This window comes from Barbus barbus, assembly GCF_936440315.1.
Source record: "Barbus barbus genome assembly, chromosome: 39".
Taxonomy (NCBI): Eukaryota; Metazoa; Chordata; class Actinopteri; order Cypriniformes; family Cyprinidae; genus Barbus; species Barbus barbus.
Genome location: NC_136717.1, coordinates 729,036 through 801,124, shown reverse-complemented (window position 1 = coordinate 801,124; position 72,089 = coordinate 729,036). Strand labels below are relative to the sequence as shown.

At 38.8% G+C, this 72,089-nt stretch overlaps 2 protein-coding genes and 1 long non-coding RNA gene across 3 annotated transcripts; all 3 read right to left on the bottom strand.

The window, feature by feature from the left end:
* Nucleotides 1–17,762: 17,762 nt before the first annotated feature.
* Nucleotides 17,763–19,857, bottom strand: LOC306858500 (macrophage mannose receptor 1-like; the record flags this gene model as incomplete). The annotated part of the gene is made up of 5 exons (XM_079399066.1): nucleotides 19,720–19,857; nucleotides 19,470–19,508; nucleotides 19,030–19,377; nucleotides 18,281–18,628; nucleotides 17,763–18,124 (listed from the first exon to the last, which is right to left on the bottom strand). Exons 2-5 carry the CDS (start codon nucleotides 19,504–19,506, stop codon nucleotides 17,763–17,765), a joined length of 1,095 nt encoding a protein of 364 aa, XP_079255192.1. The 5' UTR covers nucleotides 19,507–19,508; nucleotides 19,720–19,857.
* Nucleotides 19,858–20,706: 849 nt separating this feature from the next.
* Nucleotides 20,707–30,656, bottom strand: LOC306858607. Its single transcript, XR_013783216.1, has 3 exons — nucleotides 30,610–30,656; nucleotides 25,044–25,165; nucleotides 20,707–22,523 (listed from the first exon to the last, which is right to left on the bottom strand). It is a non-coding gene; the product is annotated as an uncharacterized lncRNA (long non-coding RNA).
* An 8,706-nt stretch (nucleotides 30,657–39,362) lies between these two features.
* LOC306858580 (uncharacterized protein) lies at nucleotides 39,363–56,698 on the bottom strand. Its single transcript, XM_079399169.1, has 3 exons — nucleotides 56,658–56,698; nucleotides 56,273–56,376; nucleotides 39,363–47,025 (listed from the first exon to the last, which is right to left on the bottom strand). Exons 2-3 carry the CDS (start codon nucleotides 56,355–56,357, stop codon nucleotides 39,488–39,490), a joined length of 7,623 nt encoding a protein of 2,540 aa, XP_079255295.1. The 5' UTR covers nucleotides 56,358–56,376; nucleotides 56,658–56,698; the 3' UTR covers nucleotides 39,363–39,487.
* Between the last annotated feature and the right edge of the window lie 15,391 nt (nucleotides 56,699–72,089).

Here is a 72,089-nt window from a genome sequence, read left to right as displayed (position 1 = left end):
TGGGAAAGCTGTCCACATTCCACCAGATTAAATATCACAGTGTTTATGTTTGTGAAGCTGAAATTATAAAGTCAAGTCAAGAGATCCGGTGAGATCCAGATACAGAAGCCACTTGATGTTGACAAGTGTAGACATGTCATGTCCTGATTGGCTGATGATCGGATCACGGTTCAATGACTAAAAACATATTGCAGCATGTTACCTGGGGTGTATTCAGGAAGAGGTTTAACAAACTCTGAGTGAAAACTTGAACTCTGGGTTAACAAACCCCAAAATAGGAAACTCTGAGTTTTCATACAATAGTAAAAAAAAAAAAAACTTTTTTTGCATCAAATCAAAAATGTAATTTAAAAAAAAAAAAAACCTTGTTATTCAGGGGAGAAAAAAAAAACTGGTGTCAAAACTTTTTTTTCTTTTTAAACAGAATCTTTCATATTAGATGTGCAACACACTCTTACTTACTTTACTTTAGTCATTTAGCAGACGCTTTTGTCCAAAGCGACTTACAAAGAAGAAAAAGTCACTAAAACTAAAGGTTACAACTCTATAAATACTATATACCACATATTTAAGAAAATAAGGAAATTAAATAAAATTGACAAATGCATATAACAACATTTCAATAATAAACATATAAATGAAAAAACTAAAATAAAAAGCGATACTTCTATCTCTTGCCGGTGTCCCTGCCCGGTGGAGTCGATGGTCTTTACACTCTTTACTTTTAGTCATTTAGCAGACGCGCTTTCATTGGCAATTCTTTTCAGCACATAATTTAATAACAGATTATTAATTGTATTTCACCATTTTATTATTATTGCGTGTAATGTACACGTCTTTGATTTTAGCGCGTGAACAGGACTTTTATTTTGCTGTGGCGACGTATGACGTCATAAGGCTGCGCCGCGCTCTGAAGGCTGAAGAGGTTTGTGTTTTTAAGCCTTTAAAGTGTATAAATCGATTTTTTTTTGGATACATCCGATTTTTACAGTTTTAAAAAAGGGATGTAAATGAAATAATTATAATGGTGATATGTGGTAAATCAGCTGATCGTAAACACGGTTAGTAGTTTTGGAGAAAGCGAGCTTTTGAAAATCTGAATCAATAGACTCTATGCACGAACGCTGCTGACGTATTTCCGGTAGAATCTCAGTCAGCCTATTTACTTCCGCATAGCGCATTCTATAACGAAGGATACCGGCAAAACTATTTCATAACATTCATTTGACAGCGATTTATAATTTAACTATTAAATATAGTATTATATAGTTATATATTATAGTAATGGCTTGCAGAAAGTTTAAATATCAACGGCGGGAAGACAGTAGTTCGGCTGAACATTTGTGTCCCGTTATGTGAAGCCTCCTCAAAGTTCAACTCTGTACTGAGTTTCCACACTTTTCCCGTGGACGAAGAAACACGTAGAAAGTGGATTCACAACATTCGACGTGAGAGATTTAACATCACATCTCATACAAGGGTCTGCAGTCGCCACTTTATTAGTGATGATTTGATCGAGCCATTGACCCCTAAAGCGCGTCGCTTGCTGAGGAAAGGGGCAGTACCCACCTTATTCCAGTGGAACGGCTACTCCGTTGCTGAACCAAGGCGCACCGGGGTATGGCAAAAAAGGGAGGTTGACTCTCAAGTGGATGAGGATCCCGTGCCGATTGGTGCCCAGCATCTGGAACATGATTATTGTTCAGTTCCAGAACCCGCGGCAGTTGATAAGGCACTGGATCAGACTGAAGATCTCCGTAAGGAGGTGGAGCGACTAAGGAGACAGGTGGAGGAGTTGTCGGTCAGTCAAAGATTTTGTTTGGGACGATTTGCGGCTTCTGACGATGATATAAGGTTCTACACAAGGTACGATTTAAAACCCTTACGTACTGCACAATATAAGATACTGTGTGTGTGTGTGTGTGTGTGTATGCTTAACGAATTTATTATAGACCACTTGTCATAATGAAGAGTAAACACAAATATTTTAGGAATCTGTCAAAAACGTGTTTTAAACTAAAAATGTTATTGTCTATTTTCATTTATTAGGCAAACTGAAACAACTAGTCTTGATTCACACATAGTAGCCAAAAAAAAAAAAACATAGATTTTATTTTTATTTTGTATGGTCTCCTTTCTCCTCGATAGCAGCTTGCATTCTTGCTGGCATTGTTTTTGAGTACTGATAATATATATATATATATATATATATATATAACACACACACACATATACATATATATATATATATATATATATATATATATATATATATATATATTATTTGATTATATTTTTAAATTTAATATTTAGAATTGTTGTAGGTAATTCATTTCAGTTTGTAATTTATGTACATTTATAACATGTCCTACATCTACTTTAGGTTCGGAACTTACAGCCATTTAATGGCTTTCTGGAAACTCATTGAACCTGCATCCCACAACATGATTCGTGTGTCCAGAGTAAGAGCAACTACAATGAGGCGTGACGTTGGAACAACAAGCAGTGGATGGGTAAATAAAGAAATAGAAGAACAAAACTTAATTCTATATTTTCAGTGGAAGCCTAGCCCGCACATTATATGCACATAATTGGAAACCTTGTTGTTTTTACAGGGTCAGTCCCTGCAGCCCATTGATGAGTTCTTCCTCTTCATGGTCCACCTCTCAGTTGGCCTAACACAGAGGGATCTTGCCCACAGATTCAACATCCATCAGTCCACAGTTAGCCGAATTATTACAACCTGGGCCAATTTTTTGTACACTGTTCTTAGGTCTGTCCGCATCTGGATGTCTGAGGAGGCAATCAAGGCTCATCTACCCAATGAGTTCCAGGACTACCCAGACACACAAGTGGTGATTGACTGCACAGAATTGCGTTGCCAAACTCCATCCTCACTTCTGCTTCAAAGTGAAGTCTTTTCCACTTACAAGTCCCACTGCACCTTCAAGGGATTAATCGGCATGGCACCACATGGCGCAGTCACCTTTGTCTCATCCCTGTATGCAGGTTCTGTCAGTGATAAGGAACTTTTTAAGCAGTCTGGGATTGTGTCTCTGTTGAAACCTGGTATGGCAATAATGGTTGACAAAGGGTTTCTTGTTGATGACTGTGTGCCATGCAAAGTCTACAGACCTGCTTACCTGTCGAAGAGGGAACAGATGTCGGCTGATGAGGTGAGGGAGACACAGTCCATTGCTCGGCTGAGGGTCCACGTTGAGCGTCTCATCCGCAGGGTGAAGCAACACAAGCTGTTTGACACAGTCATCCCTCTTTCTATTACAGGGAGCATCAACCAGCTATACACTGTTGCTTGCCTCCTTGTAAATTACCAGAATGGCCCATTAGTGAAAGCTTGGGCAAAGGATTAAAGACAAGAAAACATTTGTTGGAGATTGATTTTAGATTTATTTTTGTAATAAATAATATAAACATGTATATAAATTATTTTATACAATGTTGGCTGCACTGCAGTACTGTAAACATGTAAATATATATAACTTTATACATTTGCACTGCAGTACTGTAAACGTGTAAATATATATAACTTTATACATTTGCACTGCAGTACTGTAAACGTGTAAATATATATAACTTTATACATTTGCACTGCAGTACTGTAAACGTGTAAATATATATAACTTTATACATTTGCACTGCAGTACTGTAAACGTGTAAATATATATAACTTTATACATTTGCACTGCAGTACTGTAAACGTGTAAATATATATAACTTTATACATTTGCACTGCAGTACTGTAAACGTGTAAATATATATAACTTTAAACATTTGCACTGCAGTACTGTAAACGTGTAAATATATATAACTTTATACATTTGCACTGCAGTACTGTAAACGTGTAAATATATATAACTTTATACATTTGCACTGCAGTAATGTAAACGTGTAAATATATATAACTTTAAACATTTGCACTGCAGTAATGTAAACGTGTAAATATATATAACTTTATACATTTGCACTGCAGTAATGTAAACGTGTAAATATATATAACTTTATACATTTGCACTGCAGTAATGTAAACGTGTAAATATATATAACTTTATACATTTGCACTGCAGTACTGTAAACGTGTAAATATATATAACTTTATACATTTGCACTGCAGTACTGTAAACGTGTAAATATATATAACTTTATACATTTGCACTGCAGTACTGTAAACGTGTAAATATATATAACTTTATACATTTGCACTGCAGTACTGTAAACGTGTAAATATATATAACTTTATACATTTGCACTGCAGTACTGTAAACGTGTAAATATATATAACTTTAAACATTTGCACTGCAGTAATGTAAACGTGTAAATATATATAACTTTATACATTTGCACTGCAGTACTGTAAACGTGTAAATATATATAACTTTATACATTTGCACTGCAGTACTGTAAACGTGTAAATATATATAACTTTATACATTTGCACTGCAGTACTGTAAACGTGTAAATATATATAACTTTAAACATTTGCACTGCAGTACTGTAAACGTGTAAATATATATAACTTTATACATTTGCACTGCAGTACTGTAAACGTGTAAATATATAAATAACTTTAAACATTTGCACTGCAGTACTGTAAACGTGTAAATATATATAACTTTATACATTTGCACTGCAGTACTGTAAACGTGTAAATATATATAACTTTAAACATTTGCACTGCAGTACTGTAAACGTGTAAATATATATAACTTTATACATTTGCACTGCAGTAATGTAAACGTGTAAATATATATAACTTTATACATTTGCACTGCAGTACTGTAAACGTGTAAATATATATAACTTTAAACATTTGCACTGCAGTAATGTAAACGTGTAAATATATATAACTTTATACATTTGCACTGCAGTACTGTAAACGTGTAAATATATATAACTTTATACATTTGCACTGCAGTAATGTAAACATGTAAATATAAATAACTTTGATACAGTGTTAAACATTTCCTGTACAGTGATGTTGTGTAAATACAATATTAAATGATTATTTGTCTTCTGTGTTTTTTTTGTTTGTTTGTTTGTGTGTTTTCTATACCTGTAGGCATCTTGGCAGGTAAAAGTAAAAAAAGAAATGGTCAGCTTTCTCTCGAATGGTCTGAAATACTTTGATGTCTTTGTAGATGCGCTGGACCATCATGTCATCCTGTGCATAAATGACAAAATCACACCAGTCCAATCCTGAGATCAGCATTTGTCCCTGAACCTGCCAATAGTAGGCATGCTGTTCTTTCAGTTCTGGTGTGCCATTGTGAAATTTAAGGGAAGGACAGTCTACGTAACTTTGTACATTTGGACATTTGATCTCCAAAAGGCCAAAAACATGATGCTCTTTAGGGTCAAAAATAATCCCGTCAGGAGAAGCCCCCAGCCAAGGTGCATCGGGATGAATCATAAATCCACAAGGATAATAGTTTACTTCTTGCAGGAGACAGTATTCCTCAACTGCAGCAGATTCCATTTGCAGTCCTCTTTTCATGTGTGCTGTCTGGCGAGTTCCTTTGTACACTCTTTCAGCCAGGTGTTCAGCTGAGCTCTGGCCACGCACATGACAAACCTCCCTAAAACGAGATGATGTTACCCTTGGTTTTCTGACAGAATGCCAATCAAGGGATGCACTTTGGTCTTTGGTGGCTGTCTCGATATTGTGAGCCATTTCCAAAGTCACCTCCAATGACCTCATGTGTAATTGTTCATGTTTGCTGTGGACAAACAAGCAGACAGATGTGTCAAGGCTGTAACCATGAAGTGGCAAAGGTGGTGGTGCTGGAGCATCAGGATGTGTACTAATGTTGCGAGTTGTTGCTGGTGGCTGTTGGTATGATAGCACGCTTCCAGCTTGAACTTTGCCAAAGGCAGAATCCACCAAAGAATCCTCACTGGAAATCCCAATTGTGGTGATCAAAGGGGCTGTAGCACTGGCGAAGTCCTTGTAAACCTCTGCCACTTGCAGGACTGACAGGTCAGGCAGCTCACTGGTGACACCCTTGTAAAGGGTACTCCTAAAATGGAATAAAAATGTTCATCAAAAGGTAAATTCCTTAGTTCATAATCTGTTGTCTAATCGTTCATATTTTTTATTTCATACATATTCATCTTTTTTTGTTGTTGTTGTATGAATTTGAAAAAACTACAATGAAGAATTTGTCACAGAATGGCCCGTCTTCACCTTCACTGATCACTTTCACCTGTTCCTCATTAATCATCATGCTCACCTGATCATCGTCACCGTCATCATCCTGCACTCATAAAAGCACTTCCCTCAGCTCACTTGATCGTCCGATCTTGAAGTAAAGTAACATGCTGTTGTAACTACAAGGAAAGAAAGCGCTTGGCTGAGTATTCTACCTGAAATTCCCTACCTGTCTTACTTACCTTCTGCCCTGTTCCTCTTCACCCTCTTCACCCTCAGGATCCAGCTCCTGGCGAAAGCCATCTTCCCCAAGCGCTCGGATACTCCTGTTTACTACGGACCTGCAAGGAAAGAAGGGACGGTTAGAATCCTTGACGAACGATCACAAAGCTCACGGAGAATCACTACTCACCCTTTTCCACGTCTTCCACCATTGCTGTGTGTTCACCAAACCTGTCAATAAACTTTGTCACTTGAACCACTTACCTTTGTGTCCGACAGTCCCATTACAGAAGATCGGACCTTTAACCGAAGATGAGGTTGGAGATTGCCTCCATAAACGTGCGGCCCAGGGAAGAGGATAACCTCACTGGAGGATGTATCATCTTCCTCTTCCAAAATGGCAGAAGTGTGGAGGAGTATACGGAGGAGTTCCTCGCCTCCAGTTACCGGGCCCTGTGCAGCGATGTCACTTTGATGGAGGGATTTAGAGTTGGACTGGAGGAGGAAATCCGGAGTCTTATGCCACACAGCGATCCCTACTGGTCTTTAGAGCAGTACGTAAACTTCGCTTTATGGATTGCGGGATCTTCTTATGATGTCGGCGAAATGGAGGATGTGCCACCTACTGATCCCAGTCCCGTGGCTGCCGCCTTTTCAAGTCCATCACCCGCAACGAGGCCCGTTTACCCACGAACCCGGAAGAGGGTTTCCAATAGTGCTGATCTGAGGGCGAGTGTATTGGATCCATCAGGAATATCTGTTAGGTCAGCGCTGAAGTCCTTTTCCCTTGTCACAGGCAAACGGCCTCCGGTTGCTATGTTTGCTCCTCCACCTCCCGAGTCAGCAAGGATGATTCAACAGCCCACTCACACTCAGGCTCCGCCAACACAGAACGAGGGGCTAATGGATGAGGCTCTTCCTCCGGAGTTCTCGGCTCCCGTTCTTTCTCCCATGTCTTCTCGCCAGTGCCTTCCATTGCCCACTCCTCGTCTGTGCCCACCTATTCCTACACCTCGCAAGAGCCCACCTGAAGCTCCGCTGGTCCCGCCCAGCTCGCCTTCGTCTCCGCTGGTCCCGTCCGGCCCACCTGAGTTCCCGCTGGTCCCGTCCGGCCCACCTGAGTTCCCGCTGGTCCCGTCCGGCCCACCTGAGTTCCCGCTGGTCCCGTCCGGCCCACCTGAGTTCCCGCTGGTCCCGCCCAGCTCGCCTTCGTCTCCGCTGGTTCCGTCCAGCTCCGCGCTGCAGGAGCGCCCTCTAGTGTCCGCGCTGCAAGCGCGCCCTCTAATGTCCGCGCTGCAGGAACGCCCTCTAATGTCCGCGCGGCAAGCGCGCCCTCTAGTGTCCGCACTGCAAGAGCGCCCTCCTGTGTCTCCGCTGGTCCCGTCCAGCTCTCCTTCGTCTCCGCTGGTTCTATCCAGCTTCGCGCCTCCCGTGCGCCCTCAAATGTCCGCGCTGCAAGAGCGCCCTCAAGTGTCTGCGCCGCAAGAGCTCTCTCACGAGTCTGCGCTGCAAGAGCGTCCTCCTGCATCTACGCTGGTCCCGTTCAGCTCTCCTTCGTCTCCGCTGGTCCCGTCCAGCTCCGCGCCTCCAGAGCGCCCCCAAGCGCCCGCTCCTCCAGAGCGCCCCCAAGCGCCCGCTCCTCCAGAGCGGCCCCAAGAACCCGCTCCTCCAATGTGGCCCCCAGAGGGGAACTTTCCCAAAGAAATTTTGGGGGGGGGCCATATAGCCGCAGTTTGTGTGGCCAAGCCAAAGGCCAAGGCCACAAAGGACCCCGACCCACCAGGGCCGCCCGAGGACCCCGACCCACCAGGGCCGCCCGAGGACCCCGACCCGCCATGGTCGCCCGAGGACCCCGATCCATCATGGCCTCCCGAGGACCCCGATCCACCATGGCCGTCCGAGGATCCCGATCCGCCAAGACCGCCCGAGGACCCAGATCCGCCATGGTCGCCCGAGGACCCTGATCCGCCATGGTCGTCCAAGGACCCAGATCCATCATGGCCTTCCAAGGCCCCAGATCCGCCATGGTCTCCCGAATCTCCAGTCCTGCCATGGCCTCCTAAGGCTCCGGATCCACCATGGATTCCCAAGTCTCCAGTTCCGCCATGGCCTCCCGAATTTCCAGTCCTGACATGGTCTCCCAAGGCTCCTGATCCGCCATGGCCTCCCAAGACTCCTGATCCGCCCTGGAGGCTTCCCTGTCCTGTCCAGGTTCTGCTCCAGCCTCCAGGACGCCCGCCCCCCCTCCCCGGTATTGTTGTTACGTCGCGGGACGCGCCGTCCGGGAGGGGGAGGTAATGTCACAGAATGGCCCGTCTTCACCTTCACTGATCACTTTCACCTGTTCCTCATTAATCATCATGCTCACCTGATCATCGTCACCGTCATCATCCTGCACTCATAAAAGCACTTCCCTCAGCTCACTTGATCGTCCGATCTTGAAGTAAAGTAACATGCTGTTGTGACTACAAGGAAAGACCTCGTACGAAGCGCTTGGCTGAGTATTCTACCTGAAATTCCCTACCTGTCTTACTTACCTTCTGCCCTGTTCCTCTTCACCCTCTTCACCCTCAGGATCCAGCTCCTGGCGAAAGCCATCTTCCCCAAGCGCTCGGATACTCCTGTTTACTACGGACCTGCAAGGAAAGAAGGGACGGTTAGAATCCTTGACGAACGATCACAAAGCTCACGGAGAATCACTACTCACCCTTTTCCACGTCTTCCACCATTGCTGTGTGTTCACCAAACCTGTCAATAAACTTTGTCACTTGAACCACTTACCTTTGTGTCCGACAGTCCCATTACAGAATTGAAGTGTCTCACCTTAATCCCTCAGCAAGTTTCCTTTCTTTGGGTCTTGCAGACAGAAGCACCATTTTATTGACAGGACCAGGCTTGATTCCCTAGGGATACACAAGAGACAAGTTAATAATAAAAATAATAATAATAATAATATGATTATTACAAAAAATATTTTACAATACTAATATTCTTATATTCTTACTATAGTAGGTCAATTCAGCAGTCAAATATTTCTGAATAATGGCCACTGTTCACAGAAATTACCAAGAAACTATCAAGAAAAATTATGTACCCTAAAGAGCAGTGTTTGTATTATCTTTTAATAATACTCTTTACAACTTAGTAAATACAATTTTAAATTCAAAACATGTTTATTGTATTTAATAATTAATTTACTGCATTATCCATAACTTACCTTTAAATATATCATTTTTATAAGCAATCGATTTAAACTCACCATTGTCCTTGGTTTGTGCCAGCTTTGCTCAGCTTCAGTGCAGCTGCGAACTGGAGGAACTGCACTAAGGCCAAGCTGTGAGTAGTGTGCTGCCTGGTAGAGTAGTGCAACAATGTGGTTGCACACTGCTGTGCCAGCAACACAGGAACAACTGCTTTGAGAGAGTATTACAGGACGAGAGTCCTTTAATACAATCTGTGAAGATAATTGAATTAAACAAGATGGCAAGAATTAGCAATTAATATTATTTATAAATAGACTTTAAATATAGCCATATACTGTAATTACTATCATCCATACATTCCATTACATTTTACCTATGCCTATCTTTTGACAGATGTAGAACCAACAATTATTATTATTATTATTATTTTAATTAGAGATGCACCGATTACAATTTTCTTCGGATTCTGTTTTTTTTTTCTGAAATTGAGCTATGGAGCTGTTACCATTCAAATGAAATCAGTATCAACAAACTCCATCTTTCCACTGCAGCTGCAAAGCTGCATCTTAAGTGGCATTAAATGTATTTGCTCAAACTGCTTGATGAAGCTGAGGTGGCATAAATTAATTTACACTGCAAAATTTAAAATGCATAAATAATGTTATAAGATACATTTTATTTTACAAATATTTTATAGATAAAATATTTTTAAACATACAAATAGGAAATATTGAAAAAAATGCAATGATAATTTTAAATGAAAATAAAATAAAGTGAAACCAAACCAGTAGGTGGCAGCAAATGGCTGTTTGAATAAGTGAGTTCAACAGATTTGTTCAAACAGCTGATTCATTCAGAAACGAGGCAAGCAACTGTGTTTATGAATGGATTACTGAATCATTGACTCACTTGATTTGTTAAAAATCGTGGATTCATTCAGTAACTAAAAAAACCCCTGTGTTGCTCGGAGACACAAAACAGTTCTGCTGTGGCAAGGCAGGCTGCACAAGCAATATCTGGCACAACACAGGTCGATCGGTGCATCTCTATTTAAAACGTTAACTTTGCTTAGCTAAAGTCTTGATCGTGTCCTCCTACTCTCAAACTATGCGGCTTCTCTGACTTCCTCATCGACCTGAAACATGTCGCCCTCACGCAGATCTCTCCTGTCACCTTATCCTTACTAGAAACTGAGATATTACTTACAGTTAGTAACGTTAATAAAGTAAAATCCAAAATGTATATTAATTAAAAAATATCACATAAGATGCAAACAATGTACATAAAATGTAACTAGATAGATATATAAACAAATAAACACAAATAATGCAAAGACATATATGAACTGTGAGAAACGGAGACAGCTAGAATCGATATTCGTATAACATTATAGCATGAGAATACTCACCCTCAAAATTGTCGATATAACTCGAAATATATAATTTGAAGCCCTTCTCTTTCTTACTGTTGGGTGTAACAGCTGATTGCCTCACAATACGATTAACATCATTAACCGTTATCCGGGGAAGCTCCTGTAAACAGCGAGTGTAGTGTGTCATCCTCTCCTGCGCCATCTTCACACAGTTATCGCCAATAGGGAAAACGGCTTCCGGTGCTGCACCGGATGTAACTGAGCGGACTGAGACCAAACGCGGAAGTGATCGTGCATAGAGTCAATTGAATCAAAATGATTCAGTGAATCGAATCTCTGAATCTCCGCTCGCTGACGAGAACGAGTTAGCGTCTGTCTGCAGAACCGGAGGCTGAGAGGACCATAGTGGAGCGGCTAAGTGATATAATCGTTCAGTTTATGATACAAGCGTGAAAATTGGCATGAGCAGTCTCCATGGGTCACTTGACAAGAAAATTGTCCGAGCCACTTGAAATTTCAAGATGGCGGCCATTTTTCAAGATGGCCGCCATCTTTTCTTTTGCCAGTGTTAGTCCTCTATGTTTTCGGTGTAGGCCTATGGCTCGGCTTCCCCTTGCCACATCGGCGCATCATGTGTATTTTGTCACCAGACTAATCACTGTGACATTTTCAGTTTAGTTCCTTAGTATTGAAGTGAAGTGAAGTGACATTCAGCCAAGTATAGTGACCCATACTCGGAATTCGTGCTCTGCATTTAACCCATCCAACGTGCACACACACACAGCAGTGAACACACACACACACACACACACAGCAGTGAACACACACACACCGTGAACACACACCCGGAGCAGTGGGCAGCATTTATGCTGCGGCGCCCGGGGAGCAGTTGGGGGTTTGGTGTCTTGCTCAAGGGCACCTCAGTCGTGGTATTGAGGGTGGAGAGAGCGCTGGACATTCACTCCCCCCACCTACAATCCCTGCCGGCCGGGGACTCGAACCCACAACCTTTGGATCACGAGTCCGACTCTCTAACCATTAGGCCAGCTAGAGACTGTCTTTATGAAATGGCCACTGAATCATTGACTCAAATGATTTGATCAAAAAGACAGATTCATTCAGTAACAAAATACGCAGTGCTGCTTGCTAAAATTGAAATATATATATATATACGATAAATATCGCACAGCCCTAGCTCGTTTACTTTTTCCATGCTAAGCTGTCCAGTGCACCGCAGTTTGGTTTAATACTGCACACGTTTACCACAGCCACGGGTTGTGACTAACATAACGTCACCGGTCTGCGTTGAGATCACAGAACCTTTCTTTCCATTTCTCCTCAAATAGCCTGTCTGCACTTCCAGGTTTAAAATCTTTAAAAGCATCAGTTACAATGCAGCTATCATCATATTATCTTCGTGCTTCGATTTAAAACATACGTGTGTCCCGACTCCCGAGGCGTAACATTCAACGCAAATAACGCAACTTGTTCCACTTTAACTTAAAAATGAAATATTGTTATGAATAAACTTTGTTTGATTTTCAAAATAATGTTTTATTTATTATTTAATATTATTGTTCAAATCATCCCGCAAGTATGTTTGACACCCCTGATTTAAATAATTGAATATATCTATATTTAAAACATCAAGCTCTTGTCATTATTAAGTTAAATGCATTCAGCCTCATTAAACAGTCTGTAAACAGGCCAGATGCCTCTTCAGTGTTCCTCTGTGTCTCTGGTGTGCAATGATACTGACTTCATTTGATTGCTAACCTTCTCCCTGATCGTATTTTATTATTCTAACTGGATTTATTATTGTTCAATTTTACATTTAGAAAAAGTCAAATATACATTTATGAACTTGGCATAAAATATGCCTTATAATAAAGTTTTAATAAAGGAAAAAAATGCCTTTACCAACAAAAATAAATCCCCTGCAATCACTTTAAATATTCAAACATTGCCTTGTAATGGTAAAGTTAATGATTTATTAATCACAAGATGCTCCTAAACTAGCACTACTAGTAAAACAACAACAACAGACACTTCATATTTAGTTATGATTCATATATTAGGCTGTATATTTTTGACTGTGCTCCTAAAAACAAATGCAAGCGTAGAGCCCTGTATATTTAATAATCACACTTCCATGAAAACATTTGCAACGACGACAGGAATCATAAGGAATTGAACAATCTGGTCCTGATTCTGATTCTATTAGCACTTTTAACTACAATAATATATTTGGAAACAAAAGTGCAATTTTTGCCAAATGCAGGAATCATTTTAATAATAAATGGAAGACCACTATAAAATTCCACTAAAACAATAATGCAAATATTAAACATTGTTGTTATGGACAGTATAACTACAGTGATTCGGATCTTACAAGACAAGTGGATCATAAAGTCCAAAGTTAATTAGTTCTCGATTCTCATACATGTTTGTTGTTCTCGTCGCATTTACTGTGTTTTGATCAGAAAGCGTCGCCAGCGAGAGATGATTCAAGTGAATCGTTTGGTGAATCGATTGATTCGGACTTTAAGCTCCGTTTCTCCACTGAACAGATGTGTTTATATGATAAACTGATTCTGGATATCAGAGAGAAATGACACGCATCTTTTCTGATGCGCTTTACTCACACTATATAACGATCATAAATGCTGCATAAAGTGTTATAATATTACACTCGAGAATATTTCATTTAATTTCATTCATCAAAACATGTCAGCTGTAGTGTGAGAAATAGATATTTAAATGCGTGTTGTCCAATGGTGTGCTGAAAGGAATTAATGAAAGAGTGTGTAGTAGTTTGTTTTTTTGAAAGATCTTTGATATGAAGAATTGATATTTTACTACGATACAATAAACTAGGTTTGTCAATAAAATGGAAACTTTATTAGAGTAAGGTGACCAGACCTGCTACTTCCCAGGGACATGTTACTACACAAGATTTCTAAATTGCCTAAATTAACCAGGGCTGTATCCCAAATCGCCCTCTATACCCTTGCATAGGGCACTATTTGAGGGGACAGCCATTTTTAGTGGTGTCCGAAACCTTAGTGGAGATTATCGAGTGCACTCATTCAATCCCACAATGCACCGCAATAACAAGTGTACAACCCATGTACACTCAACTATAGACAAAATAAATACTTAGACGCCTCATTGTCCGCTCGACCGCACAGCAACGTCGCCGCCATATTGATCCGGGTAACTTTCCACAACTCAAATATTGGGTTGTGGCTTGAAGGGATACAGCTAAAACCGGAAGCTAACAATAAATTAAATGTTCTACCTATTAGATTGCATTGTAACGTCTACACCTACCCCAACCCTAACCTGGCTCACAATGATGCAAAAACAGTCATTTTTGATGTACAGTGTGACAAATATTATGCTATATTGATGTGCGCATGCCCAGTTGTTTTAGCTGTATCCCTTCTTGGGACAGGAGAAAAGAGACCGACTCGTCTGCAGCTTGGGTATCTAGAGACTGTCCCACAATAACAAAAACAGATCTGAGAGTATTACCTTTCACAGGTGAGACTGACCAGTTGTTTCTGGTTGTTTTTGGTCATTTTTAACATTATGTTCGCAGCTTAATTAGCCACCAATGTCAGACGATTAATAACTAGCGACAGCTTAGCTGTGAAAGCTGAGACTTTATAAGAAATCAAAGTTTAAATGAATTCTTATTAAGTTATATTGTAGTTTATATCATAAAGTAAATTGTGCTATGAGCACAATATGTACAGTGAGCACTTTGACAAGATTTTCAGACTGTCAGGATTAGGATAGATTTTGACCTTTTATGGGTATAATTGACCTTTTATAAAGCCTTTTTGTTTTTTAAAAGTGTGCATCACCTTTTGAGTAATTTTATTTTACATTTAATCAGTCAATAAGACATTTGAGCTGTTACCAAGCAAATTAAGTCAGTATTGAGTAAATAACCTGCAGTTACAAATGCATAAATGTTTTGATATTTTAAACATTAAATGTTGACAACTGATGTTTGAAATGAATTCAAAAATTAAAAGATACTTTAAATGTGAATTTAAAACGGCCAGTAGGTGGCAGCAAGTCTCTGTTAATAAGTGAGTCATTGCGATTGAACCGAATCATTTAAACGGTTGATTCATTCAGGAACGAAACATCTTCATGTTGCTCAGAGACGCAAAACAGTGCTGTGGCTGTGTTTGGAATTAATTTTGTTGGTGAAATCGAGCAAAAACAGGCAATATGCTGTCTAAAATGTAAGTCTATTAACTTCTTGCTTATTGAACTGTTATAAAAATCATTTGTAATCATGCTGATGTTTGGAGAGAAAAAACAGCACTCTTCTGTGATATTATGTAAATATATACACTAACATATATATTAGGGGTGTAACAATACACTTATTTGTATTGAACCTTTCGCTTCGGTACGCATTACAAACCGAACGATTGGCTGGACTAATCCTATATTACAGGGTTTGATGAGCGCGTGCGCATGTAGAGTGCATTCTTTCACTGCATGATTCGGTCTATTACAACCTGAATTCCAGAAATGTTCTATACGCTGTATTATGTCTACACATGTAAAATATATAATCAATGATTATTTATTACAGTATTAAATTCATTTCTTCCAATGTTTAAGAAACAAAATAAAAGTCAATTCTTCCATATTGTTTATTTCTTTAACAATTTCTATCCATTCACCAAGTGAGGGCTTATACCACTGCCTGGTAATGCTCTTCAACACAATGTCTACAGAATTTCCAAGATACAATGTTGTGAAATCTCATGGTATTTCATATCCTAAAATCTTTTTAAAACTCCATCAAAACCATGTTCCAAAAAGGTAATATTTTTGCACAACTCCAGAATATATGAAGATGGTCAACATCGACCGGACCACACATCCTGCAGCATAGTTGTGTTGTGGATAATTGTTTACTTTTAATTTCAGGAGTAATGAAAATATGCACCAGATTTTTCCATGCAAACCCTTTCCACCGCCGTCAACAGGTATGTTGTGTCTTACAAGCAAAATACCATTTTTCATTTGGAATTCCTTCCCCTTATTCTCTTCCCCATTTCTGCTTCATATAGCTAGATGAATCTTTTCTGTTCTCCCTCAGGGCCGGTAGAGAGAAGAAATTATTTTAGGATTATTCTTTGTACAAGAATCGATTACCAATTTTACTAATTTATTTAATTCATTACTACCCATTCTTTTATATTATCTTTCAAAATAATCCAGTATTTTTAAATAACGATAAAAATCATTATCCAAATTGTAATTGTCTTTTAATTCTGAAAAACTTTTAAATTGTTCTTGTGCAACAAAGGTGTACAATGCAGTTAAACCTTTTGTCACGATTACTGAAAAAACTGAAGATCCAAGAGCCGCTTTACTGCAAGAAACAAAGATCCAAAACAGAGAAAACTAAGTAATCCACAAACACAGAGTAAAAGAAAACAAGGTAACAGAACGCAATACTGAAGCAACGATGAGTAAGTGAGCAGGGTATTTAACAGGGTGAGCTAAGAAATAAATGACAAGCAGCTGAAAGTAATAAAACAATCATGAGTGCAAAGGCTGATGGGAACTGAAGTTCAGAACAGACAAACAGTGATCCAGAAGAGTGCCCTCTGGTGGCTGTATCCCCTGAACGGATTCCAGATGCTCCACCAAGTGTCAAAAAATTCCAGGAGGGAGGTGGAACGGAGGCGGATCAAGGGGGAGGGATGGCGGGCCAGGCCTGTGTAGTGGAAGAGGGCCCGGAGACAGAGGCAGACCAGGGTGCCCATGGCGGAGCAGATGTAGCGTTTGGACAAATCAGACACACATTTAATCATTATATTTAATGAATAATCCAGCAAACCCACTCCCCAACACCAGACTCGGTGCCCGGATGTCTGAACGACCCCCAGGTCCCTGGTTACCGCGGCAACCAGGACACTTCAGCCAGACCAGATAAACTTTACGACGTAAAGGCATGTCGAGAGTTCTCCCTCTCACTACCTTTTACCCATAGGAAAGACTTAAAGTCCATAAAAGTGGACTCTTCTCTAAGTAATTCATAGAAAAACAAAAATTAAGAGACCATAGACACACAATTTGTGTATTTTTGGCTTCAGTCCTATAAAATGATGATAAATGTTACATTTGTTATCATTAAACGTAATGAGCAATAGGTAGATGTTTGTTTAATAACAAGTTCTGTGTAAAATCCTTTTTAGACCAATACCACTTTGTCTGTTACTGGGTTGAGAAAAAAAGCTCTAACGCTGAAAAAAATAAAATAAAAGCTCTTTAATGCCAGAGGTGGGAAAATATGTTTTTTTATATATATATATATATATTTGCCTAATGATGTGGGGTGTTTAGAAAATGAAACATATGTAGTTGAATAAATGTATATATTTCAAGTTCAAATGTTACCGAATCCCTGGCCCACATATAATTTACAGTTCAGTGTGATGTTGAGGGGAAATCAGGAAATAGGAGACAATACTGGCTGTAGATGAGTTTATTTGAGCTGATGTCCTGTTATCATGTGTTCGTGTTCAAAAGATATGATTAGTGCAAAACATAGTTATAACCACACCAGATATACAAAGAATTTCCTAAAAGACACATATTTCATAATGCAGAAATAAAACAGACTTCTGGCTACTTTCAAAACCCAATAAGTAGATTCACTCAGAACTTACTAAAGAACAAATCAAACACACAAGTAAATCAGAGAAATAATGAAGTAGCCCAAGGCAAGCATGAATGTAAGTAAACACATTAGCTCTTAATTTCTGCTGCAGATGAAGTTGAGTTTGTGAGATTGAGGAAGGCTGATCCAGCGCTGATCTCCTCCAGACTGAACTGCTCCGTTTCTCTTCTCGAGTTTGCAGTTTTCTGGTGTCGTTCCGTTCCCTGGAGCCCAGTTCTGATAGCACACCATCTCTCCACTCACCCAGAGCCACATGTTCATTCTGCAGTAGCTGTGTAAACCCAACCACACCGCCGCAGTAGACGCAAGTTTAACCACGTTCATCACACGACGCTGCATCTCTTCTGAATGAACCGAGACCAGATCCACATGATTCTGTCTGCAGTATTTCAGAGCTTCAGCCCACGTCAGATTCTCTCTGATCACAATCAGTTCATCTGGAAACCAAACAAACCACAAGCAGAAACTAGAGAGAGACTGATCAAAAACAACATTCAGAACAAACACTGGATGAATTTGTCATGTCAGACATGAACTGCAGGAGATCTGGAGGTGATGGATGGATTGTGTGTGTTTTGTGAAGATCTACTCACCTTCATGACACACAAAAGGATATTGAGTGGTGCAAGAGATGTCATTCCATCCTCCCTGAGTGTTCGGTTCAATCACTGCACAGTTTTCACCACCTCCATAATTATCAGGTTGACCAGTGATCCAGTATCTGAAAGAGGAGTTACTCTGATCTGACCACTGCCATGAGTCTCTGAACAGACCGATCCAGACATATGATCCAGATAACTGTCTATCACTGATGATCTTCTGAACCTGTCGATTCTCATTCTGGTTCCTCACACTGACCAGATCAATGTGATTCTGTCTGCAGTAACTCTGAGCGTCTCTCCAGTTCATCATCTGATTGACAAAGACGAGTCCTGTGTTCGCTTTAAGAAAAACAAATTTCATGGTTAATCTACTTATGAAAAATGAAGCCCTTGTAGGTCTGTGTTAAAATACTGAAGGCTGATCATATCAAGCTGAATCACATCTAGTCATTGCTGTATGTTTATAATTAATAATATAAGATCAGTTTAGATCTCAAAGATTTTTAGTCTTTTAAAAATCCATTGTGATAAATTATCATATAGAGCGACAACAAAAGATCAGAGTGTGTTCAGTGAATGAAGACTTTTCTTCTGGTAAATATTGCGTAGATACAGAAATTTTCTCAACACTGAAAGTGTGACAAATATCCACAGTCTCTTCTAAATTCACGATCAAATTAAACAGTCATACTGTTTAGAATTACAGAATTGGTATAAGGTGCATCTATAAATGAACTCACTGTTGTTGCAGATGAAATACCGGTTATAAGTACAGGTCAAATCATGCCATTTTCCATTTAACATCATACCACAGTAATCTACGCCTTGAGGTTGTCCAGAATCCCAGTTCAGATAGAGCACAGGTTCACCTGAAGACCAGTGCCATTCATGACGACTCGTCTTCTGCAGCCCAATCCAGACACGTCTATCATTCACACTCTTGTTCAGCTCGTTCGTGTCGTTCATGTTGTCAGCGGTGGCCAGATCTGTGTAATTCTCTCTGCAGTATCTCTGAGCTTCAGTCCAGGTCTTCATCTCATTTATAAAGTGATACTGACGCTGAACACATTCAGATACGGAGCAGAGAGCTGTGAAAGAGAGGGTCTGATTTAATGATTTTCAGAACAGCATCAAACCTAATGAAACTAGAAACCAGAAATAAAACCACAAACACACTCACCAATGAGAAGAAGAATGAAAAATAGAGTTTGGTCCATTTCTGAGGAAGGAAAATACAGATAAACTCAGATTTCAAATATTCACAGATTAATTTTGGTGTAAAACATGATTTTAGTGATAATTAAAAATCCATTTTCAGAAATCTTAAAAATCCAACAGGAACATAAAATGCAGCACACACAATAATTAAGACAATATTAGGATGTCAAAAGTCTTATTCTGGTTAAAGATTGAACATGAGTTGTTCTTACTTCAGAGGCCGTGTGTTTCTGTCCTGAGTCTGATGTTTCTGTCTGAAGCTTTAATGGGATTATTATATCTGCTCTCGTCCCTCATCCAGCATCACATCATCTAGTACTCTAAACAAAAGCCCTTTTCATATTTCTTCCTCATTCATGTTTTTATGATATTTTCCTCTGTGTTGGTCTCTGTTACTGTAATTCTCTGGAAGCGTGTTCATTTGAATGTGGTAGAGACGAAGGGTCCGTATGTTTCTGTATCTACACAATGTATTGACACAAGCAAATAAAAGACAAGCAACAACACACTCGACTCTGTGTTTATGGAAATCATAGGCACAGAGAACGTCCACATTATTTCACATTGTACACATTCAAATGAAAACACACACACATTTGTTTTTGTGAACTGTGAGGACTTTCCATAGACTTCTATTGTTTTTATATATTGTTGTGTTACAAAACATGCTTGTCCCTGTGATCAATAATCATGTTGTTTTCATTCACCCAAACTGATTTGGCGAAACTAAAACACAGACTATGAATGGAATTCCTGTTGCAGGGTGAACCCTTATGGCTGTGAAATATGGGATGAGTCCGTATTATACGGGACGGTTGGCAACCGTATTTGCAATAGTCAATTTACTGGTATTTGTGCCATAATTTAATGCCCCAAAAAGCATGTCTTATCTTATTTTGTGTTTGACAAGCAGCAATAGTTTCTGTAAGAGGAGGAATGCAGAGAGCAGAGAGACTATCCAAGCGATATTATTTGTAATTTGAGCTGTTCTTGGTAGATTGTGTGGGTTATTATGGAAATAAGCTGCTATGTTCTTTAATTTGAGCACTGTCAGTAGATCATGAGAACTTTTCACTCCCATCAGTGCTTTTGGAATTGTCTCAGTCTACTTTAAAGTGCCCTATTTATTCAATTTGGCCCTTCTCCTGTCAGAACTGAAATAACCCATACACTGCAGAGATCCACTTTAACACTCCAATGCTGTTTTCTCACCACTTTTATTTTGTTATTGCAAGGAAAAATCACCAGCACATATTTACATATTCCTCTACATGCCATCCGGGGTGTTTGCTGTATTTGCTGATCAAGTGTTTTAACAAACCACAAAAAAGAATATTGCTGAAAGTAGAGCAGGACTTGCGTAAACCTACGGAGTCTGGGAAGTCACCTGTGGGAGAAAAAAACAATCTGTGGCGACGGTTTTGCAATTTGTCCCCTCAGTTTATAAACCATACTCACACATTCTTCCACTGTTCCTTCAGTTTAACAAATCGTGCCCACAGATTAATAAACCGTACCCCAGAATTTCCAATCTGTGCCTTTGGTTTTTAATCCATACCCACAACTTCATAATCCGTGCGCATGCTTTCGCAATCCGTTCCCGCAGGTTTGTAAACTCTACTCACAGATTCATCAGATTGTCTTGAGTGATTCTCTATCACTTGTAGCAGGAATAGCCTACAATGATTTAATAAGCAAGATTTGCGTCAAAATCCTGTTTAACCTTAGCACTTAATTATTATTGTATAATAAACCTGGCATTGTGTTAAGACTGACTTTTGACTAAATTGCTTTTCTTTTGTAAGCGGCTTTGGATAAAAGCTTCTTCTAAATGCATATGTAACCGTTAGAGAGCAAAGGAATAACATTACCTATACATCATTTGTTTTGTATTGCTTTTTACCTTCTCTCCAAACTCAGTTTTTTAGAAAATTCTGGATATTTTCTATTGTTCTATTTTGTGAGTGTGGATCATGGTCTCAAGGGCTACTATGACAAATAAACCCAATACAATGTATCCCGCACCTAAACAGGTGGCCTGGTTGAATCTGCCGGTGGGGGCGGGGCCACAAATACTGAGTTTATGGATCCGTGGGCACGATTTGTTAAACCGAGGGAAACGTTGAAGAATTTGTGAGTACAGATTATAAACGGAGGGGACGGATTGCAAAACCCTCGTAACAAATAGTTTTTTTTTTTCTTCCCGGGCTCCGTATAAACCTCCAGGTTTGCTTTGGTTTCCACAGTGACGGCACATGTAAGGCTTCTCTCCAGTGGGAGTTATTACATGATTCCTCAGGTGTTTCCGGTCTCTGAAACCTCTTCCACACTGATAATAGAGAGCAGTTCTCTCATATCTGAATCTTCATGTGGTATTTAAGGGCCGCTTCGCTTCTGAAACTCATTCCTCAGTGACCGCATACAAATGTCTTCTCTCTACTGTGTGTTCTCACGTGTCTGTTAAGGCATCCTTTTTGGCGGAAACTATTTCCACACTGCTGGCAGGTAAAAGGCTTCTCTCCAGTGTGAATCCTTATGTGGTCTATAACGTGTCCCTTTTGAATGAAACCGTTTCCACACTGTGGGCATCTGTAGGGTTTCTCTCTAGTGTGATTTCTTATGTGGTATTCATATGTTCCTTTTTGGCTGAAACCCTTTCTACAGTGAGGGCATGTGTAGGGTTTCTCTACAGTGTGTACTCTTCTGATGTGGTGATCAAGGGTTCCTTTTCGGTTAAAACTCTTCCCACACTGCTGGCAAGTGAAAGGGTTTTCTCCAATGTGTACTCTCATGTGGTCATCAAGGGTTCCTTTTTGTTTAAATCTTTTCCCACACTGCTGGCAGGTGAAATAACTTATATTTCCTGTCTTTTGAGCACTTTCCTGTATGGAAGGTGTTTCGGTCTGTGAACAACTAAAAGATTTTTCTTCAGTTTTGAAATCATGGTGATTCGTGTATTGATCTTCCTCTTTGATTTCGTTCAGTACTTCATCCTCTTCTTTCAGTGGCATCAGGTCTAAGGCAAGAAAACACGAGTAAAAGTTAACCCCTGCTTAATGGCACAAAGCAACAGACATCAAAACCAACATACGACTAAATTATATACCTATTAAGCTCATAGGCGGAGCGTGTGTAAGGCTGGGCAAGGCTTAAAGGAACACTACACTTTTTTTGAAAATAGGCTCATTTTCCAACTCCCCAAGAGTTAAACAGTGGCGTTTGACCGTTTATGAATCCATTCAGCCGATCTCTGGGTCTGGCGGTAGCACAGAGGTAAAATTTGATCGCAACGGCCATTAATCGGCTGTCGGTGAACATGTCAAACCAGCGATCAGAGACTTTCAGCCTAGGATTATAGGAATCTTTTAGAATTTTCTAAATTTGTCTCAGACGACCAAATTGTGGCCAAAAATCTCACCGTGTGAGCTGGGCTTAATCTGAAAACACTACTCGAGGGACGAGATGAGTGAGTTATTATTAGAGACGGATCGACGTTACCTGCATCTGTTAGATAACACTGTAAATCAATCAATCAATCGTCTGTTTTACTAGTTGAGCATGTTAGGCTATATACATGGTTGTTTGTTTGTGTACTGATTGAATGATTACTGCTATTTGTCTTAAATGGTCTTTGCCTGTATATTGATATTATGGATTAGTGATACATTGGTTATTTTGTTTGACTGTTGGATTATGTACGTGTTGGAGTGAGCTGGTATTGATCTGTTGGTGCTAGGTACAGTATAAATTTTAAATGGATGTTCATTTTTTAGGATTTGTGTCATTTTTATATGCATTTTGAAGTATGTATTCGTTATGTTTTGATTAATTGTTTTATATTTTTAGGCTCTAATATCACTGCAACTCTGAAATCAGAGCAGTTAAATCCAAATCAAAACTAATTATCTGGGTCTATACAATCCGGTCTTTTACACGGTCCAGGGGCCGGATTCACGAAAATCTTCTTAAGATAAATTATACGAAGTTCGTAAGAATGTTCTTAAGTGCAATTCTTGAAAAATTCTTAATAAGTTCTCAAATATATTCTTAAGAACATCTTAATTTTTTTCTTAAGAAGAAAATGACAGTCTAAACTCACACTTTGTCTTTTTGCACTTCCTGTTAATTAAAGCTCCCTATCTTACTCGTTTTTGAAGAGAAGTCAGCATAAAGTAGTGTTACACACAGGCTAATCATGAGCGATCATTGTTTACATTATCAGTCGTCGCTTCAGAAAACTCACGCATCGCTACTAATACTCACTATATATTAGGCTATATGTAGCTAATGTTGTTGTAATGCTTAAATATAACAATTAATTTGAAATGACCCAATAAATTCATTAAATAATTCTTACTGTTTTGGATTTAAGACAAGTCTGGGGCTGTCCTAAATTTAAGAAGATATTTACGATGATTTTTAAGATTCTTTTCAAGAATTTTGTCTTAAGAACAAAGTTACGAATATTTTGTATTCCCAAAGATACTTCTTAAGAATATTCTTAAGTTAAAAAATAAGAAGAAAATGGCATTTAAGAAGAGGTTTCTTCTTAAGAATGTTTCGAGGATCCGGCCCCAGGTTGGTAGGTAAATCCTTGAAAGCTGCTGGACTTGATTAGTTGTGACTAAAGTTCTGTATTATGTTCAACAATGGACTTCACAAAGACTTCCTCTAGTTCTGTGTGAAGTAAAAGCGCGACACGAAGGTAAGCGTATTATTGATAACTTTTTATTGTCAGATTATCATATCGATGAATGACTGTCGTGGAGTGTGCGTGAATGAGAGTGAAATACCTGCTAATTGTGTTGCTGTTCCCGATCACTTATTCTGGGCACTTTTGTCCATTTAAATGGACTTATTCTGACTGTTGGCATTGAAAATGATGCATGTGTTTTTTGGAGGGTATCGGCAGCCGTTTTGAGAGTCTCTGCTTGCACAGGCTATTTATTTGGTCATTCTCTTTGAAGTCGGCATGAAACGGAAGCAGCAATGGTCTTTTTTCTCTACTGTGACGTGTCCGAGTGAAATGAGAGGGCGGGACTTGATTTCGTCCTTCGAGAATTGATTGGATCGTTGGAAGTTGGGATGTTGCTAACAAACTGGAGGCAGATCTGCGTTCTGGTTTATAACTGTTGTCTGCGATTTACACTGTCATCATAAAGTGACTTCTCAGCCATTTTTTTCTTTTTTGCATTTCATTTTTATTTAGTAGGGACAATAAGAAAAACAATCTTCTTAGTATTGCCCCAACAAACTAAAAAATGCAAAGGACTTTCCCCCTCGTGGCACTGTTCTTAGTTTGTATATTAAAGAGTTAATGTAATAATAGTTTTGTTTATGTTGATGAGTGATGCTATAATAATGAACGCTCAGCTTGTATGCAGGATCTGCAATTGAAGGCAGCATTAATATTTGTCTGATCATGTGATCTCTAATGACAGTAATAGGACATGCCTCAAAAAAAATGATTTCTGTACAGATGGACATTTATATAAGGATCAAATGAGTGAGTTCAGCTTTGAGAATGAAAACCAACCTGTTTGTTCCTCAGTTTCTTCAAGTTTGACTGTGATTGTTTCTTCAATCTTCACGTCTTCTCTCTCCTCTTTAATAAACTCCATCTTTATAACAGTGTCACTGGATCTCAGATGAGTTTATCTGTGTGTTCAAGATCAGAATAATTAACATAAGAAACATATATCCAAACGAAATCTCTGGATGTGTTTCAATTAACTCCCTAGTTCAGTATCAGAGTTCATTTCGTTAATCTTAGCCTTAAATCACCCATTTATATAAAAACAACTCCATTTAGAAGAATGGGGGGAAACATTTACACTCACTTTTTTGTTTAAATTCAGTATTTAGGGGGGGGCGCTAGTGAGTTCCACATGGAGTAGACGTGTTTTTTTGTGCTCTTCATTTCCCTTGATTATATCTTATTTTCACCAATAATTTCATTGTTAAAGTTTGCTCATTACCATCGCAAACGGCATGACTAAGCCCAAATCAAAGAAAGGAGACAAATCAGCTGAGGAAGCAGGTGAACAAGGTGCCTGTCAGTCTGACGACGCACAGGCCGCTGCTAACTCCACAGACCCTGTTAACCTCGCTGACATTATGGAGGCTATCAAATCAATGAACGGCTCCATGAATGAAAAATTCGATTCTTTGGAATCTACGGTGTCTCAGACATTGGCCTCGCTGTCGGAAGTTACTTCACGAGTTACGGAACTCGAAAAGGCCAGTACAGATTATGAGGGCCGTATTTCTGAACTTGAGGCTCATTGCCGTGACTGGTTTGAAACATGCAAATCTTTGACATCTAAGTTGGATGATCTTGAAGGGCGCTCGCGGCGGCAAAATATTAAGATCATAGGTCTGCCTGAAAAAGTGGAGGAGGGTCACCCGACTCAGTTTGTTGCTGACTTTCTTGTGCACATTCTTGGCGCCAGTAACTTTTCAAAACCTCTGAAGATTGACCGAGCCCATCGTACGGGCCCGGTTGGCAACGCACGATCCCGTCCTCGGACGATGGTGGCCAGACTGCATCACTATCCTGATAAAGAGAAGATTCTACGTCTTGCACGGCTGTCTTCGCCCCTGATGTACAACGGAGCGCGCATTCTGATTTTCCCCGACTTCACCTCTGAGGTTCTGAAGCAGCGCCAAGCTTTCAACGACGTGAGGAAAAGGCTCAAGGAGGCTAATGTTCGTTATGGGTTGCTCTTCCCTGCTCGCCTTCTCGTGACTCACAACTCATCTAAACATGTTTTTGATTCCGCGGAGAAGGCTCAAGCCTTTGTTGACTCTATCACAGCTGAGGTCAACTCTGTGTAGTCTGCATAATTATGGTGTGTCAGCAGTTAAAAGGTTGGGCAAGACTTGATGACTTTTAAGTGTTTTGTTCTTTATCGACTGCGGGACCTTTGTGAGTGATGCTAACCAGTCTGATCTGCATGCTTGTTATTTTCCATCTTTATTTTGTTATGAGCATAAGTTTGCGACACAGAGCATTCATTGTATTTTTATTTGACGACCGTTCTGTGTCTTTTTTTGTCATAATTTAAATGTTCGTGGGGATTTGAAGAGCAGTTTAGCTTTAGGCTTTTTCCTGCCATTTGTTTCGTTTTGTTTTTGTTAAACCGTTGATCTTTGTGTCACTTTTTGGCTCCTCTGTATATATGGGTTTCTTATACCGCTTGGTTTGGGGAGGCGGCTGGAGGGTGGGGGGATTTAATCTGTGTTTAATGTCGTTGATCTCTGTTTACCCTTCTTTTTATCTGTGCGATTCCGTTACTGCAGTTAAGTTTGTGTATCCTGTAAAATGGCACATAATATAACTTCATCACAAGGTGGCGGTGTTACTTTAGCAAGCTGGAATGTGCGCGGCTTGAATAGTCAGGGGAAGCGAGCTAAAGTGTTTTCATATTTGCGCTCTATTTCCGCTGACATAATTTTTTTACAAGAGACCCACATTAAACATGGGGAACAGAATCGTTTGAAATGCAATTGGATTTCCCAGGTTTTTCAGTCTACTTTTTCATGCAGGGCCAGAGGTGTTGCAATATTGTTTCGTAATTCAGTTCCGTTTAAACATATATCCACGTTAACAGACCCTAACGGTCGTTATGTTCTTATTACTGGATTAATTGCCTCCAAACATTTTACTTTTTTAAACCTCTATGCCCCTAATTATGACGATCCGGCTTTTTTCCGTAAGGTTTTCAGTTTTCTACCGTCTCTTACTGATACTCACTTTATAGTTGGTGGCGACTTTAACTGCATATTGGATCCGGTTTTGGATAAATTTCCTTTTCGTTCAGATCCTTCCCTTAACTGTACATCAGTTATTAAACATCTGACCGAGTCATTGAATATTATTGATATATGGAGGCTACACCATCCTATTGATAAGGAGTATTCTTTCTTTTCTCATGTCCATAAATCATATTCGAGAATAGATTATTTCTTTATAGACTCTAAATTATTACCTAACGTCTCTGCATCTAAATACCATAACATACTGATTTCTGATCATTCCGCTGTTACAGTATCTTTTGACTTTGGTTGGGCAACGCCAAGTTATAACTGGAGATTTAATTCTTACCTCCTTTCAGATGTGAAATTTTGTCAGCATATTTCAGACTCTTTGACAGAATTTATTGAGATCAATGATAAAGGCGATGTTTCTGACTCTGTGTTATGGGAAACTTTTAAAGTAGTAATGAGAGGACATATAATTTCTTATGAGTCAACAGCAAAGAAACTCAGACAAAAACGCTTAGTGGAGATAGATGCCCGTCTTACCCAACTGGAAAAATTATATAGGGATACCGCAGACCCATGTGTCTTAAATGATATTATGTCACTTAAATATGAATACAATAAGATTACTTTGGATCAGGTAAACAAGACGTTGTTAAAAATTAAACAAAGACATTTTGAGATTGGGGATAAACCAGATAAACTATTAGCTCAGCAGTTAAGGGGTTTGTATGCTAGTAGATCAATTCATAACATTGCTGATAAAGATGGTAAAATTTTGACTAATCCAAAGGACATTAACAATCGTTTTATGGAATTTTATTCAGATTTGTACAAATCCAAAACATCTGTATCTTCAGAAGCTATTGTAGACTTTCTTCATTCGCTTCCTCTTCCAAAAATAAGTGAGGCTGACCAGGAAATGTTAAATGCTGACATTACTCTTCAAGAGATACTGGATGCGTTTAATGCCTTCCCTAACGGGAAGGCTCCTGGCCCTGACGGCTTTTGTATCGAATTTTATAAACAGTATGCTGGTAAAATTGCACCCCTTATGTTGCGGATGTTAAATCATTCTTTTTGTAAGCAAAAATTTCCTCCTTCTCTCTACCTCGCCAATATTTCTTTACTTCTTAAGAAAGGCAAGGACGAAACTAATGTGTCCTCTTATCGTCCAATTGCTCTTCTTAATACTGATTTAAAAGTGTTCACCAAAATTTTGGCAACTAGATTAAACAAATGTATTTCAACTATTATTCACCCCGACCAGGTCGGCTTTGTCCCTAACAGATTCTCCTTTTTCAATGTTAGACGTTTTCTAAATATCTCAATGATCGGCCGCATCAATGCAGTTAAAATGGTGAGCCTTCCGAGATTCTTATATCTTTTTCAAAATGTACCCGTTTTCCTACCCAAATCATTCTTTAAAACTCTTGACTCCATTATTATGCCTTTCATATGGGGTTTTAAAAATGCTCGTATATCCAAGACTCATTTGCATAAACCTAAGCATTTGGGGGGTCTGGGTTTGCCTAACTTTCGCCAGTATTACTGGGCAGCGAATTGCAGAGTTTTAATGTATTGGCGGGATTCTTTTCCAGGCATTGTTCAAGTAAACACTCCCTCCTGGTTAGCAATAGAACAAAGTGCCTTCCATTCTTCTCTTTCTGCTTTGCTTTTTTCAGCCCCCCTGCCTACTAAAGAGGTTCCCAAAAATAATTTAATCCTTAATAACTCTATTAAAATATGGTACCAAATCAGGAAGGTATATAAGTTACTAAATACTTCCTCACTTACTCCTATCTGTTACAATCATGCATTTAAACCCTCTCTTACAGATAAAGTTTTTAAGGAATGGCAAGACAAAGGAATTGTCATTGTTAAAGATTTATACATTAATAAGTCTTTTGCCTCTTTTTCACAGCTCAGTGAGAGATTCAGTCTTCCTCCTTCTCATTTTTTTCGATATCTTCAGGTCCGGAACTATGTTCGTTTAAGTATCTCAGATTTTGCAGTTTTGTCTTTAGAAAGCAAAATGTTTGATTTATTTTCAAATTCTCCAGATGTTAGGGGTTTAACCTCTTTATTTGTTAATGCTTTTAAAGATGAAATAAACTTCTCCTCCCTTTATTTGAAAGCTGCTTGGGAAGAAGACTTAGGAATTCAGATTACTGAGACTGACTGGGATAAATGTCTTTTATCTGTTTATTCATGTTCTATAAATTCAAGACACCAACTTATTCAATACAAGGTTTTACACAGACTTCACTATTCTAAAACGAAGCTCAGCAGATTCTATCCTTCCGTCTCCCCCATGTGTGATAAGTGTAAAGTTGCTGAGGGTACCCTGGCACATCTTTTCTGGTTCTGTGTACAAATTCAGAATTTTTGGATAGAAATATTCCAGTTCTTTGCCAAGGTCTATAACTGTGTTTTACTCCCCGACCCAATGATAGCAATTCTTGGTTGGTCAGATTTGCTTGAGTCTCTCAGCCTGAAAGTACGGTTACCCATCCAATATGGTATGATTGTAGCTAAGAAAGTTATTTTGCTTTTGTGGAAGAAAAATGTTAGGCCTCTCTTTTCTGACTGGTTAACTGGACTTACTTCTACTTTATATCTTGAAAGAATCAGATATACCATCTCTGGGAACTCTGAAAAATTTGACAAAATGTGGGAACCAGTTTTTACTTTTCTGTTGAGCTACAAGGACCAATGATGTATTATTTTATTTTAGATTGGATTGTAATTATTTTTGGTATGATATGTTGGTCTTGTATACCGCCATACTACTACTACTTTTTTGTCAGATTTTTGTGCTTCATTTTACACACTGCACAGATTGTTGTTATATGAAGGGTCTGTTTGTCTGTTATTGTTTGTTCATGTCTGCAAAAACCATAATAAAAATAATAATCTAAATTCAGTATTTAATAGTAAATTATATTTAAATATGATCAGTTGATTAGTTAATATTGTCATGACTCGTGTTTGGAGCAGCAGGTGACTCGAGAGAGTCGACTCAATGAATCATTTTGTGAATCACTTCACTCTGATTCAAACAGCGGTGTTTCTCCATCACTACTAACCAGTGACTGAATTCGTGTTCACATTAAACTGATTTATGGTTTATAGAGTGAAGAGAGACGCATGTTTTCTGTTTTCTCTCATGCTCGAGAGCGCTTGCACTGGCGCTGTTAAAACAACGTCTATTAATGGAACTAAATAACGCATTACAGTCAGTATAATTACGCCATTTACATCGCTATTAAAAGCTGTAGGATTGCACGGAACGGGTTTGTATGAATGAAACGCTTTAAATGCTTAAAAACACCAACCTTTCTGCAGCCGAATCTCAACAGATGCAGGAGCGCGGGCTTATGACGTCACACACCTCAAGAGCAGAATAAAAGTCCTGCTCGGTGTGGAGTTATCTAACATCACAAGAATGCACAGAAACTGCATAAATAATTGTAAAACATCGTTCATGTTTTATGCTATATCCCAGGGATGCTCAAATCTGGCCCATTCCTGCAGAGTTTAGCTCTAAGCCTAATCAAACACACCTGAGCTAATCAGAGTCTTCAGGATCATTAGTAAATCACAGGTAGGGGAGTTTGATCAGGGGTGGAACCCTGCTATAGCTCTTTAATTTCATGTGTACTTTGAGAGCAGACAAGAAAATAAAGGGGAAACCAATTCCTGAATGTTTCAGAATACAGACTTACGTTTGGTCTCTTTTAACAGACACTTGGCAGATTATTGTTCAACTGAAAGCATCTGTAAAAACAGTTACTGTACAGAATTTGATTTGTATGTTTTTATTCACATCAATAAATATGCATATTTCCTCACAGCATGAGAAGACGATATACAGCAGCCTGTTTCAGAAAGGAGGTTAAGTGAAACTCTGAGTATGTTAACCCTGAATTGAATCGAATCAAACGAATTGAATAGAATCAAATGAATTGAATCGAATCAAATGAATTGAATAGAATCAAATGAATTGAATAGAATCAAATGGCAGGCAGATCTAATAAAAGACACATTTCTAAAGGATGACACCAGTTGTGGGGTGTTTATGATGCAAGTCTGACCAAGAAAGATTTATTTTAAATCCTACAGATGGCAAAACAGATAAATGCACAACTTCCTGATATTCCTGATGTCTTTGACATCAATGCCTTAAAAACAACAGTGTCAGAGCTCTGGAGTGCTTTCAGCCTCAGGTAATGTGATAAGAAAACCTGTATTTAATATTCCACTTCTGTTGTGTGAAAAGCATAAAGTGCAATAATGTTGCTTTATTTATTTACTCCCGTTTTTATGCAATAGATTCAAAAGATGATTTCTGTGGTTTGCGTGGCCTAAAAGAACTTCCAGTTAGGTGACAGTATGCCGTTGTTATTGTATAATTTCATGTCTGTCTAGGGGTGTAAAGGTACACAAATATGACGGTTCGGGATGTACCTCGGTTTGAACGTCACGGTTCAGAATGATTTCTTTTTTTTAAACAGTGGTTTACTGAACAAGTTGCTCTTTCTTTAAATACATTCAGTTACGGTTTAAATTTTCTAAAATCTACCTCAGCTCGTGCTTTATAGGGAGCTCTTTTACATTATAAGGTTATTAACATCTTATTAAACATGTCTTAGAGATACAATTAACATCTTAACCCAAACTTAAATTTATTTACAACTTTTAAATAATAAAATTTCTAGGCTATTTGTTAAAATATATTTAATTACACACTGGCTGTCATAGCATGTTTCATAACAGATTGAATATTTGCATTCTTTCATATTAGGAACATCAATCGTCTGCGTCCTGTCCTTTCACTGAAAAGTACTGCTACTCTTGTGGATGCTCTTGTAACATCACGAATCGACTATTGTAATGCTTTGTTTTATAATAATAATAATAATACATTTTATTTTATATAGTGCCTTTAAAAGTAGCATCTCAAAGCGCTTTACATAAATGCAAATATGAAGTAAAAAAAGATGCACACAAGAGTACAGGCAATAAAAACAAATAATACAAGGACAATATAATAAAACACAAAGTAATCACATAAAAGCTACCCTAAAAAAGTAAGTCTTAAGGGACGATTTAAAAACACTAAGAGTGTTCTAATCTCAGAGGGCAGGGAATTCCACAATCTAGGAGCCAATGAAGAGAAAGCCAGATCACCCATAGTTTTAAGACGGGTTGATTGAACAGATAAGAGACCAGCTTCAGAGGAGCGTAGAACACGTGTAGGTGTGTAGGGGGTTAAAAGCTCTGACAAATATTCAGGAGCCAAATTATTCGAGGCCTTATAAGTAAGCATGAGAATTTTAAAATCGATACGAAAACTAACAGGAAGCCAGTGCAATTTTTCCAAGACAGTTGTGATGTGCTCCCTTGCACTGGTCCTAGTCAGTATTCTGGCAGCTGAATTTTGTACCAACTGTAATTTACTTAGGGTAGCTTTTGAAACTCCAGCCAGCAAAGCATTACAATAATCAGTACGCGAAAACACAAAAGTGTTGATTAACTTTTCAGCCACAGAAAAAGTCAACATGGGACGTATTTTGGCAATGTTTCTGAGATGAAAAAAAGATGCTTTGACTGTATTACGAACATGCGGATCAAATGTTAAAGTGGTGTCAAATATCACCCCCAGATTTTTTAGTGTAGTTTGAAACTGTAAAGCAGAGCCATCCAGACCTAAAGTTGTGGACTCTGCTTTGCACAACTGGTGAGGGGAACCAATAAGCATCACTTCGGTCTTATCACTGTTTAGACAGCAATTTTCAGACATCCATTTTTTTATCTCAGTAAACCATTGAGAAAGAAAAGACGCAGGCATATTTGACATCAGGTTTAGAATGTATGTAGATCTGAGTGTCATCAGCATAAAAGTGGAAATTAAGACCAAGTGTTCTTAAAAGTTGGCCAAGAGGAAAAGTGTAAATACTAAAAAGTAAAGGGCCCAAAACTGATCCCTGGGGAACATCCAAAATGCACCACACTGACCTCAGCCTGCAACCACCCATCTCAACAAACTGTTTTCGATCAGAGAGATAGGACTTAAACCACTTCAATGCAGTTATCAGAAAAAAGTCTAAAAAGACTATTTTACCAATGTCCTTGCTATGTTTCTGGACCTTTTCTAATTAAGGAATATTGCATAGGTGGATGTGTTGAGGGAATCTGATTGGTAAAATAGTTTATCACTGAAATAAGATCTTCTTTAGACTGGAACACACTACACGACTTAAATTCTGAACAGATTTTTAAAGCACTGGACATCACACACTAAATGACTGAGGCTTTCCTGTCAATCCAATCATAACAAACTCAAGACAACAGTTTAATAAGAATCAAAACCAACCTGTTAGTTCCTCGAAATCTTCTTGTTTGAGACTGAAAACTTCTTCAGTCCTGAAGTCTTGAGTCTCTTCTTTAATAAACCCCATGTTTCTGTGTTTGGACACGCTGTCGTGATCAAGATGATAATAATTAACAAAGAAAAACAAATGCAAACTAAATCTTTGGTGTGCGTCTCAATCAGAGGAAAACAAGCAAACTAGCTGAAAACTAGCACCAATCTAAAGAACACAAGTTATGCACAAACTTTCTATTTATTTCATGACAATATATTCAGTTTTCATCAAAAACTTTAGCGTTTTTTTGTAATTGTAATTTACACAGTTTTGACCAGCAGGCGATTAGAAACAGGATTATTTAGTGGCAAGATGGGTTTAGTTTTTGAAAAGCTCTGTTTCTCCAGTCACGGAATTCATGTTTGCTAATTAACCTTATATAACTTATAGGGAGCGAAAAGAGACGCGACTTTTCTGTTAGTTACCCATCTGTGGATGCGCTGAACGCACACAAGACAACGTTCTTTAATATTAATGTATTACGATGTTAACATAAACAATAGTTAATTCATTTCAGAGCACACTACGGCTCGTAATGATTGAAAACATGCCTTTCCTCAGATCACGTAAATTTACATAAAAATATAGGAATTCAAATCACATGTATGCCAAAAAAAAAAAAACTTCCTCTGTTATCTCTTATAATCATTTTAGTGTTAGCAAAACAGAAGGACACAAGACTTCCACAGAAGTGGTGTTTATTGACAATGACACTGATATAGAGTCAAACGGATGAGCAACGCAGACGTAGCTGAGACACAGGTGGGAACAGGCAAGGTCTAGAGTCAAAAGCAGTGCTATCACAACGGGAGGAAGGCAAGTAGCCCAGATAGCCAACCAGATATGTTGTGTTAAAGGAACACTACACTTTTTTGGGGAAAAAGGCAAATTTTCTCATAGATCATTGAATCGGATTAGATCCTTAGCATTTGGTCATCAAAAATGACTAAGAGTTTCGATAATTTTCCTATTGAAAACGTGACTCTTCTGTAGTTACATCGTGCACTAAGACCGACGGAAAATGAAAAGTTGCGATTTCAAAAACGGTAAAACTCAACTGTTTATCTCTAGGGGAGTTGTAAAATGAGCCTATTTTCAAAAATAGTGGAGTGTTCCTTTAAACATGGACGCGCATGCGGTTGCCGTGCTGTATTAAAGCTTTAATCAGGATAAAACTGTATATTAAAAGCTAACATAAGCAATAGAATTTACAAATAACAGCGTACCTAAAAATATGAGACAACAACAAACAAAATATATACCATTCTGAAACCTTTAAGAGCCGTGCTTGCACAGGTTCTGCGCGATCCTCTTCACTAATATTCTCTGCGTCTCAATCGGGCTCAAATTGATAAGCAGTACAGACGACGCCATTGTTTACAATACAACCGGAGCACATGCCGCTGAGGTGAGTGATGTTTGTGGATGTGCACTAGGCAGTTTAACGAATCACAACACTGGGCCAACCTAACCAATCTGAACCCTTTGCGTATTTCTGAGGGAGGGGCTTCATAAAACCAGGAAATCATCAGAGCGTTTATAAGAGAAGGGACAGAGCAATGTAGAATAAAGGTAAATTATGTGAAAATTGTGTTTCTTTAAAAACTAAGCATTTAGGGCTGGGCGATAAATCAATTTTATCGATTAACTCGAATGTGTAGTTTATGTCGCCTTGTTTGAATGAAAATAGGTTTCTCTAAAAAAAAATTTTTTAAATAAAGTGTACTACAGAACTCCAATAAATACGATAGGAGATATATATCAATACTTTCTCTCGCAGTTATATCATTAGGTAATGATAATTGCGGGCATCATGGAGCCGCTATTATGCATGGCATTGAAACTGCTTTTGAATGCACGATGGCTTTTTAGTTTCACTTTCGAGATTGGCGATCGCACGTACTCTGTTTATACTATGGAGCGCCAGTAGCCTACTTACCACACATTTTATAAGATGTTTGTCATGGTGCTCAGGATCTGCAAATCATTCATCATCGTCCTCGGTCATCTCTCCTTACTCTATGTGGTAGACTAAGTGAAATGTGATGTTCTGTAATGCAGTGTTTCCCATACATTGATTTATTTGTGGCAGCGTGCCACAATATCAAAACTGACCGCCACAAATAGTTTTTTTTTTTTTCAAAAAGCTTTGACTTCGTTGAATAAGCAAGCGCTGCACGTTTCAGAATCAAATCACGGTGCGGGTGTCTTTATATCACTGCATTTCTGAAGGAAACAGACTGTCTTCAGAATAAGAAAATTTTGGATGTCATTTTCATTTCATCGTGCATAATGTCTGATAAAGCAGCGTTTGTGAGCAGAGCTAATTTGTGTACAGCGTTACCGGGGAAACCGCTATTTCTCCTGCTCTAAAAGCGCCTCCTGCTGGCAGAGAATTAATTTGCATATATGCAGCCACAAATAAGTCCAAGTCTGTGGGAAACACTGGTAATGTAACAGGCAACCGTTAGCAATCGTTATTTGTTTCCTGTGCCTTTCTGAATACTGAATATTTGTTTTACTGATAGTGTTGTAAAGCACTTTGTGACTCCTTATCTGTTAAAGGTGCTATATAAATAAATTATTTACTTCATTCAAATTATTAAATGGATGCCACCTTATTGGGACAATAAAGCCCTCCCTACACATACCCTAACCAATACTTTTATTTTCAACTTTTTGATTATTTCCTTAATTTTTATTGAAAATAAATGCCTTTCCGATGCGATATGAGATTTGAAAAGAGAGAAAAAAAGTTTGGTAAAAGGCACTTAGTGTAAATAGACACTCCGTAAAGTTTGAACAATTTCTTTGTTATCTGCAGATTGATTTTAAGTAGGGGGGAAAAAAATCGATTTAAATCGTAAATCTGATTTTTTGTGAAGAAAATCTAGGATTTCTTTTTCAGGCAATATCGCCCAGCCCTAGAAGCATTAAAGGTGCACTAAGCAATTTTTGAAAAACACTTTTGACCACAGTGTCGGACCATGTCCCAAAACACACTTGCAGCCAATCAGCAGGAAAGGGGAAAAAAAAAAAAGTTAAATATCAGAGGAACACATTAAAAAGAAGGGTTACGATCAGGCAAGAGGTAGGAACCACGTAAATATCGGAGCAGCTTTCCAGCGGTGGAAAGAACTCAAGGAGCAGGAAGGGCATTAATCAGACGCCAAGGTTGCGTTGTTTCTTTGTGATAGCTGAGTAATGTTGATTGTTTCACACAACTTATCGGTGTTGGCTTCTGTTTGAATATGCTTGTGTGCCATATTCGCTTGTTTCCACCGATCGTCGTTATGCCAGGGTTGTGTAGGTACGTGTGGGGCAGAGATATCAAAATTGGGGCGAGGTCCTGTTGGGGTATGGGCGTGTTTGTTTTGGTGCTCTCAAATATCAACATTGTTTGGCAAAAATCACTTTTTAACATGTTAAAATGCACACCATAATCACAATCAAGCCTAGAAAAAAAAAAACAAAGTCTACCACCCCTTTAACTTTGTCTCCAATTGTTGTAGGGTTGGAGAGGAATAACAACTAAAATAAAAATAAAAAAGGAAAGAGGACAAAATTGCACAAATGTTCCAGGCGAAAGTGTGGTATGTATTTACAATTCTCAACATAAAAGAATGGAAGAAAAAACAGAGACCCACTTACACACAGTATGGCAATCAAATATAAAATAACAACAAATAATATTATGTCCTGGGATGTAAAAATACTTTCATATTCTTTCTTGTTTATCTTTTTTCCCTGGGCATTGCAAATTTCTTTTCTTTTCGCATTGTTTATGTTGGTCACAAACTTGGGTTATAAAACTAGTGAAAACACATTTTTAACTGAAAAAAACTAAAAAAACAATGTGTATTTCTAGAAGTAATAACAAAGAACATAAAAAGGGTCTCACATTTACACAACTTAAATTGACTTCCTCCAGAATGAATGCACAACTGATTGCTTTTCCTTTTTTTTGTAACCCTTCTGCAACACTGAGTAGCACTCCATATTTCATGTCTCTTTGATATTTGAAACTATTCAGTCTCAAGACCTGGGAGATACTTTTCTGCATCATGAAGTCTCATGTAAATGATCATGTTTCCTTTAAGGTTGAAACTCTTCCCAAACTGGGGGCAAGTGAAAAGTTTATCTCCCGTGTGAACCTCAAGGTTTGCTTAGTTTCTGCAAGTCTTTCCACAGTGATATTACATGTAAGACGTCTTTCCAATGAGAGTTATTACATGAATCATAAGTGTGTCCTGTCAGTGAAACTCCTACCACTTTGATGACAGTTTCTTAAGTGTATCCTCAAGTACTGAGCTAAAGGAAAGAGGCTATATTTTAACCCCTACACATGCCGTCAGTGTGGAAAGAGTTTTGATCAACATGGAAACCTTAAAGTCCATATGAGAATTCAAACTGGAGAGAAGCCTTTTACCTGCCAACAATGTGGAAGGTTCGGCATAAGTTTTCACTGAAAATGAATCCATATCAATGACAATTCAGAGCAGAGAGAAGCCATTTACATGTGATCAGTGTGGATGGTTTCAAATTACCCTAACCCTTTCAAACACTCTCAACATTACCACAAAAACAAACACAAATTAAGAACACACCCAATACAAGTCACTACTCCGACTCCACCACTAAGGGCAGTTTTAGGGCAGTAGAGATGAATTTTCAGCAACGAACCACAGGATCTAATATGAGGAGGGAAGCTATTCCAGAGACATGGAGCTGCCACAGAGAAGGAACAATCACCTTAAGTCTTTAATCTTGATTTTCAAATATTCAAAATAAGACTCTGAAAATAAGATGATCATAGCAGTCTAGAAGGACAGTGCCATTGTAACAGGCAGCCAATGCAGACAGGTCAACACCGGAGAGAGAGCACCGTGGTTAAAGGTAGCTTCTATCAACTGAGGGGCATTGCCAAATTGAAGAGTGTTTTGAATTTTATAGATTTGGAGACTGTGATACATGCCTTTATTTTATCCAGACTTGATTATTGAAAATTCTTTATATCTGGAGCTGTCTAAGAATCGGCTTGCTCGGCTGCAATTAGTGCAAAATGCTGCGGCCAGACTACTTACGGGCATGAGAAAATGCTCTAGTATATCTCCGGTGCTGACTTGTCTGCATTGGCTGCCTGTTGATTTTAGAGTGCAATAGAAGTTCTTGTTAATGGTTTTTAAAGGGTTACATGGTCTTGTCCAAGAGTATTTCTCTAGCCTGTTACAATGGCACTGTCCTGCTAGACTGCTATGATCATCTTATTTTCAGAGTCTTATTTTGAATATTTGAAAATCAAGATTAAAGACTTAAGGGGATTGTTCCTTCTCTGTGGCAGCTCCATGTCTCTGGAATAGCTTCCCTTCTCATATTAGATCCTGTGGCTCGTTGCTGAAAATTCATCTCTACTGCCCTAAAACTGCCCTTAGTGGTGGAGTCGGAGTAGTGACTTGTATTGGGTGTGTTCTTAATTTGTGTTTGTTTTTGTGGTAATGTTGAGAGTGTTTGAAAGGGTTAGGGTAATTTGAAACCATCCACACTGATCACATGTAAATGGCTTCTCTCTGCTCTGAATTGTCATTGATATGGATTCATTTTCAGTGAAAACTTATGCCGAACCTTCCACATTGTTGGCAGGTAAAAGGCTTCTCTCCAGTTTGAATTCTCATATGGACTTTAAGGTTTCCATGTTGATCAAAACTCTTTCCACACTGACGGCATGTGTGTAGCTTTTCTACAGTGTGAATTCTCATATTGACTTCCATAACCATGGCTTCCATGCTCATATTGGTTTCCATGCTGAATGAAACTTCTTCCACACTGAGGACATATGTATGGCTTCCCCTTCAGCATGTACTCTCATGTGCCTGTTAAGGCTTCCTTTCTGAGTGAAATTCTTTCCACACTGCTGGCAGGAGAAAGGGCTTTCTCCTGTATGAATTCTCATGTGGACTTTAAGGTTTCCATGATGATGATAACTCTTTCCACACTGAGGGCAGGTATAAGGCTTCTCTCCGGTGTGAACTGTCATGTGCCTGGTAAGGTTTGTTTTTTGATTGAAACTTTTTCCACACTGAAGGCAAGTGAAAGACCTTTCTCCAGTGTGTATTCTCATGTGTACTTCAAGCTTTTCATTTTGATCAAAACTCTTTCCACACTGATGGCATATGAAAGAATTTTCCCTCGTGTGAATTCTCATGTGGACTTTAAGGTTTACATGTTGATGAAAACGCTTTCCACACTGAAGGCAGGTATAAGGCTTCTCTCCGGTGTGAATTCTCATGTGCCTGGTAAGGTTTGTTTTTTGGCTGAAACTTTTTCCACACTGAAGGCAAGTGAAAGGCCGTTGACCTGTATGAATTCTCATGTGTACTTCAAGCTCTTCATTTTGATCAAAACTCTTTCCACACTGTTGGCAGGTGAAAGGGTTTTCTCCAGAGTGAATTCTCATGTGTACTTCAAGCTTTTCATTTTGATCAAAACTCTTTCCACACTGATGGCATGTGAAAGAATTTTCCCTTGTGTGAATTCTCATGTGGACTTTAAGGTTTGCATGTTGATGAAAACGCTTTCCACACTGAAGGCATGAGTAAGGCTTCTCTCCAGCATGTACTCTCATGTGCCTGTTAAGGCTTCCTTTTTGAATGAAACTTGCTCCACACTGTTGGCAGGTGTATGGCTTCTCTCCAGCATGTACTCTCATGTGCCTGTTAAGGCTTCCTTTTTGAATGAAACTTACTCCACACTGCTGGCAGGAGAAAGGGCTTTCTCCAGTGTGTACTCTCATGTGCTCATTAAGATTTCCTTTTTGTTTGAAACTATTTCCACACTGTTGGCATGTGTAAGGCTTCTCCCCAGTATGAACTTTCACGTCCCTATTGAGAATACCTTCTTGAGTGAAACTTACTCCGCACTGTTGGCTGGTGAAAAGGTTTTCTCCAGAGTGAATTCTCATATGGACTTCAAGGTTTCCTTTTCGGTTGAAACTTTTTCCACACTGCTGACAAGTAAAAGGGCTTTCTCCTGGATGAACTTTCATGTGGAGTTTAAGGTTTCCATGTTGATTAAAGCTCTTTCCACACTGAGGGCAGGTATAAGGCTTCTCTCCGGTGTGAATTCTCATGTGCCTGGTAAGGTTTGTTTTTTGATTGAAACTTTTTCCACACTGAAGGCAAGTGAAAGGCCGTTGACCTGTATGAATTCTCATGTGTACTTCAAGCTTTTCATTTTGATCAAAGCTCTTTCCACACTGTTTGCAAGTGAAAGGGTTTTCTCCAGAGTGAATTCTCATGTGTACTTCAAGCTCTTCATTTTGATCAAAACTCTTTCCACACTGTTTGCAGGTGAAAGGGTTTTCTCCAGAGTGAATTCTCACGTGTACTTCAAGCTCTTCATTTTGATCAAAGCTCTTTCCACACTGTTGGCAGGTGAAAGGGTTTTCTCCAGAGTGAATTCTCACGTGTACTTCAAGCTCTTCATTTTGATCAAAGCTCTTTCCACACTGTTGGCAGGTGAAAGGGTTTTCTCCAGAGTGAATTCTCACGTGTACTTCAAGCTCTTCATTTTGATCAAAGCTCTTTCCACACTGTTGGCAGGTGAAAGGGTTTTCTCCAGAGTGAATTCTCATGTGTACTTCAAGCTCTTCGGATTGATCAAAACTCTTTCCACACTGATGGCATGTGAAAGAATTTTCCCTCGTGTGAATTCTCATGTGGACTTTAAGGTTTGCATGTTGATGAAAACGCTTTCCACACTGAAGGCAGGTATAAGGCTTCTCTCCGGTGTGAATTCTCATGTGCCTGGTAAGGTTTGTTTTTTGTTTGAAACTTTTTCCACACTGAAGGCAAGTGAAAGGCCGTTGACCTGTATGAATTCTCATGTGTACTTCAAGCTCTTCATTTTGATCAAAGCTCTTTCCACACTGTTTGCAGGTGAAAGGGTTTTCTCCAGAGTGAATTCTCACGTGTACTTCAAGCTCTTCATTTTGATCAAAGCTCTTTCCACACTGTTTGCATGTGTAAGACTTCTCCCTAGAATGATTTCTCAAGTGCCTATTGAGAACCACTTTTTGAGTGAAACTTACTCCACACTGTTGGCAGGTGTATGGCTTCTCTCCAGCATGTACTCTCATGTGCCTGTTAAGGCTTCCTTTTTGAATGAAACTTACTCCACACTGCTGGCAAGAGAAAGGGCTTTCTCCAGTGTGAACTCTCATATGGTAATGAAGGTTTACTTTGCGGTTGAAATGTTTTCCACACTGTTGGCATGTGTAAGGCTTCTCCCCAGTATGAACTTTCACGTCCCTATTGAGAATACCTTCTTGAGTGAAACTTACTCCACACTGTTGGCTGGTGAAAAGGTTTTCTCCAGAGTGAATTCTCATATGGACTTCAAGGTTTCCTTTTCGGTTGAAACTTTTTCCACACTGCTGACAAGTAAAAGGGCTTTCTCCTGGATGAACTTTCATGTGGAGTTTAAGGTTTCCATGTTGATTAAAGCTCTTTCCACACTGAGGGCAGGTATAAGGCTTCTCTCCAGTGTGAATTCTCATGTGCCTGATAAGGTTTGTTTTTTGTTTGAAACTTTTTCCACACTGAAGGCAAGTGAAAGGCCGTTGACCTGTATGAATTCTCATGTGTACTTCAAGCTTTTCATTTTGATCAAAGCTCTTTCCACACTGTTGGCAGGTGAAAGGGTTTTCTCCAGAGTGAATTCTCATGTGTACTTCAAGCTCTTCATTTTGATCAAAACTCTTTCCACACTGCTGGCAGGAGAAAGGGCTTTCTCCAGTGTGTACTCTCATGTGCTCATTAAGATTTCCTTTTTGTTTGAAACTTTTTCCACACTGTTGGCATGTGTAAGGCTTCTCCCCAGTATGAACTTTCACGTCCCTATTGAGAATACCTTCTTGAGTGAAACTTACTCCACACTGTTGGCTGGTGAAAAGGTTTTCTCCAGAGTGAATTCTCATATGGACTTCAAGGTTTCCTTTTCGGTTGAAACTTTTTCCACACTGCTGACAAGTAAAAGGGCTTTCTCCTGGATGAACTTTCATGTGGAGTTTAAGGTTTCCATGTTGATTAAAGCTCTTTCCACACTGAGGGCAGGTATAAGGCTTCTCTCCAGTGTGAATTCTCATGTGCCTAGTAAGGTTTGTTTTTTGTTTGAAACTTTTTCCACACTGAAGGCAAGTGAAAGGCCGTTGAACTGTATGAATTCTCATGTGTACTTCAAGCTTTTCATTTTGATCAAAGCTCTTTCCACACTGTTGGCAGGTGAAAGGGTTTTCTCCAGAGTGAATTCTCATGTGTACTTCAAGCTCTTCATTTTGATCAAAACTCTTTCCACACTGTTGGCAGGTGAAAGGGTTTTCTCCAGAGTGAATTCTCATGTGTACTTCAAGCTCTTCATTTTGATCAAAGCTCTTTCCACACTGTTTGCAGGTGAAAGGGTTTTCTCCAGAGTGAATTCTCACGTGTACTTCAAGCTCTTCATTTTGATCAAAACTCTTTCCACACTGTTGGCAGGTGAAAGGGTTTTCTCCAGTGTGTATTCTCATGTGTACTTCAAGCTCTTCATTTTGATCAAAGCTCTTTCCACACTGTTTGCAGGTGAAAGGGTTTTCTCCAGAGTGAATTCTCACGTGTACTTCAAGCTCTTCATTTTGATCAAAGCTCTTTCCACACTGTTGGCAGGTGAAAGGGTTTTCTCCAGAGTGAATTCTCATGTGTACTTCAAGCTCTTCGGATTGATCAAAACTCTTTCCACACTGATGGCATGTGAAAGAATTTTCCCTCGTGTGAATTCTCATGTGGACTTTAAGGTTTGCATGTTGATGAAAACGCTTTCCACACTGAAGGCAGGTATAAGGCTTCTCTCCGGTGTGAATTCTCATGTGCCTGGTAAGGTTTGTTTTTTGTTTGAAACTTTTTCCACACTGAAGGCAAGTGAAAGGCCGTTGACCTGTATGAATTCTCATGTGTACTTCAAGCTCTTCATTTTGATCAAAGCTCTTTCCACACTGTTGGCAGGTGAAAGGGTTTTCTCCAGAGTGAATTCTCATGTGTACTTCAAGCTCTTCATTTTGATCAAAACTCTTTCCACACTGTTGGCAGGTGAAAGGGTTTTCTCCAGAGTGAATTCTCATGTGTACTTCAAGCTCTTCATTTTGATCAAAGCTCTTTCCACACTGTTTGCAGGTGAAAGGGTTTTCTCCAGAGTGAATTCTCACGTGTACTTCAAGCTCTTCATTTTTATCAAAACTCTTTCCACACTGTTGGCAGGTGAAAGGGTTTTCTCCAGTGTGTATTCTCATGTGTACTTCAAGCTCTTCATTTTGATCAAAGCTCTTTCCACACTGTTTGCAGGTGAAAGGGTTTTCTCCAGAGTGAATTCTCACGTGTACTTCAAGCTCTTCATTTTGATCAAAGCTCTTTCCACACTGTTGGCAGGTGAAAGGGTTTTCTCCAGAGTGAATTCTCATGTGTACTTCAAGCTCTTCGGATTGATCAAAACTCTTTCCACACTGATGGCATGTGAAAGAATTTTCCCTCGTGTGAATTCTCATGTGGACTTTAAGGTTTGCATGTTGATGAAAACGCTTTCCACACTGAAGGCAGGTATAAGGCTTCTCTCCGGTGTGAATTCTCATGTGCCTGGTAAGGTTTGTTTTTTGTTTGAAACTTTTTCCACACTGAAGGCAAGTGAAAGGCCGTTGACCTGTATGAATTCTCATGTGTACTTCAAGCTCTTCATTTTGATCAAAGCTCTTTCCACACTGTTTGCAGGTGAAAGGGTTTTCTCCAGAGTGAATTCTCACGTGTACTTCAAGCTCTTCATTTTGATCAAAGCTCTTTCCACACTGTTGGCAGGTGAAAGGGTTTTCTCCAGAGTGAATTCTCATGTGTACTTCAAGCTCTTCATTTTGATCAAAACTCTTTCCACACTGATGGCATGTGAAAGAATTTTCCCTCGTGTGAATTCTCATGTGGACTTTAAGGTTTGCATGTTGATGAAAACGCTTTCCACACTGAAGGCAGGTATAAGGCTTCTCTCCGGTGTGAATTCTCATGTGCCTGGTAAGGTTTGTTTTTTGTTTGAAACTTTTTCCACACTGAAGGCAAGTGAAAGGCCGTTGACCTGTATGAATTCTCATGTGTACTTCAAGCTCTTCATTTTGATCAAAGCTCTTTCCACACTGTTGGCAGGTGAAAGGGTTTTCTCCAGAGTGAATTCTCATGTGTACTTCAAGCTCTTCATTTTGATCAAAACTCTTTCCACACTGTTGGCAGGTGAAAGGGTTTTCTCCAGAGTGAATTCTCATGTGTACTTCAAGCTCTTCATTTTGATCAAAGCTCTTTCCACACTGTTTGCAGGTGAAAGGGTTTTCTCCAGAGTGAATTCTCACGTGTACTTCAAGCTCTTCATTTTTATCAAAACTCTTTCCACACTGATGGCATGTGAAAGAATTTTCCCTTGTGTGAATTCTCATGTGGAGTTTAAGGTTTCCATGTTGATTAAAGCTCTTTCCACACTGAGGGCAGGTATAAGGCTTCTCTCCGGTGTGAATTCTCATGTGCCTGGTAAGGTTTGTTTTTTGTTTGAAACTTTTTCCACACTGAAGGCAAGTGAAAGGCCGTTGACCTGTATGAATGCTCATGTGTACTTCAAGCTCTTCATTTTGATCAAAGCTCTTTCCACACTGTTTGCATGTGTAAGACTTCTCCCTAGAATGATTTCTCAAGTGCCTATTGAGAACCACTTTTTGAGTGAAACTTACTCCACACTGTTGGCAGGTGAAAGGGTTTTCTCCAGAGTGAATTCTCATGTGTACCTCAAGCTTTTCATTTTGATCAAAGCTCTTTCCACACTGTTTGCATGTGTAAGCCTTCTCCCTAGAATGATTTCTCAAGTGCCTATTGAGAACCACTTTTTGAGTGAAACTTACTCCACACTGTTGGCAGGTGTATGGCTTCTCTCCAGCATGTACTCTCATGTGCCTGTTAAGGCTTCCTTTTTGAATGAAACTTACTCCACACTGCTGGCAAGAGAAAGGGCTTTCTCCAGTGTGAACTCTCATATGGTAATGAAGGTTTACTTTGCGGTTGAAATGTTTTCCACACTGTTGGCATGTGTAAGGCTTCTCCCCAGTATGAACTTTCACGTCCCTATTGAGAATACCTTCTTGAGTGAAACTTACTCCACACTGTTGGCTGGTGAAAAGGTTTTCTCCAGAGTGAATTCTCATATGGACTTCAAGGTTTCCTTTTCGGTTGAAACTTTTTCCACACTGCTGACAAGTAAAAGGGCTTTCTCCTGGATGAACTTTCATGTGGAGTTTAAGGTTTCCATGTTGATTAAAGCTCTTTCCACACTGAGGGCAGGTATAAGGCTTCTCTCCGGTGTGAATTCTCATGTGCCTGGTAAGGTTTATTTTTTGTTTGAAACTTTTTCCACACTGAAGGCAAGTGAAAGGCCGTTGACCTGTATGAATTCTCATGTGTACTTCAAGCATTTCATTTTGATCAAAACTCTTTCCACACTGTTGGCAGGTGAAAGGGTTTTCTCCAGAGTGAATTCTCATGTGTACTTCAAGCTCTTCATTTTGATCAAAGCTCTTTCCACACTGATGGCATGTGAAAGAATTTTCCCTAGTGTGAATTTTCATGTGGACTTCAAGGTTTCCTTTTCGGTTGAAACTTTTTCCACACTGCTGACAAGTAAAAGGGCTTTCTCCTGTATGAATTCTCATGTGGACTTTAAGGTTTGCATGTTGATGAAAACGCTTTCCACACTGAAGGCATGAGTAAGGCTTCTCTCCAGTGTGAATTCTCATGTGCCTGGTAAGCTTTGTTTTATGTTTGAAACTTTTTCCACACTGAAGGCAAGTGAAAGGCCGTTGACCTGTATGAATTCTCATGTGTACTTCAAGCTTTTCATTTTGATCAAAGCTCTTTCCACACTGTTTGCAGGTGTATGGCTTCTCTCCAGCATGTACTCTCATGTGCCTTTTAAGGTTTCCTTTTTGAGTGAAACTTACTCCACACTGCTGGCAGGAGAAAGGCTTCTCTCCTTTGTGAATTTGCATGTGGGTTTTGAGGTTTTTATGTTGAGTGAAAAACTTTCCACACTGAAAGCAGGTTAAACAACTTCTAGTTCCTATTGCTTTTTTAACTCTTTTTCGTGAGGAAGGCTTTTTAGTCTGTGAGCAATTGAAAGATTTTTCTTCAGTTATAAGATTATGATGGTTCTCATGCTGATCTTCCTCTTCCATTTCATTCAGAACTTCATTCTCCACTTTAATTGCTGTCAGGTCTAAAGCTAAAAAACAGACAGAAACATTTAAGCATGTAAAACATTAAAACTTATGTGTCTTATTAAAAATGTGTCATACAACCTCATATTCGCTTAGCTACTGAAGGAGGTATTGCATGTAATCTCAGACCATCTTTTACATTTTGTTTCAGCATTTTTTTTAACTGATCGGTATTGGCTAGCCTAAGCTTGATCCCCTTTCTATCTTGTACTTATTTGAACAATGCCTGAAACTTGGTATTACAAGCACTTCCTGTGTCTGTTTGCCTCTTTAAGAGCAATCGTTTTATGTATTCCCCAATATAAGTCACTTTGGATAAAAGCGTCTGCAAAATGTCTAAATGTACATGTTAATGTGATCCTTTATTTCACGCCAATGTCATGCAGTAGGTGGCAGTATACACCTCCAAGCAGGTTTGTCAACGACCATTAAAAAGAAAACAAGACACTTAAGAACTAGTGAGGTCTATTCTAGCGTATTTAAGCTTCAGTGTTTTTCATGGATTTGGAATATTTTATAATAATGAATATTTATACAAATACTAAGTGCAGTGATTAGCTACTTCTAAAGGCTGTAAATAGCATATTTCAACAACATTACATGACCAAAACCCACATTAGATCACAATCAGAAGTACAAACAAAAGTTGAGTAAGAGTATAGTATTATTTGTATTAACTGTCTCATATCTAGGGCTGGGCGGTATGATGGTATTTACCACGGATTAAAGTATCTATTGTTAGAGATTTTGCTATATTGTTTATTTCGTGGAATGCCAATATATCTATTTATAATATAGCACAGTGCGGTATTACTTTAAAAGTTATATAAACCTAAGTGAAAGAAACATGAAGGCATGAGAAAAACAGTGTGCCGTGCTTAGGGCTGGGTTTAGTGTTCTTTTACGATATCAGTCAATATCAGTCGCCTAAATCAAGTGCTGGTGATTGGCTCTGGTGAGGCATAAAGGAAAAACACAACCCCATAGATGTAAGGCTACATTTACACTAGAGCATTTTTGTTTTAAAATGGCATTTTGAAATGAAAATTATGCTCATTCATACTAGGGCTGCACGATAAATCACATGCATTGGTCGCGCATGCGCCGGTTCTGTAATCAGTAGTACATCTCCATCATGTGGTTTCAGATGGAGTAGCATTTAGTACACAGAGCCGTAGTTCACTGACAAGCTACTCAAAAAAATTGCAGATGATATCAGATATTATGAAATCGCGCTGCGATAATGAAATTTGTTTGCGTAGCTTGTCAGTGAACTACGGCTCTGTGTAGTAAATGCTACTCCATCTGAAACCACATGAAAATACCACATTTAATAGCATGGTTTTATTCAACTTACTCCACAATGTATGCAACACATTCTAAGCAGTGATAAAGGCATTACAATTATTATACACTTTAAGGAAAAGTATATTAAGAAACTTCGATAAATTATATACAGGTGCATCGCAAAAAAATTAAATATCGTGAAAAGGTGAGTTTTTTGGAACTTATTTTAAAAAGTGATACTTTTATATATTCTAGATTCATTACAAGTAAAATAAAACACTTAATTTTGATGATTAGAGCTTACAGCTCATGAAAGGGGGTGGTGATAGCGCAGTGGATAAGACGCATGCCTTTGGTGTGAGAGACCCGGGTTCGAATCCACTGTGAGACACCAATGTGTCCCTGAGCAAGACACTTAACCCCCTAGTTGCTCCAGAGGCGTGCGACCTCTGACATATATAGCAATTGTAAGTCGCTTTGGATAAAAGCGTCAGCTAAATGAATAAATGTAAATGTAAGTCAAAACTGCAGTATCGACTTTCTCATCTTTCTCTTGAAAATATCCCATAGATTCCATACGGGGTTCAGGTCAGGCATGTTGGCTGGCCAATCAAGCACAGTAATATCATGGTCGGCAAACCACTTTTTGGCTCTGTGAGAGGTGCTAAAGTCCTGCTAGAAAAGGAAATCAGCATCTCCATAAAGCTTGTCAGCAGATGGAAGCATAAAGTGCTCCAAAATCTTCTAGTAGACGGCTGCATTGACTTTGGACTTGATAAAACACGATGGACCAACACCAGCAGACGTCACCGCACCCCAAATCATCAATAGGTGCGCAAAAATGCCCATATATTGCAAAAACCTTTTTACGCTCACATGAGGTGGTTTTTCAGGCAATGCAAAAAAGGAATAATTTACAAAACTGCAATGGAAATGTTTTTTTCGCAATTACAGGTCACTTGGTGTATGTAAAATGTCATATGATCAGTCTTCAATGTACTATAACCTCCAAGAAACACTTAATACCTGGCCGCTCTCAAGTATAACTGTGCGTTCACACCGCCGGCGGCGAGAGCGTCAAAATTCGCCCTGGCCGCCCTGACTGCGACGCTGTAGAAAAGATTCGTTGACGCTCTGACGTAGATCGTATGCTCGTCTTGTATTTAAAGGAGCCGCAAAGGAAACAAGCAGGTTGATCTTGTGCAGACTGACCACAAGTAGAGTATAAATTAAGATTTGAAATGTGAAAGTGAGAAATTGATCGATGGAAAGAACTTTTTCTTTCCACCATTTGTGTGGTGTGGATTTGTGTTCATGGTTAAGTGCTAGTCTAATTTCAACATTATAGGAGACATTTACTAGCCTTGGTCTTTAATTAACATTAATTTGTGTGCAGCCTACATTACAAACTGTCCAGATTGAAGTGTGGTCTTAATGCAATTGGTGTTGTTTTGAGCAAATAAATTGCATTCCCGCTGAAAAACAAACGTTGTAGCGGGAAAATGTCCTCTATCATTTTTATTTATTTATGTCCCTGTACACAAACAGGGACACGTCAAATATTATCGGGAAACCCGCCACAGCAATAATTAATCTCTCTTCCATTTTGCTTGGGAACTAATGTGGTCGGAACCAAAGTTTACAGGACTGCGTTCTCTGGAACCCTCTCAAGCGGAGGACTTCTACATTCCGATTGGTTGCCGCCCAACCGCGTCATAGCTCATTACCATAAAGTTGACCTGATTTCAACTCTCCTCGACGCTCTCACCGCCCAAGACTCGCCGCGCCGCTCTCGCCGGAGCTCGCCGCCGGCTCACATTGAAAATGAATGACTTCCGGCCACTTTGACGCTCTCGCCGCCGGCGGTGTGAACGCACAGTAAGGGGCTTTGCCTGCCATTCATGCTTAGACCATTTACACTGCACACATCTGCGGCGCAGTGTGGCTCTGATACGGCCACCGGAGTTGTGTTTATATGAGGAGTGTCGCGCACGTTTCTGAAGCAGCTCTCCGCACTGCCTTTGTAAAGATACATGCACTTTCAATTAAATATAGCCTAAATCTGTCAAAATCCCATCAAATTCTGTTGCCATGACTTATCGAGAGAGGAAAAAAAATTACGTTTTTGTGGCATAACATCTGTTAATGGAAACGCCGTCATTTCGCACTACTTTTTATCGACATTTGTAAAATATCGCAAAAGTTTTGCGCAAATCTGTAATGGAAACGCGCCTACTGACTGTGGAAACTTCACACTGGACTTCAAGCAGCTTGGATTCTGTGCCTCTCCACTCTTCCTCCAGACTCTGGGACCTTGATTTCCAAATGAAATGCAAAATGTACTTTCATCTGAAAAGAGGACTTTGGAGCACTGAGCAACAGTCCAGTTCTTTTTCTCCACAGCCCAGGTAAGACGCTTCTGACGTTGTCTCTGGTTCAGAAGTGGGTTGCTAGCTCTTTTCCTGAAGATGTCTGAGCGTGGAGACTCTTGATGCACTGACTCCAGCTTCAGTCCACTCCTTCTGAAGCTCTCACAAGTGTTTGAATCAGCTTTGCTCGACAGTATTCTCAAGCTTGTGGTCATCCCTGTTGCTTGTGCACCTATTCCTACCCAAATTCTTGTTTCCAGTCAACTTCGCATTTAAAGCAGCACTATGTAGTTTTTTTTACCTTAAAATAATGTCTCAAATTATTTCAGAGGTAGAACAACTCTTAACCGGACAAATTCTACTGCTGCTGGTACCCGAGCAGCCTCATAGCGGCTAAAACCACACTCTGTAAGTTTGGCTTTCGGGTAGATACACACAGTCCCGCCTATCTCCTGCCAGCTGCGACCTGCTTTACAGCTTACATCACATATTTTACACTCAGTGGCGCGAGCTGAAAGAGGCAAAACAGAAGGAGCCTTCCTGCTACTGGATTTGTAAGTCTTATTTGTAAATTTTTGCCCACGGGGAAGCTTATGCAGCGACGCTATTTACGACACCGGTCAAAATTAAAACAAGAAAAACTTTTCAAATGTTTACTTTACATGTAATGAATCTAGAATATCTGAAATTTTCACTTTTTGAAACAAGTTACAAAAAAAAGAACTTTTTCACGTTCTAATTTTGAAAGATGCACCTGTATTGCCGTAGTCCTGTGTTTAAGCAGTTAAATCTTCTGTTTATTCAGCTATGGCTATAGGGATTTACTGGATTCCTTCTGCGAGGCGTATCTGGAGTTTCTGCGCGAGAGCGCCCTCTGGCCTTCGGATGGAGATTTACTACTGATCACAGAACCATGCCTCACTGACAAGATGCACGCATGAAGATCACAGCCTAATATCGATTGCAATATCATTCTGATATATCGTGCAGCACTAATCCATACTGGCATTTCCACTGCGTTTCAGAAAAGAACTCAGTCCACATTACACGACCGAAAACGCATGTTGTGTAACCATTCAGGCACACTGTAGCTACATAAGACAATTTATAGGATTTAAACTACGCTTTTACTAAAAGTCACTTTAAACCACCATCAAGTGTTTGTAATAACTTACGATTGGGATCTAATGTGTTTTGGCCATACAATGTTGCTGAAATGTTATTTCGTAGCCTTTTATATCAAGCTGATTGTTATACTTGTCTAGCATTTCTCATTTAAACACCCTGTATTGTTATGAAAATAGGCAGAATCACACGAAAATCACTTACTATTGTAATCGTGTTTATTAGCTTCATGTCTCATCTGTAGAAATGTTTTCTTATGAACAGAACTGAAGGTGCAAGTTTGGAGACAGGGCGGGTTATAATCTGAACAATGTAATCTTGGTCAAATTGATTTAATAAAATTGGTAAAAAAAAGTATTGTTCAGGAACCGGTATCGAAGTCAAGGTATTTGTCTCGATATTGAAAATGTTTGAACAATAGCCAGTCCTGCCTGTGACTAAGTGACTAATAAAACTGATTGACTAAGCCTCATCTTGTCGACTAACAACTGTTCGGGGGCAGCCCTAGTGTTCTCATACAGTCTGTTTTAAAAGCGCCGTCTCTTTCTGCTTTTGGCGCATAAATATTATTTTGAACATTTATGAAACTCTTCATATTGTTGTATTAAGGATAATGATACCACAATAATTATCGATTTATCGCCCAGCTCTACTGAAGAAGTTATAAAAACATATCTTATGCATTTACTTGTTTATTTGTATTGTTTTTTGTTGTTGTTTGTTAGTTTTTATATTGTTGGTGCTAGCATTCATAATTGTATTTTGTGTTTGACTCCGAGAGTAAGGACGATTTAAATGATTTCTATTTAACCTTTAACCAGGCAAGTTAATTAAGAACAAGTTCTTATTTTCAATAACAGTCTGGCAATTAAATTAATACAATTTAGATCTCTGTTAACAGATTGAAACTACACTATTGGCTTTTTATTTTTGCATTTCTATGATTGAATAGCATCAATAAAAACGGGTAAATTAAAAATATATTTTAACCAGTGGTTCTTCAGATCTTTCTTTCGGATGTTCGTGTAATGACGTTGTAATGGCATTTCCTCACTACACGTAGGGGTTTAACGGTACACAAACATGATGGTTCGGTTTAGTATAGTTTCAGTACAGCATGTTTTAAATGAAACAATGGTTAACTGAACAAATTGCTTTTATTGAAAATAAATTCAATTACAATTATCTTAAGAATAAAAATCTACCTCAGCTTTTGCTCTAAACTACAGGGAGCCCTTTTACATTACTATGAGGTTACAATTAACAACAGACTCCAAACTTAAATTCAATTACTATTTATTTTTAACTACAATAACCAACATTCAAATCAAAAATGTAAAAACCTGTAAATTGTCTTTTTTGAATTAACTTCTAAATCAGAGGTCTGAAACTCAATTCCTGGAGGGCCACAGCTCTGCAGAGTTTAGCTCCAACCCTAATCAATCACACCTGATCCAGCTAATCAAGCTCTTCAGGATCACTAGAAACCTCCCAGCAGGTGTGATTTGGAGCTAAACTCTGCAGAGCTCCAGGAATAGAGTTTCAGACCTCTGTTCTAAATTATACAATTTCTATTTGTTGTTGAATTATAATCATTCACACAGTGGCTGTTATAACTTGTTTTAAAAAAAGGTTTATTTAAACATTAAATAATTAAGACATCACTAACCGGTCAAATATAGTGAAGTATAACCTCATATTTCTCAAAATGCTCTTTACTAGACTTCATTTCTCTAGCAAATAACGAGCTGTGGACACTGATGACTTGCCTGAGGTAGGCTAAATGAAATGCTCCATCACATTTTGTTTACAAGCTGTTTTAAATGACGTCTTTCTGCAATAGGAACACTGATTGAGCGATTACATGAGATGTTCATTCATATACACTGCCGCTCAAAAGTTTGGGATCAGTAAGGTTTTTCATGTTTTTAAGTCTCTTCTGCTTATCAAGGCTGTATTTATTCGATCAAAAATACAGAAAAAAACTAACTAATATTATGAAATCTTATTGCCATTTCTAATATTGGATTCCTATTTTAATATACTTTACGATATAATGTATTTCTGTGATCAGAGCTGTATTTTCAGCATCATTGCTCCAGTCTTCAGTGTCACATGATCTTCAGAAATCATTATAATATACTGATTTATTATCAGTGTTGAAACTGTTGTGCTGCTTCATATTGTTTTTTGGAACCTGATACTTTTTGATTATTTGATGAATATTTGTTCAAAATTGAAATCTTTTCTAACAATATAAGTATTTACTGTGACTTTTATTCATTTAACACAGCCCTCCTGAATAAAAGTATTAATTTCTTTTTAAAAAAGTACTGATCCCAAACTTTTGAATAGCTTTGAATATTGCAACACAACATTTCTTTAAAATAACTGCTGTTCTTTTTAACTATTTATTAATCAGAAAATCCTAAAAAAAAAATGAAGCGGCACAACGGTTTCCAGCATTGATTATAAATCAGCACATTAGAATGATGTCTGAAGGATCATGTAATGTAGTGATGCTGAAAATTCAGCTTTGATCACAGAAATAAATTATATTTTGAAGTATATTACAATAGAAAACTTATTTGAAATTGCAATATTTCCCAAAATAGTTTTTTTTCTGTATTTTTGATCAAATAGATACAGCCTTAATGAGCAAAAGAAACATTAAAAATCGTACTCATCCCAAACTGTTGAGCGGCAGTGTATATTTTGCATTAAAACAAGTAGCAGGCTGATGAGGGGGATGATCGCGCTCACATTATGGTCCGTTCACACGGGGCGTCGGCGTCAATGCCTCTCATTTACTTTGAATGGAGAGACGTCAGGCATTGCTGAACTGAATTAGACGCGTTAGAAATAGGGCTGCACGATATTTTGCATGCGATAGTCATGCGCATCTCGCCAGTAAAGACAGTTCTGTGATTAGCAGTTAATCTCCATCACCTGCTTTCAGATGGAGCGGCATTTATTACAGAGCCGTAGACCATCGCATGTGAAATATCCTGCAGCCCTAGCTAGAACTGCTCTGTCTCTCCACATTGAGTGCCAAACAGCATGCATTGTCTGAACTTCCTGGAAAAATTTAATTATTTGTTCGGTACTGAACCGAAAGAGCGGTAGGGAGAGAGGGGTACGATGGGCCACTTTTTATTTATGTGGTCCTCAAGATAAAGGAAAATAACACAGAAGTTCAATCAAAGTATGTAAAGTAATTTCAGGATGTTTCCTTATATTTTAAATGATCAGAATGTATCAATGACAAAGGGTTCTAAAAATATGTCTTATATAAAGTGTTCCTGTGGCTCAATTTAGCCGAGTCAGTGGGTAAGATGACCCTTCAGACTGAATCTAATTCAAACCCTTGTTCAATTATAAAAGATAATTTACCTATTTTAAAAACTACATTAATCAAATTTCCTTTTTCTTAAAGCTAACGTTCAGGGGGGATATGTCCTGGGAGAAAAACTGTTCTTGTGTCTGGCTGTTTGGTGCTCAGTGATCTGTAGCGGCGGGGTGTGAGTGACGTTCTTAGCCCTGTTCCTCACTCTGGAGGACCTAATGAAGTCTAAGTTTCAATATTTAGTTGTTTGCATTCCTAAAACAATGTGTAATGTGTAAACTTCCCAAAAAAAGACTAAACAGAGAGTTAATTAAATAAACTGAATTAGAATGATGAACTCAATGTGGCTGAAACTAATGAACATTTTAGTCAAAGGATTCTTATTGAACAGGCCATTCCCAGGTGGAAAGATATATTTGATTATAATGTGAAGAAAAGTAGGACTGGGCGATGTTGGGGGTTTTTTGGCTAATTTTGCAATATAGGGTATATATCTCTGGGTTTTTGTATCTGGATTTTTTTTATCTGTATTTAATATACAGTATATATTTTAATTACCGCCCAATGTTGTCCAACAAAACAATACATATTAAAGGCTATGAAAGCTAATAAAGTGAATGTAACCATGTAAACCTATATATTATGTGCAAAAAGGGTCAAAATTACATTACAATGTAAAAACAAAAGCACAGAGTTGTATTGGGCTGTTTTGATTGCCCCATTACAGTCACATTACAGTTAGTGCTTTCATAAAAATACACTTACTTGTGGGTTTTACAATCCTGCATGTGTCACATTGTCCAACTACAAATATTTGAGGGAAATATCTATTTTAGTCAGAATGATTGCGCTCCTATTTCACTGCGATCTGTCTGTCTGTGTCTTCTGCTATATTTCGTATTACACTACTGTATATTGATATAAATGGCCTCATACCGTATCACTTATAAAGAATACATCTATATATATATATGGTAGAAAAGAAAAGCATCTTATGGCTCTTATCAGAGATGGATTTGGTGTATTTGTACACTATTATCATCATCATTATGATCTACACTACTACACTTTCCTGTAAATCCAATTATAACTCAAGACAACAGTTGAATAAGAATCAAAACCAACCTGTTAGTTCCTCGAAATCTTCTTGTTTGAGGCTGAAAACGTCTTCAATCCTGAAGTCTTGAGTCTCTTCTTTAATAAACGCCATGTTTCTGTGTTTGGTCACGCTGTCATAATTAAGATGAGAATAATTAACACAAACTAACTCTCATTAGACAAGAAATCAGACTAGCTAGGGAGCGAGCTCATGTTCACTATGAAGTGATTCTCCACACAACTTTACTGTTCCTCGTCCGCAGACGCGCTAAACTCACACAAAGTGATGATTTATAACGTTAGGTAAAGTATTACGGGGTTATATTCAATAATAGTTTATGAATGTAATAGTTTTATATATAATAAGCTCGTTGTAATCATGTAAACACTCCAGAAGATTAAAAACACAAACCTCTCTTCAGCACGGAGCGCGGCGCAGCCTTGTGACGTCAGAGCGTCAAAGCAAAATAAAAGTCTTCTCCACACCGTCATAGAAATTCACAAAAAAACAAAACAAACATTAAATTCATAATAACAACTGCAAAGCATTTGTGATATAGTTTAAATCCATAAGGAAGTTTGCATCGTCTTCAATGTAAAGGAAAGCACTATCAGAGTGATCTAATTTATAAATTTAAAACAAAATCCCTATATAAACATATAATATTGCACGTGTGTGTGTGTGTATATTAAAGTCCCTTGACTGTAAAGCATTACACTGATGGTGGGTTAAACATTTTGACCAAATGGAAAACATCTTATTATTGCATAAGTGTGCATAATGTTGTGATATTAGAGAACAAAATACCTTGAGTATCCAATGATACGAGACCCAGAGTTGCATCTTCAGCAGATTCTAGATGAAACAGTGGCGCTGCGGTCATGAAGTCTGACTGAAGCAGAGAAACGCTGTCTTTTGATGCAGATTTTAGGAGGCTGCCCTTACAGCTGAAGACAAAGCACTCGAAGGAGTTATAGGAAGCACTCAGACTCATCAGCAGATCTACAGACTCGTTATCATAGAGAGCTTCAGCCGATCCATTCACACTCAACTCAGGAGCAAATCACACCAATTACACAAATGAGACAAACCTCAGCATCATAGTCTGCTAAATATAAAGCCATGGTAATGAGGAGAATAAGTTTTGTCTGATTCATGATCTTTCTAATACTACAGTTAACTCTGGATTCAAGGATTACAGTAGCTTTTCATTCAGGCAACAACAAAAGAGACTTGAATCTTTCTAATAAACTGTAATTAAAGCAAAATAGTCATTCAGTAATTAAGAGACTGCAGTATAATGTAATAATTATGTTGTTAAGTGCATTTACAGCAGTGGCGTAGGCAGAATTTCATTTTTGGGCAAGCCTGGGCAAAAGTGAGTGGGAACTAATAATAAAAAAAATTTAAACTGTGAAACTGTGCAGAAAGAATCTCTTATGCTGGTGTTGCTAATAATTTCCATTCTGTTCTTATCAAATTTGTGTTGGAAATTAATTTTGTTTTGTGAGGAGAACTGTTAGAACCCAATTTTAAGTTCATCATGCTGAAGTTGGACATTCTGGCGGTGATTGTAAGAATGATAAATTCATGTTGATGTCATTAAAAACAATGCCTCATTCATTCATTCATTTAATATCTTGAATACAATATGCCTATTTTCCGATGTTTCTCTTTCTTTTTTGGCATTATCACCTGCATAGACATTTCATGATGGTAAGTTTAATTTCCTTGAATATAACAATTGTTGCGTTGTTTTTAAACTTGTAGTCAAGCTATAACGTAGGCTATTTGATATTTATCATGTATGACTAAAATCATGCAGGGATTAAAAATTCTGTGCAAAAACATTGAGGTTTCTTTCTTTTCTGGTAACCTAGTTCAGAGGTATCTTTTGGTCCGTTTTTCATAGTTTTTATTTTATTAATCAAAATACAACACCCACAATATAATTTTCAGTGTTGGGCTGCCGAAACTCCAAACGCGTGCATGTTGAGCTGAGATAAAGTTTTGTTGCGAAGGAATTAAGAATTGATAGTGCTATATCTCAGCTTAATTAAACATAATTATACTGTATACACTGTAAAAAAATCTGTAAAATTTGGCCACTATGTGCGTATGCTGTGAAGGAATTTGCGTATTTTAATTATAACTGTCATGTTTGTGGTTATTCATTAAATACTGCTACTATTTTTCTTTTTTCTGTTTAACTTTTATTAAACTGCAGATCAAAATAGAATAGGTCTATACCTTAAATAAGGATAAATAGGATTGGAACGCATCTCCAAAATCGCATATACAGATGCACGTTTCTATTATGGTAGTCAGCACCGAAAACAGGCAAATAAAATATAAACAGAGGTTACAAAAGGGATTCAGTCAAGATCAGTGAGGGATTTTCTTTTCTTTTGTTCTTTGATTAACACTAATGACTGGCAGCAGCGGCTGCTGTCAATGCATGTCCATACACTCTTGTATTCTTTCTCAACCCTTTACGTTCACTTAAGACATAAACGATTGTATTTATGAGATATTTTGATATAATTCTGTGTGTATTTGTCCAAGAATACGAGAAAGAGAGCTGAATCCAGCTTTTGTGCGTGCACTTGTGTGTGTGTGTGTGTGTGTGTGTGTGTGTGTGTGTGTGTGTGTGTGTGCGCGCGCAGCACGGAAAACAGCGCACGAGTGCAGAAGCCAGTTCTATTTCTTCTTGCAGTTGAATCTTTTGAAATCACAATAAATGCTCATACATGAATCGAAAAGAAGAATTTAAATTTAATTTTATAACAAGTAATTTGGTTCCTGACCTTCCATTTGATCTGATTTCAAAAATTGGAACAGCTTTTCGATTGCCAACCCTCCTACTAAATAATTACATTTTTGCATGCAAAAAGACCTGTATGGTGACTAAGGGGCCATGAAAATTTTAATTTTATTTTTTTTGCAATTTACTAGGTTTATCATTTGTCTTTTTTTTTCTCTATAAAATCGATAATCGTCTTTTACCTTGACTGTTGACTTCGACATCGCAAAACTTACAAGAAATCGTCGATATACGATAATATCGTCATATCGCCCAGCCCTAGTGCACAACGCCGCCCATTCCATGATGATGTCATTTTCGCCGCCCACAGGCTTGAGCCACATCTCTGAGTGTAGCCGGTGTAAACTAGTAGGTGTTCGACTTGATGCGGACAGACACCCTGGACCTGGACATTACTATGACCTGAAAAATGGCGGCACCTGTCTTGAGTGGTTTGGAAGGCTCCACTCGTGTGCTAGGATTTTTATAAATCTTTTAAAATTGCCATCAGATATTTTTTCAGCCTACTTTTTAAGGTAACTGTTTGGCCTTTAAACAATTCGCAGCAAGGTGTGAAACAGAGTTGTAATAGTAAAGGCAAACACGAGCAAAGCAATGCCGGCATGTATTTGATCATCTGTGGCATTTTAGTTTTGCTGCCTGTCTTATTCACGGGCAATTCACCAAAGACTCATTTTAATCATCCTTCTATTATTGATCCACTGGGCATTTTATCAGAAAAACCACAACTATATTTCTTTGGATTTGGTTATGTCGCAGCCTTTACACGGATTTTGAATAATGGCAGAGCCCTGGTTTTTAAGCCAGCGTTCAAAATCACAAGGCGGCGTACAAATAGCTTGTCTTCAGCCAAAATATTGCTGCTACTGCTGCTACTATCGGGAGATGTTCATCTGAATCCTGGACCACTTTCTCACTCAGAGCCTACCTCAACAGCGCATGATATCATTCAGACGCAGTCAGCATCACCTGCAGTGACACCAGAGCCGGCGCCAGGGCACCTCCATCAGGGGGGCATTTGAATTTCCAGGGGGGGCACAAATCACGTGTGTGGGGGGTGAGTCGCTGACTCTCGCTAAAGCATGCAATCGCTTTCTTATGTGCGCTGTTTTATTGGTTTCACTTTCGCTTTTGAAATCGATCACGTTCAGCAAGGAGGGGAGAGGGTGGAAAGTGGGAGCACAGTAACTCGTTTGGGGGGGGGGGCACTAGAGCCCTGAATTGGCCTCAAATTTAGGCCCTAGCCCGGCCCACGTCCGACAGCTTATCAGAATTACTGGCCCAAGTCCGATCCGAGCCCGTCTTTTTTTCCCCTTCTCCTAAAACAGTTTATACTACTGTTTCGGCAATTAAAATTGTTCAGTTTTGTGTGTAATGGCAAAATTATCATATTTCGTTTTGTTTTTTTATTAAGTTAATTTAGAAAAACGGTTGGAGCATTTTTGTTCGTTAAATAGCCTATAATTTTTGTTTTTTAAAGTAACGACCAAGCGGTCAGCTGCATGAGCTGATCATAGCCTGTTTGATCAATTTAGCCTTCTCATATCATCACGACTTGCCTAAAATAAAATCTATAGATATACTAAAACAGTTCAAGTATATAAAAATGTTTAAACGTTAAACCTGCGCTATAATAATAATGTGCACTATATCTAAGTTTGTGCTGAGAGTGGAAGCTAAAGCGCGCTCTGCAGGACATGGAGGCACCAGAACAAACACTTGCATTGTTTTCAGTGGAAACAAATTAAAATAGCCTACGCCGTCATTTATTTATTTATTTTTTGATAAAGGTAAGAGTAATACATCATTCGGACCTCTAAAGGGTCTACTTGTATTTGTGGGCACTCACAATACCAACAAAAGGTAGGCTAGTTCTTTTATAAAACAAAGAAAACAAACATGATGCGCTTTCTGCTGTCTCTCTTGAACAGGTGCGCTTCACAAAAATGAACCGAAGCTGAGCGAATACATGCCTCACAGACATGATACATATATCTATAGAACGCTTTAAATTATCACTTAACGAAATAAAAAAAATGAAAACAAAAACTCGTTTATTATAATTTTAATCATAATCAATAAAGATGCATTTCTCTCTAAAGGCGCGTCTAATGAGGAGACGAGTCAGGATCAGCAACTTCATCCTTGCCACACAGACTCAGAAAACATTAGTTTATTAGTAAATAATTCAAATATCTCCTTACTATTTCCCGCAGACACATTCATGGTTATGTTTGCTGGGGTTTTTCAGCAACACTAAACACCAGCTGCTCTCAGTCGCGGCACGGTCTCGTGTTGTTTCCACCAGCGCGGCAATTTTTTTCATCGCCAATGGATAGATGTCTACAATATAAAATAAGGAGAAACCCAAAACAGGCCCGATGCCCGGCCCGCGTCTGAACTATGACGTGGAAATTGACCCGAAGCCCGGCCCTAGAGGCGTAAAAAAGTCGGGGCCCGTCGGGCCAGGGCCGAAATGCAGGGCTCTACTCGTAACTCCACCCCGCCTCCTTTCAGATTGAGCGCCGCGCACAGCCTGTAGGAAACAGATCTCCGCTTTTTCTCAATGCAAGGGTAAATAAATAATAACTGATGTTTGAATAGTACAAAGTTTTCTTTACTCAGCTGGCTCCTCCAGGGCGGGCACTAGTGACTCACAGGGCGGGCCAGGCCCCCCATTGCCCGCCCATGGCGCCGGGACTGAGTGACACTCCAGTCCGTTATAACATCTAAAACATCTTCGTTACTCACCCTGGCTCCGATGCTGGAGAGTGTTTCTTCCGGTGGGGCTGCATGCGCCGCCCCTGGGTGTCGGTTGGTCGGAAGGGGTTCTCGTGGACGTGGTTCGCCGGGGGATGCATTGTCGAGTGGACGGGCGGGTCCGGCCGTCTCTGATGGAGATGCGGAGCCGGGTGGTCGTGAATCAACAGGTGCTCTGGAGGAGCAGGATGGACTCAAGTAGTGGCTAAAGTTACAAACTCCGGGCTCGGAGTGTCTGACGGGAGGGGCAGGAGCGGCGGCAGCGTTTGATCAGTCTGGGACCACTATCACGGACATTGGGGTGAGTTATGAACCTCACACTGATCTACGTACACCAGCTACAAACGATCGATTTCGTGACGGAACGTCAATGACGGTGGAGAAAAGTCAACAAAGACCGAGTCCCGTGAGGGTCAAAACATATGGAACAAATCATGCAATGCTGAAACAGAGTAAGTAAAGACTTTTTCAAACTGTTAATCATGCTAAGATCATCTGGAACTTTGAAACAAAACCCAAAGGAATATTGGGAGGACATATAAATATAAGAAGCATATTGCCGAAAATAGACCAGATACATCATTTACTTATTGATTCTAATTTGGATTTCTTGTGTATATCTGAGACTTGGTTAAATCGAAATGTTTCTACTGATCTGATTAATATACCAGAATATACTTGTTATAGGAGAGATAGGGTCAAAGGAAGGGGAGGGGGTGTTTTAATTTATATTAGGGAGCATTTTAAAATTTTGGAACTTGATTTGAAAGTAAACATGGAGTGTTTGGGATTAAATGTAATTCTTTCTTCAAACATGAAATTTAATATAGTTGTGCTTTATAATCCTCCATGTTATGATGTGAATTTTTATAACGATTTGAGAAATGTTCTTGTTCTTGTTGACAATCGCTGTGAATGTATGATATTTGGGGATTTTAATATTAACTGGATGGTTAAAAGTGGTAAATTACAACTAAAGGCATCCATGGATAAATTTAAATTCAAACAGCTGATTGATAGACCCACTCGAATTACTAGAAAGAGTGAAACTCTTATAGACCTGATTTTCACCAACAGGCCAGAGAGAGTAACAAAAACATATAATCTCATTACTGGCCTTTCAGATCATAACATGACACTGATAGTGAGAAAGTTAACCAAAAAACGTTTAATTCACCATATTAAATCAGAAAATCCAATTATAACAACAGGAATTCCAAAATCTAGAGAAATAAATTTTGAACATGATTTAAAGGAAGTTAATTGGGAAAAGGTATTTCAAGAAACAGACTTGAATAATAGTATAGGCAATTTTAATTCTGTGTTACATGATCTAATAAGTAATCATACAAAAACTTGGAAAAAATCACCTAAGAAATACTCTTTACCATGGTTTAATAGTGACATCCTTCAGATCATTAAAAAGAGAGATATTGCTCTTAAAAAGTCTCTGTTAACAAAAACTATTACTGACCACCTTATTTATACAGGCTTGAGGAATAAAGTAGTAGCAGAGTTGCGAAAGGCCAAGACTAATTATTTTTCTAAACTAATAGAAGAAGCTAGTGGAAATAGTTCTAAATTGTGGCAACATATAAATAGACTATCCAATTCAAGTAGAAAAAAATACTCACAAATAAGTGGTCTTAAAGTTTGTCATGATTTGATTCATGGTGATGAGGCTATTGCAAATACTTTTAATACTTTTTTTATCAAATCTGTACAAGACTTAGCTAGTAATTTTAAGTGTATCGAGCCATCTCTTGAAAAAGCTGACAATGTCCACATAGGCTTATTCTGTATTAAAGAGGTATCTTGTGATAAAGTCAAAAAGGTGATTGTAAATATGAGTAACTCCAGGTCTAAAGACATTTACAACATGCATGCTGCATTAATTAAGAGATATGAAAGCTGTCTCTTAGAGCCAATTACTTATTTAGTAAATTTATCTATACAAACAAAAATTTTCCCAGAGAGCTGGAAAACAGCAATAATTGTACCAGTCTATAAATCAGGCGATAAGGAAGTAGCAGGTAATTATAGGCCTATTGCTATCCTTCCGGTAGTTTCTAAAATTCTGGAGAAAATTGTGGCAGAGCAACTATCGGAACATTTAGAGTCTAACCAGCTGCTTTATCCATTGCAGTTTGGATTTAGAGATAAACATTCAACAGAAACAGCTAACTGTTATCTGCTTGACAAAATTAAAGAAACACTGGATAAAGGAAATGTTGTCGGGGCAGTGTTTCTGGACCTAAAAAAAGCATTTGACACTGTAAATCATAGTATTTTACTACATAAATTAAATCAATTTAAAATATCCTCTGAAGCCTTACAGTGGTTTAGGTCTTATTTGGGTGGGAGACAGCAATGTGTTAGGGTTAATGGGGTTAAGTCACATTTACATGTTAACAACATGGGAGTACCGCAAGGGTCTGTACTTGGCCCATTGCTGTTTACAATGTATATAAATGACCTACCAAAATGCTGTCCGGGGGTAAATTGTCAGATGTATGCGGACGACACAGTGGTTTATGCCTCTGCTAAAACACCAAGTCTGGCAGGTGAGCACCTGACAAAGGCATTACAGAATATCTCGACATGGCTGGAGTTATCTCATTTATCCCTTAATGTTAAAAAAAACGTTTCCATGTGTTTCTCTATACGAAATAGGCCTATAAGTAATATATTTGAGGTACAGATAAAAAATGAGGTAATAGAAGTAGTAAATGAAGTCAAGTATCTTGGAATTATTCTGGACAAAAATTTAAATTTTGATAATCACGTTAAGTATATCTGTAAGAAGGTCAAACCAACTATAAATTGCTTCCGTTTTATTAGAAGGGATTTGTCTTGTCACACTGCTAAACTATATATGCATTCAATGATATTCTCACATCTATCATACTGTATTACATCATGGTCACAAGCATCTCCATCTAAATTAAAACCAATTTTCTCAATTTACAAACAGGTAATAAAAATTATGGACAAGAAACCCATGAGATGGCATCATTGTGATGTTCTGAGAAAGCATAAGCTTTTGGGCTTTGAAAGTTTTATTGATTTTAATTACATTACATTGGTTTATAAATGTTTAAATAATCATGTCTCACCATCATTTTCTAAACTGGTAAGTAGGCGTCAAAGCACTTATCGGGCGAACACACGAGCCACTGTTAGAGGTGACTGTCTAGTCCCGAAGTGTAAGACCTCGTTTGGTCAGTCTGCTTTCTCAGTAAAGGGGCCAAATCTCTGGAATGCTTTACCCACTGATTTAAAACTAGAGACCAACGGAAATGTTTTTAAAAGAGGACTTAAGCAATGGCTAAATGTAAAGCAACAGTGCTCACATGAATTGCCTACTATTAATAGTCTTTGATTCTTAAGGTTTTATTTTTATTTTTTTTTATTTATTTTTTTCTCCTTCTTTCTTTCTCTTGTATTGTATATTTGATGTTGTATTCTTTTGTTAAAAGCCTCCCGTGGACAGGTGTTGAAAATTAGCATGTGTGCTATAACACTCATACTAATACATATGGTTTGTCCTATGTCATTGTATGTCCATGTCAAATAAAAGATCAATCAATCAGACTGTGCCGACCGATCGGTGTATTACACAGAACCACGAGAGCTGTAGAGAGCAGACTGCTTTGTACGAGAGCGAACGCACTCTGAAAGTCCTCTACTTCTGTGTTTTTATACTCGTGCTCAATACAGTCTTCTGAGCTTTCTGAGCTTCTGGCCCGTGTTTTCGCTTTGCGAAACTGAAAAGATTAATCGGACTGGTCCGGAAAAAAAATTGCATTTTCGGTGCGTGAATGTTTACGGTCTATGTGGAAGCATCCATAGAAATCTATTGTTTTAATCCAGCACATCGTCGCATCTGATATTCGTTTTGCTTTTTCGTGCTCAGTGTGGAAAAGCCTTAAGAACTGGCGTACAGAAGGTTTGTTCATGTTCTTATTTAGTGGCAATTCAAGTAATTATCAGCAAGTATTTTTTTCAACAATTAAGCTCCTAAGCAACAATTTAGTCACTTCCTGCCAAAGCGTGCCGGCGCGAAACCTCCTACGGGTTCCCGCTCCTCCTCAGCGCAGCGTGCGGGAAGACCGCACGTCACTTCTGCTGCTCTTCGACGTGAACGTGAGTCGGCGGTGAGGTCAAGACAACCGTGGCCGAAGCGTCATCAGAGCTCAAAGGGCCAGAGAGAAACGGCGGACCACCGGCACTGGAATCAAAGCCGCGTTCCTGATGCTGTCTCTCGGAGGAGGAAAGCTGCACCACGTGTGCTCACCACGCCCCTCTGCCTGTTGGGGGTGGCAAGAGCAATTGTCATGTTTGTGTTTTGACTGTTCCACTATGCAGTGCAATAAAGTAAAAAAAAATACAAAACTCACCTCAATATCAGGGCAATTTTCCTCCTCTCACTCCCCTCTCCCCCATCACTCACTTTCACACTCGTGTGGTATTAAACTTCCCACCCCCAAACGGCGAGATATCCCTCACGGCGTGCAGTCCGCCTTGCCCGCTGTCACAGTTCACAGAAGCATGGCAGGCACTGCCAGGGGTATCAGAGTGGGTTATGAAATCAATAAAGAACGGCTACATGCTTCAGTTATTCCGCAGACTGCCCCGTTTCAACGGTGTGTTAATGTCCGCTGTACGGGAGCGGAATGCCTCAGTTCTGCGAGAGGAAATTCTACAGTTGTTATTTCCTGGTGCCAAAGAAAGACGACGGACTCCGCCCAATCTTGGACCTGAGACCGCTTTCAAAGCGCTCATTCAAAATGACTACGCTGAGACAAATCCTCACACATATCAGGCCGGGAGATTGGTTTATCTCTGTGGATTTACAGAATGCTTATTTTTACATTCAGGTAAAAATGTAACATGTTTATCTCTCTCCTCTGAAGCAGAGCGGAATGCGCATCCTGAACTATTTCGACTATTGGCTAGTCTTAGCCCAATCAGAGAGCACACTGCTCAGCGACAAACTCAGGCTGCGTCCGAAACCGCATACTCTCTTGAGTAGGTACTTGTTTTGAATAAGTACGTACTTTTCAAGGATAAAAAAGTGCGTTCTTTCCCTGAATCCGCCATATTAGCTTTGTCACGTGACTAATGACATCATCACAAGTGCAAAGATTTAAAGAGGCCAAGCTAGATTTGCGCAAATACCTTCATCATGGCTTACCTGCTGATTTGATCACCGCGTTTTCATTTATTATGCCTTTCGTGGCCTCCGTAGCCGTGACTGGGCAGGACAAGGATTCACAGACGGTCTCCATAGCCGTGACTGGGTAGGACAAGGATTCACAGACGGCCTCCATAGCCGTGACTGGGTAGGACAAGGATTCACAGACGGCCTCCATAGCCGTGACAAGGCAGGACAGGGATTCACTGACGGCCTCCATAGCCGTAACAAGGCAGGACGTGGATTCACAGACGGCCTCCATAGCCATGATAGGGCAGGACAAGGATTCACGGGAGGACACCACTGACACCTCCGGAGGTTCTGCAGCAAACGCCGCCACCTCTGGAGGTTCTACGGTGGTAACCTCAGGTTGTTGGTGGTGTAGGAAGAACTCTGCTTATACGCACACACAATTTCCAGACAACCTGGCGTCGGCTGGGATATCCTCCCTAACTGCCAGCTCACCATTAAGTCGCCGTAAATTCAAAGGCATATCGCAAAGGATGACGTTTTTACGGGCGACTCGAAATAGACAATTTCCAGACTTTCCAAACCAAAGACTTTTACGACCTCGCAACTATCACGCGCATTCCTGAAAATGCGCGCCGTTTCTCTGTTGCGCGCCCTAAAACAGACAAAGGAATTCAACTGGTCCATGGTGCTATCAAACAAAGAGAGCCACACCCTGAAGGATTTTGTTTTAAAGAACAAAGTTAAACAAAATATACCCGAGAAAAGAAACACTATAGACAGATTATCTATACATGTATTAAGAAGTGTGTGTTTGTGACATTTATAAGCTGTTGCATTATTTTAAATCTATGGTAAATCTGTTTCCAGAATTTATAATCTTCCTGAGTACTAGTTGTTCATTTTCACTTGATTAATATGTGTATTTAGAATTTAAGCTCGTTTAATCAATGCCTTAACTACGAAATCGAATATAAAGGATACTTGTATTTTGGTGCCTGTTAAACGGCTACTGTTTGGTCTCGGATGAAAGCTGATTTAATGAATAATAATATTGTGGTATGAATTAAATCTTATCTGTTTTTCATTAACGCCTATTTACAAGATGAATGGAAGTCTGCTGTTATAAGTTTTTATGTGATAAAATACTTGCGCAGATAATGTATGCAACACGAAACTCTGCAGGGGCGGGGCTCCGCCCACAGAGACTCTTTCGATTGGGCCACGCGCCAAAAAAGGGCGGACCTCAAATCGGCCCGTTAAAAAACGGATACCCAACCTGGAGGAGTTGGAGTTTTGAAAACAACAGGAGGACACGCACGCCAGCGAGTCTCTCGTTCTGCTCACGCTGCAAAGCGCTTCTCGCCTCTTAACATCACGGCTGAGTACTGCAAACGACCGAAGAACTTTGTAACAGTAAACTTCTAAGAAAGGTTCACCACGTCGGAAAGAGACAACCAACCACTGAAGAGTGCGCTAGTCACACGACCGACCGAACAGCCAATCCGAACGCGGCCCGCAAAGAACTGAATTCACCAAAGGAAAGAGTCTCTTTGAACTGGAGAAAGCCTGAACTGAGTTCGATCAAAACAACTGAAAGACCAAGTAAGGCAAATCTCTTTATTGACTGAAACCGGGATATCTCTCCGCTGAGGGTAAAGATAAAATACTTCTTTGTCTATGAGTTTCCTCAGGTTGAAAAGCTAGCATTAAAACCTAAGTCTCTCTCTTCAGATACAAACAACTCGCTCCCATTTGTGTGTATGTTAAATTGTCTGTTAATAATGTGTTAGAGTAGTGAATAAAACCTTGACTTTATTAAGAAATCTTTTGTCTGTGTTATGTGATTTAACATGTCGTAACTATTTGCCAATAGATCGCGTTTACCTATACGCTCTTGAGCTAACTAAGCTAACTCAATTTAACTATTTGATTTATTTTAATCGTTGGCCACGAATGAAATAAACAACGTGTTAAAAGATAACTTGCTGTTATTAATGCTTGCTGGACAAGTCGTTAACAAGGCATAAGTTGTACATTATGATTGATAACAATTAATCATATGAAGATCAACTCTTAAGAGTGATTCCCTAAAAGCTAAATAAAATAAATATATATATGTAGGATTCATTTTCTACATATTAATGGTGGAGGATTTTCAGCTGGCATTAGTTTGATTTGAAAAATTCATAACATATTAAAAAAGTTGTGTTTTTCTATTTTTAACCGGAAAGAAATAGAGACACAGAGAGTCAAAGTTGGTTTCACTATTCTGTACTTACTTGTGGCAATGTGTTTGTGGAATGAAAGTGCAATGTGTATTTGTGTTGTTTAAAGATATAGCTTAAAACTGCAGTAAGATTAAAAGATGTCCGTGAGACATGTAAGTCGCTCATAGCGCAGAAAAGGAAAGGAGAGAATCTAAGCGTGTTCCTTTTATTCTCCCTCATAAGGCCTTGTTCATAGTGTTGATAGGAAGTGCGTGTCCCACTATTCGATTAACCTATGATTAATGAATCTCCCTTGGCGAAACATTATCTTAGCTACGTAATGCATTTCCTGCCATTTTTGTAAACTCACTAAAGTGAAGTCAGCGCGTGGCACTCAGAAGGAGTGGCCAGATCGCGTCTGTGAGGGAGTATTTTATTGGATCTGATTTTGATAGTGTGATAAAATAATCCACTGTGTTTTTCCTGTGAAGTCACATGAAGTGACACAGAGAATCGGCCCGCCGTGGTCAAACTATTAGATTGATAATTAATCTGTGGGTTAATTTGATTCGGTCTAAATAAATTGAAATTGCAGTACTAGAAAGAAACTAATCTAAAACAGTGCTGTATGGCTGTTGAAACCTGAGATACCCTGAAACTAAGGTGTGTCAGGGTAACGGCCTGAACCGGAGGTAGTCAGAAGACTTGCCCGGAAATGTTCTAGTGCGCACGCGCAGCCGCGAGCGCCATTTTGAAGCTATTGTAAACAAATAGCATAGCATTTGAAGCTAGTAGGTAGCATTAAAGCTTAGCCGAGCTGGTAGCATTGAAGGCTAGCGATTAGCACCTAGCATTTTGTGGGTTTGAATGCAGTGTGCTATGCAGTGTGTGTGTGTGTAAACGGTTAACTCTTTCACTGCTGAACTCTAACTCACTTCACGTGTTCACTTCTGAATGTTCACGTCATTCCTCTCTCTTTTGTGCATCATTCATGCTATCTCTCCTCCCTTTTGAAAAGATTTTAACAAATACAGACGTCGATAAACTATTGCTAAACAAGGCAGTTAATTTTATAGGAATAAAGGCATTTTATTCAGGATTGGTTTCCTCCCTTTGAGGTTAGACACAGTTAATATCAGACCGTAACTTCATTCACCTTGATAAAAGGATAATTAATTCAATTGTAAGTGCGCTCATGATTTTAGGATATCAGTGGGTGAATCGCTATGAAATATTTGAAACTGATAATTTAATTTCATCCCAGATTTGAAATTAAACTCATTTGAAAATAATTTCAGCTCCGGATTCCATATAGACTGATTGAGATAATTATGTGTGCTCTGATAATTTAACAAATAACATTAAGATCGTAGTTATTAACTATCAATGTGTTTGATTTTCAGGCCCTGAAAATTTTAAAATTTCCTTTTATAAATTGAGATTAATTTGTTCTGAAGGTTCTGATAGCACAAGGAATTAGTAACCTGTCAGATTTAGGGATGTGGAAGTTGTAAATTAATTTCATAATTAATTACGAATTTGAAAATTCTAATTTAATTTAATAATTGATTACAGTTCCTGTTTCATATTGGTTTCAGTTGCAAATGTGCTTGTAATTTTAATGACAAACCTCATTAAGATCTTGATACTTAACTGCAACTAGGAAGACTATTATAATATTTTAATATTATAATCAAATATGTATCCCTCTGAAAAATTAATCTGAATCGATCCTATCAATTTTAATGATGACATCATGAAAAATTTTATTAGGAATCCCTATTTATAATTTGAAATTCTAAATTCAAATGGCAATTAAGTTTGTTCTGTCTACCTTATTCTCAATCCTTTAGTTACTTAATTAACACGGGAGTTAATTTAAATATACTTTTGCTTAGATCAAATAAGAACTTAGACTTCTAATTAGCCAAACCCTTAGGTGTATCGACTCAACAGCACCACCGTGTGGCCATACTTGTTATTAATCTTGATATTGGGAGTAAATTCTAAAGCTCATTTTTCTCTTTTCTCTCTGTCACTATCTTCTGATTTGACTACTGCTACTAGTTGCTGGGATTTTGCCTGAGGGAAATCATAGACAGAACTATAAAGCTATCAAGCAGGTATTTGGAAACTTGAGAACGGCATTTCAAATTGTTTTCATTTTTACCTTCCTCTTTGTGAAATCCTACCCCACTAGGCTGAAGCAGGTCAACGAAAAAGTAGGCGTCAGCGAGATTTCCAACACACACGAGGAACACGCTAACAGGCGTTGCGGTGTCAATCTTGCCATTACGGGACCAGGGCTGTAATTATTATTATTTTTCCTTCACCCCGGAGAAAAATATTAGCAATCACAGACTTACCAAAAAAAAAAACATTTTCCTTTCACGATCCTCTGACTAAGAAGCAACCTTCTGATATCAGACTTGACTTAAAAAAAAATAAAAAAAAAAAAGGGAAATCTAATATCAGAAAGATATATTTTGTTTGAGTCCCTCTCCCTCATTTTGGCTTAGCTTAACCTTCGCCCTTGAAAAAAAAAAAAGAGAGAAGGGCCTTCTTTTACAGAAAACGGTGAAGCATCCGATTATCACCCTGTTCCTTGCTCCTTTTGGGATTCTTCATTTTCTTTATCTGTTCTCTAGCTGTTCTCCCTGTGTGTGTGTGTGTGTGTTCAATTTCTCCCACAGAGGCAACGATTTAGAAGCACATACACCCCCCCAGAGGATCACAGTCACAGAGAACCACACTAGTACACACTCAACACTAGTACACACTCAACACTAGTATACACTCAACAGTGCATATCTACACTCCTTTGTTTGTGATTTGTTTTGTTTGGTTTCTTTTGTTTTGGTTTGTTTTGTTTTTCTCTTCAA

Coding starts and splice junctions, on each gene's coding strand:
- LOC306858580 (XM_079399169.1), bottom strand. CDS start 56,357: ATGGCGTTTATTAAAGAAGAGACTCAAGACTTCAGGATTGAAGACGTT. Junction 47,026..56,272: donor AGATTTCGAGGAACTAACAG/GTTGGTTTTGAT, acceptor TCTGTTTTTTAG/CTTTAGACCTGACAGCAATT.